This window comes from Pollachius pollachius, assembly GCF_949987615.1.
Source record: "Pollachius pollachius genome assembly, chromosome: 1".
Classification (NCBI taxonomy): domain Eukaryota; kingdom Metazoa; phylum Chordata; class Actinopteri; order Gadiformes; family Gadidae; genus Pollachius; species Pollachius pollachius.
The window spans coordinates 52,345,046-52,414,068 of NC_136934.1; the positions used below are offsets into that span (position 1 = coordinate 52,345,046).

The window sequence follows — 69,023 nt, forward strand, 5'->3', positions numbered from 1 at the left end:
ACAGAAATACACACAAACACACACACAAACAAACACACAATGTACTTACAGGGGGGCAGGTGCCTCAGAACCCATAAAATATATTATTATCATTATTCATTATTAATTTCAATATCAAAGTAGTGAATAGGTCGGTAACTTTATACGGCAGAAAGGTTGGGACAAATTTGTTGTTATTATTATAATTATAACAACTTTGACCCATAGCCGTGTGCAAATTGTCAAATCAATGGGTGCTGCTACTCCCAGCGGATCCCTGATGAGTTGTACAGGCCATAGATGTGTGACTCTTGCACTTTATTATACTGAACTGGTTTTAGTGGGAGTTTGTTATCTCTTATTGGCTGCTTGCCGCGGTGCACGGACTGTAGGGAGGGCTGGTTTGACCGTATCTGTATTCGAGGATCCTCGGTTGTGGTGGACTGTCATGGATGCAAATCACTGACACTGATGTTTTGAATTTTAAAGGCAGTGAACATTGTATATGTAAATGTAACCAACCTTGAATTCACATTCCAAACTTATGCTTTCAAAACAAGGTCATTTGAATCAGTTCGTTTTGAATTCACCTCTATATGGCATTTCAAGTTGATGATTATTAGATGACAGGCCAAAGCGAATCCATTTTTCAATTTCTCGAAAAAAGTTAGCGGTAGTTTGTACTATAATACATCTGTGGGAGTGTGTGGCTGGTCTCAGCAGCCTCACCTGGCCGAGTCCGATCGGCCTCTGGGGCCGGTTGGTTCTGGGTGGGGCTGCACACCTGCTGCACATTAAGCAATCAATCTGCAGCAGGCTAAACCGGCCGTCACTGCACACGCTCAGGGACACCTCGGAGACGGCAGCATGAAGCACCTGGCCGTCATCGTATGCAAAAACCTTTAAATAAACCGCATTTTCAACAGCTGCGTCCTTTTGTCTGGAGGCGGCCGGTAGAAGACATCGAGGTGGAGTGTAGCGTGGACCTTTGTTACCGCGGCGCCCGGCGGGCCTGGGCCCAGGCACTGTGGCGCCCGACGGGGATATGCAAGACTTTAAAGAAACCAGACATTCAACATCCCCACCCTGGGTTCTTCACTTGGAGGAGCATGTATTATTCTCACTGCATAATACACAGATGTGTCCACCATGTTTTATTCTTACTGTATAATACACAGATGTGTTATTCTAACTGCATAATGCACAGATGTGTCCATGTTTTATTCTCACTGTATAATACAGCGATGTTTTATTCTTACTGTATAATACACAGATGTGTTATTCTTACTGTATAATGCACAGATGTGTCCATGTTTTATTCTTACTGTATAATACACAGATGTGTTATTCCTACTGTATAATACACCGATGTGTCAGCGATGTTTTATTCTTACTGTATAATACACAGATGTGTTATTCCTACTGTATAATACACCGATGTGTCAGCAATGTTTTATTCTTACTGTATAATACACAGATGTGTTATTCTTACTGTATAATACACAGATGTGTTATTCTTACTGTATAATACACAGATGTGTCAGCGATGTATTCCTGTCACAGTGTGCGCCATGTGTCTGTGTATGAGTCTATTGCTCAGTTTAGTGTCGTGGACAAACCACACTTGAGCAAACTAAGAGCGGTCAAGAAAGCAGAAGTTTGAAAGATAAAGACTTATTGTCACTTGTAAACAAGTAACACAAAACCTGGGTTGGTTTGTCAAGAACTTCCTCCTGAATCAGGCTTCTTGTTATGTTCCTAAAATCTATCGATTCCTTCTGCATGCACTGACCATCACAACTCCCTATACATTCACGTTTACATTTAGGGCGTTTAGCAGATGCCTTTATCCAAAGCGACTTGGACTAGTCAGAAGAAAGAGAAACAACAACATATCACTGTCTGTAGAGTTAAGATATTATGGGACAAATTTACTCTTCCACGTAATGACAATATATAATTATTATTATGCCTACACGCTATGTGAATATAATAAGTAATGAGAAAGATTGAGTAGACATGTCCCCACTCTTCTCTAAATACGACCTTGAATGGCGCCAGTAATTGTGCTGACCCAATTATTTCTGGCTGTGCTACCGGTATGTCTGTCAAGGACCGGGAACTAAGGACAAGCCCAAGCTGGACATGTTTCATGTATGTCTTAAAACAGGTTGCTGAAAGGTCCAAAATGCCGTTGGAGACAGGATACGGGCGGGGCAAGAGGGGAAGTAGGGATAACGGAATGAGTACTAGGGATAAATGAATAAGATCTAGTTGTAACCGTGGTTTGTCGTTCTCGGAGGTGCTCGGCTCGGCTCTTATCCGGTCCAACCCAGGTCACTCGGTTAAGTCCCTCACAGTTTTTATGGATTTAGCTATTGCCCTTTGGCTCATGAGCGGGTCAAGGTCCCAGGTCACCACGAATCCCTAATGTTTCTTTTTAAACCTCTTTACGTTGCCTTTTTGCCGTGTACACGTCCGTCACAATCAACCACTCATTGTATTATGCACCACTTAGCGTGAGGGATCGGCTGGTCTATGAGTCGACAGGTAAAGGACTCAAAGGATAAGTCAACCTACTACAAATGTAGTCAGGTAGATTTATTTAGGTTCAATAAACAAAAGATCTGTTACAATAGAGTATAGATTGAGAGAGTGCTCGTTAAGATAAATGTAAGATAAACAAGATAAAATAAGGATCAGATCTTAACCAAACTGAAACGTACTTCGTATCCGAGTATTTCAGCTTTTTCAGTCGTAATTAGGGATCGAGTCATTTCTAAACTAAACTAAGATATCCTTCACAATCCAAATATTTCAGCTTGTTCAGCCCTAACAGGAATCGAGTCCGATCTAAACTGAACTAAGATGTACTTCGTATCCGAGTACTTCAGCTTGTTCAGCCGTAACAGGGATCGTTTCAAGGTGCTATAATAAAAATAAGAGGCTATGGCAGAGTTCCTAAGATTAAACGCTATTGCTAAGTTCGCCGGCCACTTTTCAGTGTACAGTTCTAAGAGCAGAAAGGCAGAAAAGGGGATCACACAGCCCTACCCTAAGAAGATGGTCAGCTAACTAACCAAATAACCTCATGTGGAAGAAAATAACGGAGTTCTATCACTTCAACTAAACTAAGAGAGCTTGAGGAATCGAGGAGTCCGGATCAAGTATGACAGAAGACTTTATTGTCACCCGCGAACGAGCAACAACGAAGCCGAGTGAGGTTTGCAAAGACACTGCAGAATGATTCTCCTCCTGCTCCTTATATACCCAATATTGTTTTCACTTTTTTTAAATCATCCTCTAAGACTTACACAACATGTCAGACCATACAGATAATGTTGATTTACATAACATGTTTTTCCAGGTCACAGCTTTACTTTTGAACATACATTGATCCCTGCATACAGAGCGATTGTGTACGTGTGTGCATGTCAGCATATTTGTCAAAAAGCAGCCTAAGTTTGACATCTGTGCATCCTGACCCTTTGACCCTGCATGTGGCAGCACACAAGATAGGAACAGAGTGAACCTACTCCCTGGCGCCGTGTCAAACCTAACTTATAGGGGAGAGGTGATCAGCTACTTTCCACCATTCATTTATCTATATGATACATAGGCCTAATAATAATCATAGCTTGCCATAAAATGTAGGGTTGATTTCTTCCATACTCTCTGAAAACCCTCTGAATATCGCTGGCCATCATGTGGATGGTCTCCTCTTTTTATGCAGAGTCCCGCTTTTGTCTACGCCCAAAGAGTGGGGGCCCGATGTCATCTAGCAATTTGAGTTTCCATACATTTTCTCAACAAATGTTCCTTTATTATGCATCTCTTGGTACTTTTCCTTTTTCGCCCGCAGGGGGGCACATGATACTGTCGATGATGCAACAGCCATCACAGGTTTACAACGTGTTTGTGTTCTCCTAAGGATCACACTTGTGTGTCCTGTCAACTGGTGCTATAGTCAACGTATGTTGGTCATATCATGGGGCCTACAGAGACCCGTGTTCTTTGTATTCCTCACAGTGGCCCCTTCATGCAGCCCATGTCTCCCCCCGTCTGTGTGGTCTTTACCATTGATCGCATTTTGACACATCTTGAGTGCTTCTAAATTTCAACATAATAAGATATAAGGTACACATATATATAAGATACACAAGATTTATATAAGACTAGAGTTTTCGCGTGCGCAACTCTAGTTGTAATTAAACCCATAACAATAATGTGGAATCCCCAGTCTATAATGTAACAAATTTCTGAGCGCATAATATAATAAAATCTTGCCTATAATGTTACAACGTATAACATTCGTTCACCACAAATTACTCTTAAAAGCAATGCCAACATTCAAATATTTTTTAACCATTCAGCGAACAAAGGCAACAGGCAGATTATCTTTTAGGGGGCCACTCAATGACATGCAGAACCGTCATCAACACGCCCACTGAAGTGGTGTGAGAAATACCTTTCTACCCCTCATTCACACAGAGAAAATACTACCTCAGGGGTAGTATTATTCAGGAGATTTTCAGGGTACAAATGTCAGGATATGTTATTCACACATACGGCCCATCGGAGAATATCAGGACTTACATGTGTGTCTGAAAGCAGCTAGTGTGTGAGCATTTGAATACATTATAAAATTAGTCAATTTATGGTAACAGGGGTAATTGTTCAATGGAAAGTGTAGTATACTATGCATGCAAATCAATTATTAAATAGCTTTTACTGTTATTCAGGGCTGAAAAGTTCATTGACATTTTAAAATGCAAGGCAACTACTATTGGTTAGTTGGCCAAGACAGGCAGCAGTAGCCTACAGTCACGCATAGCATACACACAAAACATAAGAAAAATAAAACAACTAAAACAGTCCACAGGGGGTAAGGGGGATAATAATATGGCAATACATTTCTGGAGGCTCAAGGAGGAGGGTAATATTAAATTTGAGCAACAAAGTGTAGTCTTGTGGTGGACTCTATAGACATAATTCACCATACTGTGTTATCAGCATGTTTTCGTTCTGTGTTATAGGGACGCTGTCTCTTTAAGATCACGTGACCTCTGTGTTGATAAGCCGGTCGGCGCGATGTTTGAATTTAACGTTTTTTATATGACAACATGAACGACCTGCCATTGCTTGTCGAGGTGAGAAATTGTCTCTTCCCCTATTTTATCGCAATTTCTACAATCTATAGAGAGAACGTGTTACCTGGGAGAGTTTGTCGACGGTGGAGCCGTTATGTTTTAAAACAGGGCAGCCCCATTTTGGGCCCACGGGCCAAGTTTGGCCCGCGCCTTACCCACTGTATATATTATTGTTTTCCACCATCAGCGCTCGCTCTCATTGAATATTATTGATTGGTGCACTTCCATTCCTGACCATAGAACAACATTGTGATACATTGATGGTAGGGTGGCGCTGTTGAGCTCCTATCCTTTTGCGCTCCAATCCGAAGTGACAGCGAGTAAGTGAGAGGGTGCTAGGATGGAGCGGCAGTGGCACACAGACAAATTCAAAAAATGTTGGGAACATGATTATTTATTTACAGAGGTCGATTCCAACGCAATATGTCTGGTATGTAAGCAGAAGGTCGCTGTTTTAAAGGAGTACAACATTCGTCGTCACTATGAAACTAAACATTCTCACCAGTTCGCAAAATACACTGGCGAGGACCGAAAGGTAAAGCTAGCAAACTTGCTAATGAAGCTAGACACACAGCAGCAAACTTTACTTCAGCCGTCCACTGCACAAGAAAATGCCACCCTTGCAAGTTATCTCATTAGCAACATCATTGTCAGAAGTGGACACGCTTTTGCTGCGGGTGATTTTGTCAAAGAGAGTCTGACAGTTGCTGCTGAAGCTGTGTGTCCAACTCAGAAGCGGTCTTTTTCTCAAATAAGTCACGGAACATGGTGACCCGCCGCGTTGAGGACATGGCCGCAGACGTTCGGGGCCAGATAGCCCAAAGAGCAGGTCGGTTTTCTGCCTTCTCCATCGCATGCGATGAAAGCACCGACATATCTGACTCAGCACAGTTGCTGGTGTTTTTGCGAGGCGTCAATGAGGACTATGAAGTGTTCCAAGAACTAGCGGGCCTTGAAACACTGAAAGGGACGACAAGAGGTATCGATATTTTTATGGCAGTGCAGCAAGTTATGGACAAGAACGGTTGGAAGTGGGAAAACCTATCTGGCATCACGACTGATGGAGCCCCGGCCATGGTCGTAAGAGAGCAGGCCTAACTGCACTTGTGTCGGACAAAGTCTGAGAGTGTGGTGGCTCGATTTTTAAATATCATTGCATTTTGCTTCAGGAGCAACTGTGCGCTAAGAATATCGGCCTAAAGAACGTGATGCAGGATGTCGTTGGCATTGTCAATAATATTCACTCAAAGGCACTCTCACACCGTCAGTTCAAAGCTGTTGTTGATGAGATGGATGCCCAGTATGGTGATGTATTGTACCACCAGGAGGTGCGGTGGCTGAGCCGCGGGAAAGCTTTACGACGTTTCTTTGAGCTGCGTGAGGAAATCAGGGTGTTTCAAGCCAACAAGGAGAACAGCATCCAAGTGCCCTCGGACAATCACTGGCTTGCAGATCTGGCCTTTCTTGTGGACATCACAGAGCTGCTGAATATCCTCAATCTTCAGCTTCAAGGGAGAGACCAGATAATCACTCAGCTGTACGACCATGTCAGAGCCTTCAAGCAAAAGCTCCAGTTGCTTAGCAGACATCTCTTAACAGGTGAGATCTAACTTGAATATGTTATTTAACACAAAACAATGTAGTAGGCTTGTTATTGATACCATGCTACCATGTTATATTTGTTACATACATTGTTTGTGGAGAATAAATGTTCTATTTAAATCTAGGCATTAAATCCAATAACAGTAGCAGTATTTTTTTTTTTATACTGCAGCCATAAACACAAAAAAACAAGTTTTCTCATTTGATTGATGTTTGGTATTTAATTGAAAATCAAATGAACAACCTTGCATCTTACATTGCTACTTTTGTCTTTGTGTCTGTACATTTAGGAAATTTGGCACATTTTCCCAGCCTCAGAGAAGTTGGGTTGATGGAGGAAGACACACCAAAATACTGCAACATTCTCAGCGATCTTGTGGTGGAGTTTGACCATCGCTTTGAAGATTTTCGTGGAAACGAAACAGCATTTGAGCTGTTTGCGCAACCCTTTACTGTAAATGTGGATGCAGTCAGTGAGGAGCTTCAAATGGAACTTTAGTCTGATTCAGACCTCCGTCGCCGGTTTAGAGAGCTTTCTTTACAGGACTTTTACAAATCTGTTCCTGCACACAGATATGGCAAGATCCGCAAACATGCACAGGTGATGTTATCCCTCTTTGGAAGTACCTATGTCTGTGAGCAGGCATTCAGCCTGATGAATCTTAATAAGTCCAAACTGAGAAATGCTTTATCTGACTCTCACCTTCATAACATTCTCACTTTGTCAGTTAGTCTCCCACTGATAGGCCTACTTCAATCGTAATGTGTAGGCCTGGACCTCCAATGTGTCGGAGTATGTTCTGCTCTGTCCTGTGTTACTTTGTTACTGTCCTGTGTTACTGTTCTGTGTTACTTTTATTGCACTAAAAGAAAATCTTTGTATTTGAAGATACAGGCCCAAGGCCTAGTAATGTTCCATGTCTGTCTTCAAATATTTCGTAGTGCTTCAATATTTTTCTAATTTAAAGAAGATAGATTTATGATTTATTTATTATTGTTTGAACATTAATGTGAAGCACAACAGTGTCATTCATTTTTCTAAATGACCTTGTGATAGTGTTGATTTTGCACACGCATGCTATTTATACCCATATTTAACTTAATACTGAAAAATTACAATTTTGGCCCACGAGCCTCCCCCCGATTAAATTTTGGCCCTCCACAGGGAAGAATTTGGGCACCCCTGTTTTAAAACATAACGTCTTACCTGGGCGAGTGTCGCTGCGGTGTGTGTCGTGTGTGTTCTTACCTGCGCGTGTGTCGATGGCGGAGCTGTTATGTTTAAAGGTCCCAGGAAATTCCACCAGGTATGGTGTGATTAGCCGTTACAAGCCCTTTTTGAAATCTGCCCCTTATGACGTCACAGGTGAGCGTGTCCACCTAGATGTGTGATGGATAGACCAGTCTACCAGCCTACCCAGTGGACTGTAGCAAACGTTGCTCATCTATCCGTCACACATCTAGGTGGACACGCTCACCTGAGATGTCATAATGTGCAGATTTCCAAAAAAAAACAAAAAACGTCTAATCACACCACACCTGGTGGCATGTCATGGGACCTTTGAAAACAGAACGTCTAACCTGGGCGAGTGCGTCGCTGCCTTTGTCTTGACGTGCGGTGTGTGCGCGTGTGTGTGTGCACGTGTGTGTGCGCTTCCGTGCATGTGTCACTGCATTCGTCGTGCTGTGTGCGCATGTGTGTGTGTGCGGTGTGTATGTGCGTGCTTGCGGCGTATGTGTGCGTTCGCGTGTGCTGTGTGTGTGTGTGAGCTGCAGGCTGCTCGGCACATGCGCACTGACTAACCTGAGTAACTGGTGCGACAGGCCTGCTTTTACAGTAGTAACATATATAAGGCACACATGTATATGTAAGGTAACATTTGTTGACAGCGTGGTTTTGTGTCCTTTTCATGAGTGATTCTGGAGTGGCCAGGTGCATCAACACAACTGGGTCCTTTCAGGACACACGTCAGAGTGTATGGGTGATGACACACGGACGATGGATGGACAGAATGGATCTATAAGGAAAAGCCCGGGAGTGGCTCCCCAGTTCAAACACACACACACACACACAACTGTTTTTCACACACCCAAAAAGCGACCTCAAGGTGCAGTAAAAACAAGTCGTCATAAGACACCCTATGTGCCACTTTAGCGATCTTGTCCAATTGTTGACCGTAGGTATGTTTGAATGAGTTTCAGTTTAGAAAAACTAAGCTGAGAAAGGATGCTCCGCCTCCAATGCGAAAAGACGAGAGCTGTGAAGGCTGTACCATTTCAGGGAAGGTGGGGGGGGGGGCGACGACACTCTTTTTATATATTAGTTAAAACATGTATTTTGCCCGAATTGAGGGATAGGGTACACAATTAAGAAAATAAACGGTGGGCCTGTTCATAACTAATTTATATATTTTTTGTAATGTAGTCTAATAATGTAATAATTATCATGACATCGGGCCCCCCGCCAGGTAGGCCTACTTGGCGCTCTGCGTGCTCTGTGTATGGGGAGCGACGGCCCTGGTAACAGAGCTAAGCAGGTAAACAAGGTAAACCAGACACACTGTGGTAGAAAATAACCGAATTCTATCACTTCAACTAACTAAGAGAGCATGAGGAATCGAGGAGTCCGGAGCAAGTATTACCTACGACTTTACTGTTGAACAAGCAACAACAAGGCCGAGTAGTTTGCAAAGCACTCCCGATCATAAGATCCCTGCTTTTTTATTCTCACACACCAAGCTATTCCCCATATGGTATCCCCGCCCACATCCGCAGCTAATCTAATCTAAACATTTGGTCAACATCCCAGACTAATCTAATCTAAATGTTAGGTTGACGTCAGTACGCCTTGACCCCAGACTCTCTGACGCCGTGTCAAGACTTTCCTATGAATTCAGAGGTGATTTAGCAGCTTTCCACTATTAATGTATCTATATGATATATAGGCCTGATAATACTCATAGTTAACATAAAAAGTAATGGTTAATTTCTCCCATAATACTAGCCTGGTTAGTACTATGTACTTCCGCTCAATTTTGATTTCCCTTCAGTACTTGGTCTGGGTCTGTGTTCCAATATCCATACCTTCATGCGCACACTTAAACGTAGTACACTATCCGCACTCACTACGTGCACTAATTTTCAGATGCAAGTGTTGTTCCAAATCGAATACTCCGTGGTGCCGCCGCGGCTCCTCCCCGCAATAAACATCCCGCTTTGAACGGTGAACTCTTTACGCCTAGCAGCTATAAAAGATATAAAAGCTATAAAAACTACCAAATGACTCTATTGATGTAGGCTATGTGGAAAATGCGCCGACTTTGGCTCAGCCTGGCTCCGCCCTCTTCTGCTACGTAGCTAAAATGGCTGCCCTTGAGTATGAAAAGTGACGATCCACACTTTGCGGTTTGACCAATTTGTGTACACCATCCAGGTCCTTTCAGTACACATATTTTCGCCCGATCTTAATTGGAACGCCCTACGTACTCAGACTAATGGTGCGTTTTAGTATTCTCTGCGAACCGACTCGGACCTCGGATGTGACGTCACGCCCACCCTTCAATCGTTTTATTATGTTTCGCTCGGTCGTTGGAGAACAACATGGGCGCCACCCGGAAAGCTGTTGTCGCGGTAGCATTGGCAGAGTACCAGGCGCTCCAAAATAAGTAGGCTATAGGCCATAGGCAGAGATACGGACACAGTAAGGTATTGCAGTAATACGAGTGATTGGAATTGCCATTTAAACCACCAAAGCGGTCCAAACACAATGAAAACAGTTCATACTTCAAGTCACACCGGGCGCAGCCATCTTGAATTCTGTCTCGGAATCCTTGCTCGGCCTCCTCTGAGTTCATCCGAGCAAGCAAGTTCGCCGTCCGAGGAAAAGGGGCGTGTTCATGAGTGTCGCTAGGCAATGTCCTCGGACCTCCGAGACGGATGGATAATAAAACGCGCCATAAGTATAGTAAGTACGGATAGTATGGATATTGGAACACAGCATGGGTCTGCGGCATGGACATATTATAGAATGGACAGCGGATTCCAAAATGGCGCCCATTCATTCCTATGAAAACTGCTCAATGTGGCAGGGCAAGGAGAGATTTGCTTCCGCATCATGGGAGCCTAGCCACGCCCTAGTTCATGACGTACCGGATGCAGAAATATTCATTGTTTTCTAGCATTGTAAGCATTATGAACGAGAGGTCTGAGCGATCGCAGTCGCATTGTTTACCGACCATGGAAGTATAAGTTTACTTCATGAATATGAAAGATTGCTCCATATAACACCAACAAAATAGTAAATGTATGTAGGCCTAGAAAAAAATACAGTTCAATGTTATTGCTTAAGAAACAGATTCCTTACAACTATTTATAAAAAATGCAATCAATAATTTATACACAAATAAATGGTTACATATCGATCAGCAACGAAGTTGGAGTAGCCTACCCACATAAATAATTGTAATACACCGACATTGTTAACTGTCACACAGCTAAATAAGAAAATGAATAATTAAATACTAACGCAACTGAAATGTTTATTAAGCTATTAACATTATGAAAATTATACCGTAACGCACCCGTTCTTTGTCTTTGGATCTTTTGAATAAATGGATCAATACATAGTGAATCGCAATGATCTCAAGCAGAGGAACGTGAGTCATTGAGCAGCAGCTGAACCAGTCTAAAAATCCCCTTTATCACTAAACCACTTTTAGTGATAAAAAGTCACCACAGTGACTAAAAACCATCAACGTCATTCATGTTAAGTAAAAGGAAAAACCTCGGACACGAGAAGTTAACGGAGCCGTGCACTAGGCCCTCTCGAATACCGGGCCGAAACAACATTTGCTTCACTACGACTCCTTTCAGCTGCCCACCCCTCCTTCTCCAGCAAAAAATAATAACATAAAACGCTTGAGGTGGAGTTTTGAAAAGAGAAAACTTACATTTTTTAGTTCATGGCATAAAGACAATTATGAGCCTTTGATTGATATCCAGACATTTTTTGCAGAGACACATTCCTGTTCTCCACTTGCATTGGAGTGAACGGAGATATCGACTGGGCCCCGTGAATCGAGGGACCCGTCCACAGTAGAGGTGGTTCGGTCGCGAACTGATTCGTTCGAACGAACGAATCGTTAGAACGAACGATCCGAACTGGTTCTTCTCTCTCGTTCGCGTCGTTCGCGTCGATCGCGTCGGTCGTCTCGTTCGCGTCGGTCGTCTCGTTCGCGTCGGTCGTGACTCAGAATTGACTCCTCCCAGACCCACGACTCGCAGACAGTTCGTTCCAAGTACTAACGGCTGCGGCCTGCTGCAATGCAATGGGAGGCGGGGCTTGACCGTCCAGCAGGTCAAGCCCCGCCCATGACACACGCTTGCCCCGCCCATGACACACGCGTCACATGCCAAGCTCTGCGTAGAAGTTCAGGGACAGTCGGGATTTCGGAAACTCAGGATGGAGGATATTGTGTTTTTGCAAGTATTAAATAGGTAGATTTCATCAAGGAGAAATGATGTCGGTGAGTGAAATTACGTTGCTACATTAAATGCATTAAATGAAAAACTTTATTCACATCTCTCGACTCGACTCGTGAACAATCACTATGTTTTCATTTGAAACGTCTGACATGCAGTGAAATGTCTCTAGTGGGATGTTTTGCACTAATTGCACAGGGTGTCCGCGCATCCTTAAAAAGTCTTAAATTTGTTACAAATGTCATATGCTGGTCTTAAATACTGTTGCTCAAGGTCTTAAATTTGTCGGGGCAGGACTATATTTTTTTATTTTTCTCGTGGGACTTTTCAGGAAGGACATGTAGAGAGGCTTCTTTCTTGCTAGCTGCATATATAAACGATTATCTGCGTGCTTGCTAGCTAGTCTGCGACAATGGGTAGGTGCAAATTCAAGGACAGTTGGCTGGAAGACGTCCGTTTCCGGAGTTGGCTCGCGTCTGTTGCCAACCCCCACCATCGCGTGTTTTAGGTCTTAAATTTCATTCAAGGTGGTATTAAAAAGGTCTTAAAAAGTCTTACATTTGACTTGCTGAAACCTTGCAGATACCCTGTTGCAATGATGTTAATTACAATATATTTGACTGGGTGAGGTGCACCATTTTCTGTATTTGTTCTTTCCCACTAAGCCTGTACAATAGGGGGCAAGCTATTCTGTAACTGTATGTTCATGATCAATAATACAGTTTCCTTTAAAGGAAACATTCATTGTGTGTTTTCTTCATATTGCATTGCAATAGCCTGTTTAAAGCGATCATATATGCAGCAAACAACTAATCAGCACTGATACTATATGCTAATAGATAAAGGAGTGACAATACCACAGTAAATGCTTTGAATTTTTCTTAAGATATAGCTGTGCAGTATTCTTAGGAAAAAAGGCATATGAGAGAAGGCTCATTACAACTAGAAGAGACATATGACTTTTATAGATATACTTTTAAAGACTTGAGACTTATAATAATATTAATGCTAATATGCCTTGTGTATCTTGAATCTAATGGTCACTTGGTCTTCTGTTTTTGTTCAGCATCCGACCCATTTCCGAGCCAGCGAGGAGCCAGTTTTTCCCTCAGGGGAATCATATAACTGTCTTTGTTGTTCCTTTAAGACAAGACAGCATCACAGTATGAAAAACCATATGAAAAACCATTTAGATGCAGCAGTCCGCCACGGAGGTATTGTCACTCTTTGTCACTCTTTGTGTGGTCTACAGAAGCACATACTGTACTTGTGTTAGGCTGTCAATAACTCTAATGTAATAAATATTTTGTTTTGCAGAATACCGTATCTGCAAATGCAGCTTTAAATGCAGAGACACTCACCATTTTCACTGCCTCACCTGTGAGACAACTATCATAAGAAGGAACCATTTCATTGCTCACTTGAAAGTCTGTTCTGTAAGATCTGTTCCCAAGAGCCAAAAAACATCCACCGTGAGCCCCGTAGCACCCACTGTCACGGAGAGCCCCGTAGCACCCACTGTCACGGAGAGCCCCGTAGCACCCACTGTCACGGAGAGCCCCGTAGCACCCACTGTCACGGAGAGCCCAATAGCAGCCACTGTCACGGAGAGCCCCGTAGCACCCACTGTCACGGAGAGCCCCGTAGCACCCACTGTCACGGAGAGCCCAATAGCAGCCACTGTCACTGAGAGCCCCGTAGCACCCACTGTCACGGAGAGCCCAATAGCAGCCACTGTCACGGAGAGCCCCGTAGCACCCACTGTCACGGAGAGCCCAATAGCAGCCACTGTCACGGAGAGCCCCGTAGCACCCACTGTCACGGAGAGCCCCGTAGCACCCACTGTCACGGAGAGCCCAATAGCAGCCACTGTCACTGAGAGCCCCGTAGCACCCACTGTCACTGAGAGCCCCGTAGCACCCACTGTCACGGAGAGCCCCGTAGCAGCCCCAGCTCCCGCTGATCAGCCACAAATACATGTGCGTGGACAAAAGCAGTTTAAGATCAAGTGTGTACACTGTGGCCTTCAACTCAACAGACGCAATTTGAGGGTGCATATTAAGAGGAAACACCCTGGGAAAAAAGACATCACCGCTGAACGCCATTTAAGCTGTCAGTGTATTGACCCACAAAATGGTATTTTTGCTGTTAAAAAAACATTCACTGGTCCAAGCAATCCAATTCATGTAATTAAAAAAACATCTGGCACAAACCTACAAGTTAGGTGTGAATTGGACTTGTGCAAGGCCAATGCTGAGTTTGCTGAAAGAAGCAATTGTTAGATCTTGCTGCTGCTGCTCCTATGGGGTTTTGGAAACCCACCTCCTACCTAGCATCCACCTGTGGGCTCTGTTTTTATGTTTCCCGATGGATGGGTCTGCAAAGCAGATCATTAAAGGAACGAATAACCAAGGCAGAGCCTGTCGCCAAACCTGCTGCAGCTATGCTCAAGGATGCCTGTGCTGTGCAACCATGCTCAAGAATATGCTACGGCAAATCGAGTAACATGTTATGCTTTCCTTTCAGGAGGGACAGAGATGACAGGACATGACCCTCTCTCATCATTCATGCTTCATTTATTTGTTTTCTACTGCTTATATTGGTCAGTTATATGTTGATATGTTTAACAGGCCAATAAATGAAAATAATTTTCTTGAGTCCTTGAGTCATTTTATCTGTAGTTAGATGCTGCAGATGATTTTTCAGTCTGTGGTGGCAAGATTGTCGTTTTCTTTTCTCATTCTGCTGGTGAGGTGGCATCAGACACAAGGATGCAAGGCAAAAAAAATGGGAAAACTACTTGGTGGTGGAGAGATGTACACTGAAGATGAGAGGCCATTCAGAACAACCACCAGGATCATCCACTTCATAACATCTTTATGGATCAAGAAAAAAGGCATTGAAATAACTTGGTCTGCATGAATGCTGCACCAATATTATATGTGTGTATACATATATATATATAGATGTATATTTTATTTTTTTTTGCCTGACCTACTGAAACATTTCTTTTGGTAATGATTTGCATTATTTGCTATCACTGGCTTTTTCCAATCATCTATCATTATGATATTCCATGAAAAGGGTTGCACTTTTTTACTTAACCAGTCAACTGAGAACCACTGCCCTTGATTACCTGGACAAGTCCCAAAATACACTCCACATAAACGGGCACATACAGTAACAAAGGCAGTGACACATCAATACAGGTCATGATGCTGTATAGGTGAGAAGGGGTGAAAAAAAGTTTTTCAAGGTATGTTTTTTAGACTGATGCAGACCTACATCATTGGAAGATAGTAAAATTATAGAAAAATTATATAATGCTTTCTTTGATTGTTGTACAGTCTAATTTTTATAGCCTATATAATTGATGTAGCCTATAAAATAATCACTCACTTCTCTGCATTTTGCTGTTCTCGGGTTTCCGTTAATGACAAACAATGACAAACCTATCTATTAATAGCAAAAACACAATATGTCGCTGCAAAAGACATTGCAAAGACAGTTTTTATAGGGTAGTAGTAGGGGAAAATCCTCCCCAGGCGCTGTTTCTACTGAGTTTCCGAAATCCCGACTGTCCCTGAACTTCTACGCAGAGCTTGGCGTGTGACGCGTGTGTCATGGGCGGGGCTTGACCTGCTGGACGGTCAAGCCCCGCCTCCCGCTGCAGACGATTGTATTGCAGCAGGCCGCAGCCGTTACCCACTCGTTCGTTCAGGAAGACGAGGGACCGAGGCGACTCACGGCACACACTGTTGCTTGCACTGCACCAGGAGCAGGTTATAGTTATAACTAGGCTTTACTTAGTTAGCTTCAACGATACATGAAGTAAACATACTTGGAACGTCCATGTAGGCCTACGCAGCAGCACTATGCGCAGGTGATGCCGCATGATATGCCGCAAGGCATATCATTATTAACTAACGCATTATCTCTGAGGTGAAGTAAAGCCTCAGGTGGTCCGTTACATTTTCTTGTCAAGTAGCCTGGTGTTTACATTTTAGGGTTAGGGTTTCACATTGTTCCTTTATCTCGGGTATTTTTTTAATATATAAAATTAACGATATTGACTCAACTTTCAGGATAAAGTGATTCGATTCGCCATTCGATTCACCGGAAACTCGACTGAACCAGTTCAGTCGAGTTTCCGGTAGCACTGAGTCTGACTGACTCAGCTGAGAACCATGCAATGGGTGCATTGCATGATGCGATTCACCGCTACCGGAAACGGAACGCTACTGGACTGAACCGGAAACTGGGCTGAACGAACGAACGAACGATTCGCGAACGACTCATCTTGGCGAACTGACTGACGCGAACTGGTTCACGTAAACGAATCATTGAATCCACCTCTAGTCCACAGCCCGCTTAAACAGCTGCAGTACCAGGCGTGGCCGCTGAGCGCTGGTGGATTTTGGAAGTATGCACTGTTCCCGGGGGCTTGGTCTGCCGTATGTTGGTTTTCTCCTTCCAAATTTTGTGCGTCCAATCAGCGAACAGAGGGAGGGATTGGCTGAGAACAATGACGTTAAAGTCAGCTCTCGTTGAGGGACAACGTGATTCCCGGCCAAATGTTAGCGATTGGTTATGGCAAATCCAGAGTGGCACTGGGCAGATCCAATAGTTTTAAAATTCAACAGACGCCCGCCTTCGAGTGAGTTTACGTTTGTCAACAGAGTGGCGAAGTCACGCCCTTTCCGGTAGAGCCCATGGGAGCTACGAGATCGAAAAATATGAATGGGTTTCAATGGAGAGAGAGTAATTATCTTCTGGTCCCAGTCTTTATATGCCCCGGATTACACATATGTTGTTCTTGGATTTAAATGATCATTTTTCATGTCAAGAGTTTGACCATTTATTGTGCAATTGTTCAGTTAAAGGCTGTAGAGAAAACGCAATGAGAAAGACTACACGTCTCGTATTTGACGTCACGCTCCCTGCGACTGGTGTGGTAGAAAATAACCGAATTCTATCACTTCAACTAACTAAGAGAGCATAAGGAATCGAGGAGTCCGGAACAAGCATGACATACGACTGCAAAGCTGCCAACTCTCACGCATTGGCCGTGAGACACACTCATTTGAATCACTTCACACGCTCTCACGCCACACCCCCGATTTCTCACGCTGAATTTCGTCTGACACACGTCTGACTCCGGGCAAAAAAAAAAAGAAAAAAAAATCGGTTCGGTTATCTGTTATCTACCTTTTTGAGTCTTGATTCATTCATAAACACCACCGCACAGGGTGATTAGTCGATTAGTTAGACTTAGTTGTGTTGTTTCGCGCTTCGCGCTGCCAGAACCGGTCGGACTACTATCAGATGCTTGACTTTTTATCCAAAGAAGCCCGTCACTGGATTATATTCCCCCCTTTTCAGGTATGTATTTTTTAATAATTATAAGTGTTTATGCTCTTAAAGTAACCTATTCGTTTTAATGTGTAAACAAGAGAGATATTTGTAAACTATTAGTTTGAGGTCTAAATGCAGCACAACATAAATTGTACACCAGAAAAAAGCATATTGTAACTGATATACTAGCGCAGAATTATAAACCAACATGACTTTTATTAAACCTAAAGGTTTCAAGGATGCCCAATAAAAAAAAGCCAGGGCCATCAGCAGGAACAAAGAGAAATATTTTATTTTATCTATCGAAAAACCAGACACACAAGAAAAGGGCTACAGAACAACAACAAACAGAACAGGAACCAACAGAACAAGAGACCGAACAGGAACAGACAGAACAACGGACAGAACAGCGACCAACAGAACAAGAGACAGAACAGGAACAGACTGAACAAGAGACAGAACAGGAACAGACAGAACAGCCACAGACAGAGAATGTAGAACAGCGGTGGCCTGAGCAGGGGTCGAGGAGTAGAGCCATGTGTGGAGCTGCAAAATACAGGTCCATCTTTAAAAGTGAGTGGACCACAACATGGCCATTCATAACAAGAGGGACCCTCAGCACACATTACTGGTGCTCTGTGTGTCGTGTCGAGAACTCATGTTGCCACCAAGGGGTGACTGATGTTGTGCGACACATCAAGAGCAAGAGCCACCAGGACAAGCAGCAGGCACTTCAATCTCAGGCAACTTTAGACAGATTTTCAGTGCCCTGTTCCTCTGTTGTGGGTATGGCAGACCAAGAGGCTAAGGTATGCTATGTATCACTGTCATGGTCTGTCAAGGTTCAAGAGTTTTGTGTACTACTACTGTTCTATCACAATTTATAGTTTTGTCTAATATAATGTCTATTTCAACTCAACTGTGTTCTTTGGGGAGTACTAATAAAAAAAATCTTGCAGACAAGGAGGGCTGAGGTCAAAATAACAGCAACACTAGTGCAGCACAATGTTCCACTAGCTGTTGCAGACCACCTGGGGCCTCTTCTAAAGGAGTGTTTCAAAGACTCAAGAACAGCCCAGGAATACCGGTGTGCCAGGACAAAAATGTCCAGCATAGTAAACGAGGCGCTGACACCACATTTTATGAGGGAGTTGGTCGATCAAATGAGGGAACAGCAATACACTCTAGTCACAGATGGATCCAATGACACAGGTAGTTCCCAAACTATGATGTTTTTCACCTTAACAATAATCTGGCATTATTTAGTTTTTGTGCATACATGTACATAAGAGGATGGGATGTTTTGCTTAACTATGCTGTCATTGCAGGAGTAGAGAAGATGAACCCCCTGACAGTCAGGATCTTTATGAAAGATAAGGTTGAACACCGCTTCCTCGGGATGTGTACTACTAGCGGAGCAAGCTGTGGGACAGCAGAAGTGATCTTCAGCAAGATCAAGACCACCTTGGAAGAAAAGGCTATTCCCTGGCAGAAGTGTGTTGGTCTTTCTGTGGATAATGCTGCAGTGAACACAGGTTCACAGACCTCCATTTCCTCCAGAATCCTGAAGGAACACCCAAGTATTTATGTTCATGGCTGCCCATGTCATATTGTCCATAATACCGCTAAAAAAGCTGGTGCAGGGTTTTTGGAAGTAAGTATAGGCCTAATTTTACTTCACATGTAACTAATATCTGTGTACTGATTACATGCATTAACCTTAATGTTTCTGGTCTGATTATGTATTGCAGGTTTCTAAATTTGATCTGGAGGACCTGATAGTGGATGTGTGCTACTGGTTTAAGGGTAGCACCAACCGAAAGGGCTACTTAACAGGTATGCACTTTTGACAGTCCCAATTAAAATATTGAAATACAGAACTTTTGAATACATATGTTTTATAATTTAATGCCTGTAACAGAATTTTGTGAGCTTCACGAGGCAGAGTATATGGAGATCCTGCAGCATATCTCTGTTCGTTGGTTAAGCCTTGAGCGCTGCGTGACCCGGATTCTGAGGCTGTATGACCCTTTGGCCAGCTACTTCAAATCTGCCAGTATGGTCCCTCATGTCATTTCCCTTATGCATCTACTACTAATACCACAAGTTTGTTAGCTGTACATATTGCCAATTTTGTTTTTTCCATTTAAGATGAAAGTCAGGCGAGGTTCAGGAGACTTCGGGAGGCATTCACTGACCCCATGACAGAGGTGTACCTGCTCTTTTTCCAGGCCAACATACCAACATTCACATCTTTCAACCTTCTACTGCAGAGAGAATGTTCATCAATATTCTTACTACATGATGAGGTACAGAAGCAGCGGATATACTTTTGCTGTTGTTGCTTTTTCTGCTGCAACATGTTTTACTGTTTTACACCTGTAAATGTCTGTGTTGATGTGTAGATGTTGAACTTCATTCGCAAGATGTGCAGTAAATTCATGGTACCTAGAGCGCTGATAGGCCACGAACAGCCACATGAGATTTGTTTCAAAGAAAAGGACAACCATTTGCCAGGTCAGTGTTTAATATTCTACTATTATAATTATAATTATTATTATTTTTATGATAAGCATGACACAGCATATCTGTCAACCTTGATTTGTTGTATCTGTGACAGGAAGAAAGCTGAACATTGGCTTTACCACTAGGGCCAAGCTCCACAGATTGCTTGATGATGGAGACATCACACCTCATCAGGTTGAGAAGTTCCATGAAGCTGCCCTCAGTTTTCTAATCAATGCTGTGGAGTATGCTATGAAGAAGCTGCCTCTGCAAGAGCCACTGCTCAAGCATGCAAAATTCATAGATGTCCGGCAAAGGTTGGAATGTGGCATGGAAGATGTCCTGTACTTTGTAGAGAGGTTAGGATTTCTTTCAGCAATCTCTGCTTGTTATCTGAGACTTAATGCCATGAATTCTATAACAAGAATGCCTCTAAGCACATGATCCATCCCTAACTGGCTTTTAAAAAAACAATTCTTTGGGTTGATGACATATATCATAAATACATCATATATCAAAAATAAAATACTTGTAACTCTGCTTTAAAATAAGGTTCCCTCACCTGCTCCCCTACCATGGGCCAGAGGAACATGATAAACTTAGTGAAGAGCTCCTGGAATACCAGACTATGGTATTACCACCCCTCCAGGACTCTGGACACGAGACAGAGAACTTCTGGGCTGAGATGGCAACCCGTAAACACAGGGTAAGAATGATTCTTGTACACCAATAACAGTAGAAAATTCAAATTAGAATCATTTGGTATGTATGCATAAAACTAGGTGCATGCATTTGGTTATAGACTAAATTAATTATCCTTTACTCCTCTTACAAAGTAATATTACATATTTTTACATTGTGTTCTTGGTTCCTTCTTCATAGGTGACAGGATTACCTCTTTTCATGAGGCTATCAACAATTGCCAAGCTGGTCCTTGTTTTACCCCACTCCAACGCCGATGCAGAGAGGGTTTTTTCCGTGGTGGGGCTGAATAAAACCAAAACCAGAAACAGCCTGGCTCTGGATGGGACATTGTCGTCCATCATGACAATCAAGATGGCTGGCCTGGAGCCCTGCTTCAAGTGGGAGCCCTCCCAGGACATAATCAAGGCCTCAAAAAAGGCAACGTCTAAATACAATCAAGCACACAGCCATCAAGGAATGAGATAAGTAGCTGGAGATGAGTAATCTTTTTTTGTTAGCATATAGTTCTGTGATGGTTAAAAAATGTTTTGGGGTTTTTCATTTTTATTATTATTTTATTGTTTTAACACATACTGTGTACTACATATCTGTTTACTTTGTACTATGTGTTTACTTTTTCCCCAAATAAATATGCACAAAATGGGCCATGCTGTGTCCTGTGGTTCCATTTGTACACTCTGAGTAGTGCCTAAGGCCCATACATTGAGAACCACTGATGTATGGTCAGAGGTATGTGTTTTTTGTGTATGGCAGTGGGCCAAACAAAAATTGGCGTGTATATGGCAAAATTTTGGTTGGCCCGACAAAATCTCACTCCAAGGCTTTTTGAAAAGTTGGCAGCCCTGCGACTGTACTGTTCAACAAGCAACCACACAGCCGAGTAGTTTGCAAGGCACTGCCGATCATAAGATCCCGGCCACTTTTTATACTCACAGACACCAAGCTCCGGTATGACCGCCCACCGCATGCATACAAGATCTCCTTTTATGGTAAGGCCGGTCAGCCATACATTCCTATGTGGTCATTAACTGCAGCTAATTTAAACATTAGGTTGACGTCGGTACGCCGTGACCCGTTGATCCCTACACTGGGAGATCACCAGCAATAGGTTTGGGGCAGACTCTGGCGTCGTGTCAAGTTACACTTATAGAAAAACAGATGATTAGCTACTTTCCACTATTAATGTATCTATATGATATATAGGACTGATAATACTCAGTTAACATAAAAAGTAATGGTTAATTTCTCCCATACTGGCGTGGACAAGACCGACAATCTCCCCATCGGCATAACTGAAACTCTCAACATGCCCCGACTTATAATGGTTTTCACCTCTTCCGATGCTTTTATCCTCCCCTTTGAAAAAAGCGGTGAAGTGGAGAAGAGAGATCGCCGTGTCTGCACCGGAGGGGTGGTGACGTATATCATTCTCGTCAGAGCAGCGAGGGGCTGTAGTTCACAAAGTGGCCTCACACAAAACCTGACATTATCAAACTTCTTCGCGTTTTCTTTGCATGAAAATTATTATATAATTATTATATTATTATAATTTAAATCCACAAACAACATATGTGTAATCCAGGGCATATAAAGACTGGGACCAGAAAATAATTACTTTCTCTCCATTGAAACCCATTCATACTTTTCGATCTCATAGGTCCCATGGGCGCTACCGGAAGGGGCGTGACACTCAATTGAGTAGGTCCAGACTGGTGAAATGAAATGAAGTACGAGAGTCTGGTAGGACCAGCATACAGAGGTACTTTATGATAGGTAAAAGCCTCTCCTTGGATATGCTTGGCTGACTGTGTCGATACACGACAACAGGACGCTGTGATTGGCTGACATTAATGGGCGGGTCCGCAGAGAAGAGGAGGAAGGGTTGATCTCGGCGGAGCATGCAGTGCCTGCTGGGGGCTCGCAGCGCTTGGTTACCCCGGTTATTAAGTAGATGAAGAAGTTAAGAAGTAGAAGAACACGGAGTAGAAGAAAAATCATCATCTCGGAGTCGGAGAAAACACATCTTGGAGTAGGTGAAGAACCATCTCGGAGAAGGAGAAGAGCCATCTCGGAGTAGGAGAAGAGCCTCGTCCTCATGCTGACCGCGGTGAGTTTAAACCCCGTGTTCAGTGAGGCTGCGCTGCGGAGTTCGGGTTGTAGTTTAAAGGTCCGCAGTGTTAAAGGTCGAGACCTCAGCTGGTCAATGCCTTGTGGACTTCTCTCTGTTGTTAGTCTTGCGGTGGTTAATATTCACTGTCTGAGATAAACACATGGTCCATCCATTCTGCTTCGGTTTAAAACGTGTTATAAGATTGACCCACCATTTCCTCATGATGTTTTACCATCATCACGATCAGGGGCGTAGCTATCATTTCAGCGCAGATTGTTTAGGAGTAAGCCAACTTCTATTGAGGGATTTATCATCCTCGCATTCAATTGCGCCTCTTAGTGGCTAAATAACCAAATAACCTCAAACAGCTGCAGTACGGCACAGACTCAAGTAAAAATATAACCGCAAGCGGTGATTAACGGGGTCCGAGCAGCATTAAAAGTCAAGAACACTCTAATGGAAGATATATAAATATGACAAATAATTATGAAGGAAAGATGTTGATGAAGATGTTCCACTTAATGCAATACTTCGTCTCGGCTTTCATGTGAGCTGCAAAGCAATGGCCCAATGTCATGTTCAGCTTGTTCATAATGCTATAATCGGCATTCGAACTCTCAACCTAAGGATCACCTGTACAAGGCATTATCCCATTGAGACACTGATAAACCTGAACTGCAGCCTCATACACATGGTGAAAATGTCTATTGATAAGCATACAACATCCAGAAACCTCCAAGCACACACTTTTCAAGTGAATTAAGGGCTTTCTTAAAAGCATATACCTGAAAAATCTGTAGTCAAGAACACTAACGGAAGAGAGTTAATCGTGAAGGAAAAATGGTAAACGAAGAAGTTCCCCTGATGCAATACTGTGTCTTGGCAGTCAGATTCTTGGAAACGAATGAGTCGGAATGTTGGTGCTGTTCAATGTTGCGTTTCTTAACCCATTTGTACCGGCTGCTGTGCGGCGCAACATTGTATCTAGTAGATACAATGTTGCTCCGCGCAGCCGGTACAAATGGGTTAATGGTAAACACGCATTGATGCGCAATCCGGTCTTAAAGGTAAACACGCACAGATGCGTGATCCGGTCTGAATGGGTTAAATAAGTGGCAATGACAGAATGTCATGCTCTAATCAGGATTCAAACTCACAACCTAAGGATCACAAGTACAAGGCATTATCCTGTTGAGCCACTGACATTCCTGAACTGCATGAAGCCTCATTCACATGGTGAAAATGTCTTTTGATAAGCACACCACAGCAAGAAAACTCCAAGCATACATTTCACAAGTGAATTAAAGGCTTTATTAAAAGAGCACAGATCTGAAAATTTGCACTGTTAATGGTATCCACCTAATAATAGCCGTATGGTAGTTATGCAATAACAAAATGGTTACATAGGCAAAATGGGTTGAGACTGTGGACGTTTGGCTTTTCTATGAAGTTGTGGGAAAAGTAAACATTTTTAGAGCAGAAGCAGCAGGGTTTTATAAATGCATATGATTCTAGAGATTAATATTCTGAAAGAATTTTGAGCCCAGGTCAATCTGGTGAGGAGAAATAAGCCTAATTCATGATTTTTTTTTTTACAATAGCGCCACCTTTGGGTGCAGTACCACAAATTTGGGTTTATGGGTAGAGGTGGTTATTGGTCACCATTCCTGATGATTTCAAGAGTTTTCTACTTACGGTATAGGCTGCAGTATGACTTTTACAGAATTTGAGGGAAAAGAAAAACGTTACAGAAACAATATGATGATGATCTAATGATCAAAATCAAAAGTTTGAGCTGCCAAACTCTGATTGAGTTGACACAGAATGAGGCATCTACAGGGTAAATAGCCAGATAATTAAGTGCCAAGTGACAACATTGAACATAAGTTTAGTAAAACATTGTTGCTTTTAGCAGTTATGTTAAGTCAATAGCACAAAAAATGGCGTGGAAGTGACACGGTAACTTTGTAATAAGTAGACAGGGTAGCCCCGCCCATTCTGCCGGTGATCTGAGTTTGCCCTGCATGATGGTGTGTTCCTGAATCCTCGGACGCCAGCCTTCCAAGTTGCACTTTGGACGTCATTTCCGGTCTCCAAGCATTTATAGCGTTAAATACCAGCAACAAAACAAACACAACTTTAATTGTATTGCAAGCACAGCAAGACCATGCAATGTATAAATTGGTGACCAGAATATAGTTGCAATGTAATCAAGTGTGTAAGAGCATTTAAAATCGAGATTAAAATGACCAACCTGGTACAAATACGTGGTAAAAAATACCAAAAAAAAAATCTCTTCACGGGCGCTGTTGACAGCGTCATCACTGCTCTCGGTCTACTCTCAGATTTCCCGAAAGTTGAAGACAAAAAGGGGACGTGCCTCCGAGAAATGCCGCAAGAAAGGATTGAGGAACGCACCATAAGGGTCTGGAGAAGAGCAATGCATTACTTTCTAGTTTCAATACGTTTTTGCGGGAGAAAATTAGGATTAGACGGTTTTTGCAAAACCGTCTGTGCATCCAATACATGGTAAAGTTGTTTGTATCTTTTCGAGCTGGTTTGCTAAAGAGGCTAATGTAGCTAACATTGACTAGCCAATGAGTAACTGGAACGATATAAGGTGCTACCAGCCAGGAAATTACGTCACATTCTCGCTAGAGCAGATTGGGCGTACCGGCGCACCATAGAAATGGATCACACCAGTTCCCGTACACCACTTCTGCGAGTGGTGTACAAGGCATCTGGATCACACCATGAGAACAAGGCGAGTTGGTTTGACGAAGAACTGAGGAGTCTATCTATCTATCTATCTATCTATCTGCGCGCTGAATATCCATACAGCATCTTCTCACCCCATTCATTCTTCCCTTATATGGGGATATACTGTACCCCTAACCCGCTCTCCCCCATTCTCCTCGACCTACTCTGAGCCTGCATCTGGGGCCTCCACCATATTTGGAACATGCTAGCTACATAAATTAAACATGTCATGCTCGGGGTCGCTCCATAGGTCACTGTACTTGTTCAACCTGGCAGCCATATTGGTACAATCCTGCAGCTGTGCTTGGGGGAGAGTGGTACTCACTGTTCAATGTTTCTCCACGCTTATTAGATTCATATAGCGTGTAGGCAAGATAATAATTACATAGTATCATTAAATGTAAGAGTACATTTCTCCCATAATACAGATACCGTAGCTTTGGCTATCTGCCGATATCAGTCTGATAGTTTGTTTTTCTCTTGAACAAATACAAAAATATATGGAAGCCCTTTGCTTCCATGAACACATACATGTGTGTGTATGTGTGTGTGTGTGTGTGTGTGTGTGTGTGTGTGTGTGTCATCAGTTGTAGTAACCAAGAAATGTGTGTTTTTGATGTTATTCGAGATAAAGCTCATGATGAGGCTTGTACCTTTGTACTCCTTGGAGTCCTAGCTTCCATCTGGCAAATTGTTTGTGCAGATAGCAGAACTTGAAAAAGATTGTTAAAGCATTGTTTTTAGCTTGTAGCTTCTACCGGGCGCAAACCGCATATGTAAGAAGGGTCGGCTTAGCTCAGGAGGTGGAGCAGTTACCGTCTTGTGACCGAAAGGTTGCTAGTTTGATCCCCAGCTCCTCCTAGCTGAGTGTTGATGTGTCCCTGAGCAAGACACTTAACCCTAACTGCTCCTGACGAGCTGGCTGTCGCCTTGCATGGTTGACTCTGCCGTCGGTGTGTCAATGTGTGTATTAACGATGTAAGTCGCTTTGGATAAAAGCGTCTGCTAAATGCCCTAATTGTAATGGTAAGAAGCAGCTAGCCTTCTTGATGATTCTTCATGATGCTCACTCGCTCTCACTTTTGTTTCCTTTGTTGTTACTACCCATGAGTTTAAAGTTTCCCTGTAAGAATCAAGTAAACTCTTTGTCTCATTGAATGTATGTGTGTTCAATTGCTGCGTGAAGCTTCCCATGATCATTCTTTGAAACAGTCTTCATCATAGGCTCTGGATATTTTGACTCGGTTTTAACCTACCAATAAGATTGTGTGTTCTGCAGATTCAGGGTTTTTGTACCATACTGAAGTGAACTTGTTGGGGTCGATGCTTAACCAAGCCCCTTGCTTCCCTATTTGGCTTGGGATACGGTTGAACCGGAGCTCTTAATGGGAAATATCTGTGCTTGTCCCAAGAATGGGGATGTTGTCCGGGGATGTTGTCCGGACATGTCCGGACATGGGGATGTTTATGGGAGGCGGCGTAGTCTGGACTTGCATGTTTTGTTGCTCCGGTATCAACCATCATTGGTGTTTCTCTGCCTCCTACCTGAACTGGCAGTATGCGTTCTGTAGCATCAGGGGTAATGCTGGCAGCCTCCCCTCCCCGGTAGGATCCGCTGGGCACCCCTAGTACCCATGGTGGGTACCCTTGGTCAGTATCAATGGTCAGTACCCATGGTCAGTGGTACCCAGGATCTGTACCCATGGTTTACTGACTCACGGATTCAACCCAGAGGGGGGAGGAGTGTTGGGGGACAAGGTTGGGTAGCGTTGTGGTTGACCAAGCTGGGCCACATGGGAGCAGATATTTTACGATGGGAACAGGATGTGTTGAAGATCTTACCCATCTAAAGATTTCCAGATCTCTGTCGTCAGATCTCCAACATGCCCAGTTCTTCTATTAAGTGATTCCTTGCTTTTATAAGGAATCAACTCTAACTTTAACTATAAGGAATACAATATTAACAAAATAAGCTCAAAGAAGAGAATTCAATGAAGTAAGGTTTACCGAAGATTCAACAAATAACTAATATACCAAGATGGTCCATTGATCACCTAAAGTAGAGCAAGACCACCTGGGCTTTCCTATCCTAAACTACTCCAGGATATACCATGTGGGCATTTTGTCGCCGCCTTGCTGGGTCTGCACTTCCTCAGGAAGAGGCTCCCTTGTGGGCCCCACTTGGTTGGGTTGCTGGAGGCTAGAAGCCCCCAGCAACTTAAAAAAAAATAATAAGTAAAAAGAGTACAGATATGTACATTACATTTCCAAAAGCATCATAAAGAGTAAATACATTAAGTGCGTCGAGGGTACAAAGTCAAACAAATTATCAGGTTTATGTTGGCTTACAGAGAAACCGGGGACACTGGTAAGATGAGGACAGGAGTATATCGTAAAAATCTTGTCTATAGCAGTAGACCTGGCTCTTAAGTCTGGTTCTACCCATCTTTAGGGGGTTCCTCTACTCATGGGGGTTCTGTCTGTAGCAGTAGACCTGGCCCTTAGGCCTGGTTCTACCCATCTGTAGGGGGTTCTCGTGGGTGGTAACAGGGTACACAAGCTCCTCCTTTTAGTGCATCTTAAACAATTACATAATTGTACTGTGATATTTCTTTGCTCATACAAATTATGATAAAGTTGGCTAAATACCTTTTTTAAAACAAAGTCATTTGCTTTTGCTTGACAGTTATGTAATCATATTGCTAATTCCCCTCCGCTCAATTATTTTTGACAGAAGTCCTTGCACAGGTGGGTCAAGGTAGGACACAAGTGAGGTAACCCAGGTTCCAATGAGTGATGAGGCTGGTTCAGCCGGGGGTGCAGGGGAAAACCTCTGGATAACTGAAGCCCAGTTTCCATTGCTGCAGTCTCGTACCGGAGCTCAAAAGAAGGCCCTCACGGCCCAAGAGGCCTGGACTTGGAGCCAATGTCGCTCTCTGTGTCTGGACGGAATTGGGGGGGAAAGGTTATTAGTTAAAAGGAATAAGGATACGCTATTTAAGTTAAAGGTCACGTTAAAATGTAAAAAAGTATGCTGCTCGTTCCATTTGAAACTAACTGAAAAGGGTTCTATTTCCAGTTCATCCTGTTTGATTTCAGCGTATTCCTAAGCTGTTTGTATAGACTGCGCTGTGTATTTTCATTGTAGTAGTATTCTTGAAGTGGAAATCACGGCAGCTTGGCAGGTTGGATCAGAGGGTTGAATAAAGGGCTTATTCCAGTATGTCATGGTACAGACTCAGGTTGAATAATCTCTAGTGTAGGGAGGGGTGAGGAGCAGTCTCCAGACCTGCTCCTTTGCTGTCGATCCCTCTCCACACCCAACCCTATGGGGCGAGTATTATACAAAAGAAAACGTGAATCACAAAAGAACCGATGCAGTGTCTCCCTTGATGAGGTATACGGCCCTGGCTATGACTCAAAAGGCCTTGCACCGCCAGCCGCACAAGATAATCTTGTGGCGTAAATTCCTGGGTTGTTGTAGCACTTATAGCGTTCCTGTTTGTCTTGGTTGGCATAGCTACACGACGAGTTGCGGAAGAACAGTCATTGGCTAGTCATTGTTATTGTTAGCTACCTTAGCCTCTTTAGCAAACCAACTTGAAAACAAACAAAACTTTACATTGTATTGCATGCACAGCAAGACCATGCAATGCATAAATTGGTGACCGGATAAACGAATCAAGTCTGTAAGAGCATTTAAAATTGACATTAAAATGACCAAAGTGGTACAAATACAAAGAAAATACATCTCATTATGGGCGCAGCCATCTTTGTTTGTCGAGTCGTAGGGTCAACCTCAGCGAACTCTGTGGACTCTCAGAATCCCGAGATATTACGGCCAAAAGGATTCGTGCCTCGGTGAAATGCCGCAAGAAAGCTGGGAGATTTCCCACTTTGCAACTTGTGCGGGTGGTGTATGAGACGTCTCGAACACACCATAACACCTTGTATCAGTTGGAGAGGCACTGGCCTGGCCCCACACTAAGAACCGTGAGCACAGAGACACTAGAGTACACCAACCTTCTACAATCCTTAAGCTGGAGTCTGCTGTATGGTGGTGAGTAATGCCTGTGGCCTCTGTTATATGTGCTGCTCTGTTGTCTCCTGGTGTCGCTGTAGTGTACCAGCTGTGGGGGGGCGGCAGCCACGTCCTGGTGTGTGGACTGTGGGGAGGCCCTGTGCCGGGTCTGTGTGGAAGCCCACAAGAGGGTGAAGGTGACCCGCTCCCACCGCATCCTGAACCAGCTCCCAGGTCAGTTCCTCTTACACGGCTGCATAACCTCCAGGGACCAGCCCCATCTGCTAAAGTATCCGTGGCAAACCTCAACTGTGCTACATACCGATGTTTGACCCTTGTCTACCACTATGAACTATTACGAGTCTTGCAGTCATGTGTTCTCCGCGGTCCAGTTCCTAAAGATGCACTGCACTCAGTCAGAGTTCATCCTGTTCTTCACCATTTGGAATTAGTTTGGTCACTCGCATTGCGTATGATTTGATTGATGACTGACAGCCTCACCTGAGTCACTCAACATGTCTGCCTGACTAAGGCCTGTTGGCCTGGCTGAAACGGGTCCTGGTTTAAGAGCGCTGTTTGTCCTCACAGCGGACTTCCCCAGGTCGGACTCGGCACCCACAGGCAACTACTGTCCCCTCCACCACGAGGAGGTTCTGCAGCTCTACTGCTTCACCTGTGACGTCCACACCTGTCGCGACTGCCAGCTCATGGACCACCGCACTCACGAGTGAGTACCGGTTCACTGACAGCACGAGGCAGAACGTAGGCAAGCCCGCCTGTGGGGGGCGCCTCTGAGGTCTTACCCTTTGCTTCCTCCTCCCCCACACGCCCCTACAGCTTCCAGTTTGTCCACGAGGCGTACAAGAGCATCAGGAAGCAGATGTACGGTCTGTTGGTGCCCGTAGACAAGCACACGGAGAAGGCCATGCAGAGCATCATGCTGATGAGTTCCAGGTGAGACGTGGTCTCTGGGCATGTGCAGCACTGCACTGGACTACAGGCTGGAATAATGTTGATGAGATGTGGTTGAATCGCTGTTTAAGATGATGTCGGCAGGGGTCAGGTAGAGCGGGTTGGCTGGTAACCAGAAGGTTGCTAGTTCGATCCCCAGCTCCTCCTAGTTGAGTGTCGAGCTGTGACTGCTCCTGAAGATCTGGCTGTCGCCCTGCGTGGTTGGCTCCGCCGTCGGGTGTGAATCTGTGCATGATAGTTGTAAGTCGCTTTGGATAAAAGCAACTGCAGAATCCTATAAATGTAAATGTCGAACAAGATATTTATTTTTCGAATTAATATTAATATTGCTGACAGGGCCCTAGTCCTACAATACAAGAACAAGCTATAGGACAAATGGGGGCATTTTCAATCAATACACCCGTGTATTGATTCGGGGTTGAATTGTGTGGTGTGTGTGTGTCGTGTAGCTAGGAAGGTTTTGAAGTGAAGATTTCTCCACCTACAGGTTGAAGGAGATACATTCCCAAAAAGTGGAAATGAAGGTCACCTTTCTAACGATAGTAAAAAGCTTCTGCCTCCACTTCAAAGAGAGACTATCCAACCACTATGCTCAAGTGGCGGTAAGGGAACCATCTTGGTTGGATAAGATGCACCTCATTAATCCGGGGAGAGCCGATGTTACAGCAGCCTCGTTGCGTCTGTTCCAGGCCATTTACACCTCAGAGGAGGAGGTCCTGAAGACCAGGATGCAGAGCCTGATGGAGAAGGTGGAGGACTACACCATACGGATCAAAAAGCTTGAGGACGACGCAACGGACATCAAGACTCTGCTGGCCCGCAAAACCGAGGTAGCGCACAATGAAACATACGCTAGATCCACTACCGTTCCAAAGGTCGGGCTCACTTAGAATGTCCTTCATTTTTAAAGAAAAGCACTGTTTTTTTCAATGAAGATTAAATGAAATTAATCAGAAATACAGTCTAGACATTGTGAATGTGGTAAATGACTATTCGTGCTGGAAACGGCTGATTTTTAATTGATTGCTCTACATACAGTAGGTGTACACAGGCCCATTGCCAGTAACCATCCCTCCTGTGTTCTAATGGTACGTTGTTTAGCTGATGGTGTTAAAAGGCGGATTGATGATTAGAAAACCCTTGCGCAATTATGTTAACACAGCTGAAAGCTGTTGAATGAAAGTTAGAATTGTCATGGAAAACAGGAAATTGTCTGGGTGACCCCAACCTTTTGGAACGGTAGTGTATTTATAAAGCATTTTTTTTACTATTTTACTAGCTAATCTTCTAGCAGACGTATTGGATTCACCTTGGGTTTAAAGTGCAGCCCCCACACTCTGCTGCCCTGCATATCATGAGCTGAACACGCGTTGTTCTGCCTTCCAGATCAGCACTTGGTCAGAGTGGATTCTGAGCCAGGAAGTCGGTCCTCCTGAGACCATGACCAAGCCTAGCCTCACCATCAACACTGCCGTGGTGAAGGCCATCCTCTCCCTCGGTGAGTACAGGCCTGTCTGGAGAGGTCAGAGGTCAGGGGTTTGTTGTGGTAGTGACCTCGCCGGGCTATTGCCAGACCAAGCCAATCGTAGATTGCACGTTGGTCTGGGGAAGCTGCTGTCATTTTCTTCAGCACGAGAGGCGTGATCAACGGGCCAGATCAACTGACTCTGTACGCGATTGGCTGCTTGCCGTCGCTTCCCTGTCGTCATTGTGTTAAACCAGCCAATAGGGCGCCAGGGGGAAAAGCCAGCTCGGATGTTTGGCCCCCGCAAAAACGTATCGGAAGCAGAAAGAAATGTGTTGCTCTTCTCCAGACCCTTCTGCAGGGCAAACTCAAACCGCCGGAAGAAAGGGTAGGGCTCCCCAGGCATCATATTGAGAGAGAGTCGTTGCCTGTCAGTGGATGTCACGGAGCAATACGTACACAACGTGTTCTTAGAGCCAGAATCCTCCTCATACCCATCCGCTCTCTCAGTATGTAACGATCACATCGATAATCAGAATGTTCTTAAGAGCGGGAGGGGGAGGGTGTTCATTGTCTCACTTTTTGACATGGTACTGAAGGTGGGAAAGAGGTGGGTCCTCGGACCGAACCAGCTCTACACTTGGGTAGGGCTGCTAGATTTTGGAAAAATCATAATCACGATCATTTTGGTCAATATTGAAATCCAAATCAAAATTCGATTAATCGCCCAGCCCCTACACGTGGGTCAACATGAAGAACGTTAACATCTGGCTTAGGTTAGGACCTACTGGGACTAGAATGGTCTAGGAGTAGGCTACAAATGCTGTCTAGGACTGGCTGCAGACCCTGGTGTCTGCTGCAGGGGCAGTATCTCACCTGTTCATGTGCTGCTTGTTCTTTTGCAGGTGAGCTTCGAGTGTCTCAGGTTCCTTTCTCCTGCAAGGAAATCAACCCTCAACAATGGCTTTCACAGCCCCTGAAAGTTGTGGGTGCGACCACTGCGACCCCCGCCGCTCCGACGGCAAAGACCTCCCTCTATCCCCCTCCTCGGCAAGCAACGGCCCTCCCCCAACCCAGACAGCCCCCGCGCCCGGCTCCGCCCCGACGTTCAGTCAGTCATGCCTCTGTTCTGGGATCAGCCAGGTCTTATCTGCCTGCCTTTTGCCCAGACCAATCTAATGTAAGATATGCTGCCCACCCCACACTGTCCTCCTGCGAGTCTGGTTGGAAACCAGTACATCAGCAGACCCTCCAACAGCAGACCCTCCAACAGCAGACGGGCCAACAGCAGACAGGCCAACAGCAGACGGGCCAACAGCAGACGGGCCAACAGCAGACGGGCCAACAGCAGACGGGCCAACAGCAGACGGGCCAACAGCAGACGGGCCAACAGCAGACGGGCCAACAGCAGACGGGCCAACAGCAGACGGGCCAACAGCAGACCCTCCAACAGCAGACGGGCCAACAGCAGACCCTCCAACAGCAGACGGGCCAACAGCAGACCCTCCAACAGCAGACCCTCGATCAGCAGACGGGCCAACAGCAGACCAGCATCATTGGATCGAGCCTTCAGAGCTCCAGCAATTATTATTTTGGGTTAGGCTATCAAAGCCAATCGCCAATAGGTCCAGCCACCACCACCTCATCGTGTATCCCTACAGGCTACCCTCAGTGGCACAGCCAGGCCCAGTCCGGTCACCCACTAGTTAACTCTGAGGGGTCCTTGGTGGCCCAAAAGGAACAGCCTCTACCTCCGACGCCTTCTGCCGAACACCCACCGGGCGGAGTACCCACCACTGTGGCCAACCTCTCCAACCAGCTGCCCTACTGTGTCCTCCCCATCGGGACCACCTTCTACCCCATACTATCTTCCGCATTAAGCGGCTACATTAAGGACAAGACGGGCGGCGCGGCGGGCGAGCCAAACCAGAAGGTTATCATGTTGGGGGCGCCCATTAAGTCCACGACTCCCACGGTGGTGTTAGACAAACACTCTGACCCCAAAGTAAAAAAAAAACCGCGGCGGCCAAAGACTTCTTCCTACCACTCTATCTGTCAACCGATCCCTCCGAGTACAGCGCCATCATCGTTGGATCCCTCTGCGCCAAAGGCGGTACCGTTTCCCTTTGGCGGTTTCCCCCCCAGGGGCAGCGGCCATGATGCAGAGGTACCTGCCGGGCACCGGACTCAGAACCAGATCCACCCGGTTACTCCTGAACCCAGTCCGCCACCCCTCCCCCTCCCATCGGAGCGGCCGACCCCACCCCCCTCCGGCGACTCCTCGAGGGCTAAGCAGGTCATGGAACAGAACCCCCTTCTGTACCAGATCATCCTGGATAGTTTCTCATTCAGTAGAAACACCGGAGACTCCTTAACCTCTGACCCCGAGCGTAAGCAGCCCAGCCCGGACCCCAGAGGAGCCCCGCCCTCCCCAGAGGCTCCGCCCCCGACCACCAGGACGGTGAAGGCCCTGGCAGACTCCGCCTGCGACGTCTCCTCCAGCCAGGGCCCAGAGGAGTGTCTGTGGTACCCCAACATCCAGGACAACGAGCTGACCTCCACCGTGTCCGACCCCACGGCCCCCGAGGACATCTCCTCCGGTTTTCCTGAGCGGCCCTCAGTCTGGGGGGACGGAGGGGAGCTCTCGGACACCCAGGGCCACAATCGGCCAACGTACCCCGGCGTGCAGGAAGCGACCACCTCCTCCCTGCTGAGCGGGGACATGGTCCCGGAGCCCCCGGGGGCCTCAGCCGAGGATGCGGCCGGTCCTGAGACTCCAGGAGAGCAGCAGGTGGCCACACAGCGGCCGGGGGAGGAGCCAGGGGAGGAGCCGGGGGAGGGGCCGGGGGAGGAGCCGGGGGAGGAGCCGGGGGAGGAGCCAGGGGAGGAGCCGGGGGAGGAGCCAGGGGAGGACGACGACGGTCGGGCGGCGGCGACGGGCCCCTGCAGCCGGGCGGCGAGGACGGGCCCCTGCAGCCCGTGGCCAGTGGTGTCTCTGTTCCGGCTGCCTCTTGCGGCGGTCGCTCCCGGCCGCCCGACTCCCCGCTACCTGCTCCACCCTGGGGACACGGAGCAGGAGATGTTCCTGGAGGAGGTGACGGACGACGACCTGGTAGGGAACCTTCTGATCCATCCCTGCCGGGGGTTCGGGTGTTTGACTCCCAGCCGAAAGGTCCTGGGATCGAGCCCCGAATACACCTGTCCCTGAATACACCTCAACCTTTCAATGACCCACCCGCCCCCCGCTGTGGCCCAGTATGGTACGACCCACTCGCCCCCCCGCTGTGGCCCAGTATGGTACGACCCACTCGCCCCCCCGCTGTGGCCCAGTATGGTACGACCCACTCGAGGAATTGAACCCGAGTGCCTTCTGTGTTGCAGCCCCATGCCGAGGAGCAGGCCGCCTACCTCCAGCCTCTGTCATCGCCCGGGTCCCCTGAGGGCCCCCAGGCCCCTGGGTCCCTGGCGGTCTGTGCGTGCTGCCACGCCCCGTCCTGCGACGCCGCCTGTAGCCAGTGTGAGCGCAGCTTCCACAGCGCCTGCCACGTGCCCCCCGGGGCCCGGCCCGGGTAAGAGCTCTCTGTCTGGAGGTCTTGTGTCTCGGGGCCCCATCAGAGGGGTCCACCGCCGTCTGGGGCCAGTCCCCACTCCACCCTCCTGGGTGCTGGGGGGTTGAGTGGGCGGCGTTATTTGAGGGAGAACCTGAATGCATTGGCACGTAGCGGACGACGGGATTGAGACCTGGGCCTCGGATCCTAGCACCCCCATGGGGGTCTCAGTCCCATGTTTTAGTATTTTCTGAATTGGTTTGTTTGATTCCAAAATGTGCGGTCCATGTTCCCGTCTCACCGGTTCCGCTGGTTCTGGTTGTAGGCCGGATTGGGTTTGCTCGCTGTGCCAGGACCTGTCGGACCCCGGAGACCCCTACGCCTCAGAGAGGAGCTACACGCCCTGCCTGAGCCTGCTGGAGCAGCGGGTACTAGAACCACACACTCTGGTCCTAGAACCACACACTCTGATCCTAGAACCACACACTCTGGACCTAGAACCACACACTCTGGTCCTAGAACCACACACTCTGGTCCTAGAACCACACACTCTGGACCTAGAACCACACACTCTGAACCTAGAACCACACACTCTGGTCCTAGAACCACACACTCTACCTAGAACCACACACTCTGGTCCTAGAAGCACACACTCTGGTCCTAGAACCACACACTGCTCCTAGAAGCACACACTCTGGTCCTAGAAGCACACACTCTGGTCCTAGAACCACACACTCTGGTCCTAGAACCACACACTCTGGACCTAGAACCACACACTCTGGTCCTAGAACCACACACTCTGGTCCTAGAACCACACACTCTGGACCTAGAACCACACACTCTGGTCCTAGAACCACAGTAGCTCTGGTCCTCTTGTGTCGACGTGAGGCCGGCGTTGTGTCGACGTGAGGCCGGCGTTGTGTCGACGTGAGGCCGGCGTTGTGTCGACGTGAGGCTGGCGCTGTGTCGACGTGAGGCTGGCGTTGGGTCGACGTGAGGCTGGCGTTGTGTCGACGTGAGGCCGGCGTTGTGTCGACCTGAGGCTGACCTTGCTCCTCTCCCAACAGAAGTGTGAGCACGTGCTGCTGTCCCTGCTGTGCCAGCTGGGAGACCCCACAGAGGTATTCCAACAGTCAGGTCTTTGATGGACCTTCTTTATCTGACCAGCAGCCAAGAAAAACTAAACCGTCTGTTTCATGATGATCCGTTAACTGCAACACTAAGCATAATAATGATTATTTGTACTTGATAAAGTGCTTAATCGATTATCCTAATTAGTTGAGATCCATTTGCTGTCGAGCGACGGTAGTGTATGAACACGGGGCTGTGGCTCCGAGTGTAAATGTGTTCTGTTCTTCAGGCTCTGGGTCTGGTCCAGAACCGGCTCTGTCACCTGAAGAACCCTCCCTACAGAACCTCCTTAGAGCTCATCACTGACCTCCAGCTGGCTGTGGACCTTCACTCCCCCAGAGAGGTACCCCCTCACCCCCCCTCACCCCCCCTCACCCCCTCCAGCCCCCCAGAGAGGTACCCCCTCCCCCCCCCTCCCCTCCTTCCCTTCAGCTCCCCCCACCCTCACCGCCCTGTCTCCCCCTCTAGGACGGGGCGCCCAGCCTGTGGGAGGGGCTCCAGCTGACTGCCCTGCTGGGCGTCGACCCCGACCCCTCCCTGAGGGACCCCCAGCAGCCAGCCAGCCCCCCCGGAGACCTGGGGCCCGGTCGGGACGCCGAACTGGAGGTTAAGGCGGGGCATCGCAGGGGCCGCCCGAAGAAGAGGGCAAGCGTCACGGGGAGGGGCCTGAAGAACAACGGCTCCGTGCCCGCCAAGAGGAGGGGGAGGTAGAGGGTCTGGGGACCAGGGGCCCCTAGAGGACATGGGGTCCCTAGAGGGTCTGGGGACCAGGGGCCCCTAGAGGACATGGGGACCCTTGAGGGTCTGGGGACCAGGGGCCCCTAGATGACATGGGGCCCCTTGAGGGTCTTGAGGACAAGGGGCCACTAGGGGTCTGAGGACCAGGGGCCTCTAGAGGACCAGGGGCCCCTAGGGGTCTGAGGACCAGGGCTTCTGGGGAAGCTATGAGCCGGTACTACTTGATTGGGCCGGTCTTTTCATTCCCTTGTCTCTGTGACTCTGAACTTAGAACAAATGCATTCTCCTTGAATTGTGGTCCTGGGTGTGAGCGCTGGTATGCTCTGTGAATGACTTGTTTACATTCCTTCTGACACTTTAACTGATTGTATTTTTTCCTGCATTCTATTGTTTACGATGGGCAAAGAATCTAAACTTGAGCCCCGAGATTTGGGTTTGGGCGAAGTCTTGAAGTGGGTCAACGGTGGATCCTGGTTTTGTTCGTCCGGCTTTTCAAGATGTCTTCATGCGTGCAGCTGCAAAGAGTTTTGTGAAAGCGATCAGACCACAACGATGCCGTCCTGAAGGCGATCAGACCTCTCCTCTGCCATCTTAAAGGCTAAACGCCCAGGGAACTGTTCCTTTTTCAACAACTGTTTTCACACAAATAAATATATATTTTCAGACCAAATCTTTCTCATTATTTAACTTTCGATATAAAATAGTCTGCTCTCTTCCTGCAGACTAAAGCACATTGTTTCACAGATCTAACACAGATTAATGTAATTTATCTCCATGACCAGGATACATTGCAGATGACATCGTCAAGTCCATTTTATTTATACTGTACTAATTCACAGTGGCCTACATGATAACTCTCCCATTAAGGAGCAAGAAAGACTCCTTCAGGGTACCATCGGAGACCAGAGTACCACCAGGTACAACCAAGGTACCATCAGAGTACCACCAGGCTACCATCGGGGTACCACACTTAGACCCGTGGACTGAAAGGCAGTTGCTATCCACGGCCAGCAGGGGGCAGTAGAGTAGTAGGGTAACCTTCACAGTTAGGTAGCATTATTGGAGATGTTTAGGTTATGCGTATGTAAGCACTCTTTTTATTTGAGATAACAGGACTGACTCCACTGCATTCATGTATACACATATTAATGGATTTTAACATATTATTAAAATCCACAAATAATTGCTTCCTTCTACTCACGACATCAAAGACGTACTCGTTCATATTTGGTGTTAGGAGTCTTTCATTTCAAGCTTCTGTTTATATTGGAGTTTCTCTGGGCTTTTTGACATCATTCGAAGTGCTGTCTTTAGCGCCTTTTGTACTTTCAGGAGTTTAAGATCTGACCTTAGTTCCTGTTCATCTGGTTACAAGAGCAAAGATGGGGTTCTCAATACTTTCATGCCGTGACCCAAGTGGATGTTCCTTTGACCCCTGGACCCACCATAGCATGTGTGCAGTCAAATAAGCAATACATTACCCGGCCTGTATGTATACATGTCTGCATGTCTGCATGTGTGTGTGCATGTCTGTCTGTCTGCATGTACGTACGTATGTCTGTCTTTATCCATGTATGTATTTATGTATGTACTCATGCAGTATGTATGTATTTACATACAAACATTACTGATACTCCTATGGTCTCTCCTACTGCTCTTTTGGTCTCTGCTCCTGTGAATTTGTTGGTCCATTCACCCTCATCTTGAATCGTTGTCTCTTCAGGCTTTCTCTTTCTCTGTGACTTACAGAGATTCCAGAAAGAGTCTGATTTCATCGCTGATAGTTCCTGAATGTGTCTGTTCTTCTCGGGTTTGATGGTCTTCTTGCAGTGTTTGAGTGGCTTACAGTACTGTAGATATTTCCTAGTTCTAGGAAGCGTAGAGCTTCTATTGGTGCTGTAGACGTGTTTCAGGTTTGACATACTCCTTAATGTGGTCCGTACGACTTTACACTCTTTACCAAACCTGTATGGACGTTTCATTTTTTGTGCTTGTTTTTTTCAATTTGGGTTCCACCACAGTCCTCTGAAACATAAAACAGTGGATGTCTTCAGATAGTCGTCTGAAGAAACTCCTCTGGAGCTCTGATCTCTGCTACCAACAGACGATCTGTCTCATCTCACCTCCTTCGTTGATTGCTTCCCTCCCTGTCCTTATGTTTCTCCTTTCTCTGGTCACTCAATATTAGGCTATTTCCATATTAATAGTATAATATTAGATTCTAGTCTACTTCAATAGTAATAATGATACTATATGATAATAGTATAATATTAGATTCTAGTCTACTTTCATATACATAATGAAGCTCAGTGATAATAGTGTAACCCTAGCTCCAAGGCCACTAGGCTTTGATCACTAATATCAGACTAGTTCAGAGGAAGTGTTGGTGGGGATGAAGGGATCAGACCAACAGGTTGGGAAACAATGGTCTCACTTTCTACAGCCAAGCACCAATAGGCTAACAGTTCGATTCAGAATCTTTTCATATTTGCAATGTTTCATAATTAAAACGTCTAAATAATAATTAAAGGTCTTGTGAATGCTCATGTGTTCTAGGAAGTGCGTTTTAATGAGCGTGCTCGCCCCTCCGGGTTGAGGGCTGACCCACTTCTCAAAACTCTTCTTCGAAAGACCGCAGACCTTCCTCGAAAAAGTTTGAGAAGACGTGTTGAACACCATCTTCCATCCATAATCTCCAGGATGAGATCCTCTTCACGTCTGGAACAATGTTCAACAGACGTGGATGGGAACCATACTAATGATTCATTGATAAAATACAAGTATTTTATAATGGTTTTCATGTATCAAAACTAAAGCTACTTTGATGCTGTAATGGTCACTTGATGGCTAGTGGTATCACACAGGAAATTACGCCTCACAAAAAAACAGTATATGTGGTATTTTAAAAGGTTTAGGCTACTATGGAATATGGTGTCATTAATTACTGGAATGCTAATTACTTTGAATGAATTACAGCTAAATTCTGTACTTAAGCTAAGTACCTGGGACTTGTATCAAGTACGTTGGACCTCTGGTGGAAAGAAGGTAAAGTATTGCTGGTCCTTCGTCCTGTACCTCACTGTTAACCCACAGCTGCTGTAACCGTGACGATTATCTTGATGATGTAAGGTCATCTCTTGGGTTCTGATTACAGCGACCTCCGTAAGATGGGGGTGAATTATGGATGAGGCGCGCTATGGGAAACACTACTGTATGGACGATGGCTGATGGCCGCTAACGAAGAAGAACTGGGTCAGAAGGGGAATTCACAGACTGAGCTCTGAGGTTTAATTTGTAGATGTATATTCTTCATATCACTATATGACTGCATGTATGCATGCATGTATGTATATACTCTTGCAGTATGTATGTATTTACATAAACAAACAAACATTACTGATACTCTAATGGTCTCTACTGCAGCTCTATTGGTCTCTGCTGCTGTGAGCTGGTTGGTCCATTCATCCTCATCTTGAATCGTTGTCTCTTCAAGCGTTTTCTTTCTCTGTGACTTCCAGAGATTCCAAAAAGAGTCAGAGTCCAGCGCCGTTAGATTGTGAATGTATTCCTGTAATGTTGGGCATTTGATTGAGTATTAATGACGGAAGGCAACATCACCCCAACCTTCTCATCTCCATAATCAAAGTGTACAGATTGTGTGCACACGTCACAAAAGTACATCTTGGGTATAAGTGAACACTAGAATTCGTCCGTTTGACGTTAACCAGGCTTTTGAAAGTGTTTGCTGTGAGTAGAACATTTATTCTGCGGTTCATTATTCAATTAAAGGCAGTAAAACATGGAAACGGTTACTATTGCAATTTTATTTTTAAACACATGCACTCTGAAATAAGCCACAGTTGACATCAGTGAGCTACTGTCCTGAATAAGCCTCCATTCTTATCCCCTTGCCAACACATCCTCCGGCTGCTTCTGCTTAAAACATCACATGACCTGATGAATTGAAAGTATGATATCTATATTTACTGAAAACATCCCCATAGTACATAGATGATCTCAGGAGTATAAGATGGTTCTAAGGTGGAGCTCTGGATGAGTGTTGAAGATCACAGTCTTGTGTTCCTACCCCATCACCACAGACAACACAACACTGAGCACCGACGATTGGTTGAGGCTCTAAACTAATCGACCCATATGCCTGTTGACAAAGGCACCACCTCCTCTCCCTCCTCCTCCTCCTTAGCCTCTTCCTCCCCTCCCACCACATCCTGCTGTGGAGGTGGGGGGCCCCACCGCAGTGGGCCCCTCAGTCTCCGGCCTCCTCAGTCTTCGTCCTCCTCCTCCTCATCCTCCTCCTCCAGCTCCTCCACCTCCTCCTCATTGGCCACCCTGGCCTCCTCCTCCTCCTCCTCCTCCTCCTCCTCCTCCTTGTCCTGCTCCGCGGGCAGGGCGGGGCTCAGGTACTGTAGGATGGGGCTGAGCAGCACCTCGATGGCGGACGGCCTCCGCTGGGAGGTAACGGGGGGGCACTCCTCCACCTCCACCTTCAGCTCCTCCACCTCCTCTTTCAGCTCCTCCTCCTCTTCGGCCACCCTGGCCCCCTCGGCCTCGGGGCCCAGGGGCCCGGCCCCGTCGTGGTCCGCCGGCCCGGCGGGGCTCAGGTAGTCAAAGGCCTTCTGGCTCTCGGACACAAACTGTAGGATGGGGCTGAGCAGCAGCTCGGTGGCAGAGGGTCTGCGCTGAGGGGTGACGGGGGGGCACTTCCCGAGCTCCGGGGCCCCCCCGTTGGCCATGCCGGGCGTGGCCGCACCGGCTCCCTGGGGGCTGGCCGCGCTGCCGGAGCCCAGCCGCGCCCGGGAGTACAGGCTCTTGCGGCGGCGCGGCCGGCCGTCCATGGCCTTGAGGAACAGGCTGTTGGTGGAGTCCCGGCGCGGGGCGATCTGGGTGGTGAAGCGCTCCTGGTTCAGGAAGTCCTCCACCTCCTGGTCGCTAGGCTGCTGCAGCTGAGGACCAGCAGGAGCAGTGTCAGGAGGGAAGGGCTTTGAGACTGGGACTGTAAAGGCTTTGAGACTGGGACTGTAAAGGCTTTGAGACTGGGACTGTAAAGGCTTTGAGACTGGGACTGTAAAGGCTTTGAGACTGGGACTGTAAAGGCTCTGAGACTGGGACTGTAAAGGCTTTGAGACTGGGACTGTAAAGGCTCTGAGACTGGGACTGTAAAGGCTCTGAGACTGGGACTGTAAAGGCTCTGAGACTGGGACTGTAAAGGCTCTGAGACTGGGACTGTAAAGGCTCTGAGACTGGGACTGTAAAGGCTCTGAGACTGGGACTGTTAAGGCTTTGAGACTGGGACTGTAAAGGCTCTGAGACTGGGACTGTAAAGGCTCTGAGACTGGGACTGTAAAGGCTTTGAGACTGGGACTGTAAAGGCTTTGAGACTGGGACTGTAAAGGCTTTGAGACTGGGACTGTAAAGGCTCTGAGACTGGGACTGTAAAGGCTTTGAGACTGGGACTGTAAAGGCTCTGAGACTGGGACTGTAAAGGCTCTGAGACTGGGACTGTAAAGGCTCTGAGACTGGGACTGTAAAGGCTCTGAGACTGGGACTGTAAAGGCTCTGAGACTGGGACTGTAAAGGCTCTGAGACTGGGACTGTTAAGGCTTTGAGACTGGGACTGTAAAGGCTCTGAGACTGGGACTGTAAAGGCTCTGAGACTGGGACTGTAAAGGCTTTGAGACTGGGACTGTAAAGGCTTTGAGACTGGGACTGTAAAGGCTTTGAGACTGGGACTGTAAAGGCTTTGAGACTGGGACTGTAAAGGCTTTGAGACTGGGACTGTAAAGGCTTTGAGACTGGGACTGTAAAGGCTCTGAGACTGGGACTGTAAAGGCTTTGAGACTGGGACTGTAAAGGCTCTGAGACTGGGACTGTAAAGGCTTTGAGACTGGGACTGTAAAGGCTCTGAGACTGGGACTGTAAAGGCTTTGAGACTGGGACTGTAAAGGCTCTGAGACTGGGACTGTAAAGGCTTTGAGACTGGGACTGTAAAGGCTTTGAGACTGGGACTGTAAAGGCTTTGAGACTATTGCGTTGTTAAGGGCTTTGAGACGGAAACTGTGTTAAGGGCTTTGAGGTTCATTATTTATTATTCAAATGACGTCAGTAAAACATGGAAACGGTTACTATTGCAATTTTATTTTAAAATACATTCACTCTGAAACAAGCCACAGTTGACATCAGTGAGCTACTGCCGTGAATAAACCGCTATTCATATCCCCTTGCTAACACATCCTCCGGCTGCTTCTGCTAAAAACATCACATGACCTGATGAATTGAAAGTATGATATCTATATTTACTGAAAACACCCCTATAGTACATTTATATGCACAGCTATATTCAGGAGTGTAAGATGGTTCAAAGGTCCACGTCCTGGTCGCTAGGCTGCTGCAGCTGAGACAGAGACAGGAGCAGTGTCAGGACTCAAGGGCTTTGAGACTGTCACTGTCAAGGGTTAGGGTTACTGTAACTGGTAAGGGTTAGGGTTACTGTAACTGTCAAGGGTTAGGGTTACTGTAACTGTTAAGGGCTTTGAGGCTGTCACTGTCAAGGGTTAGAGTTACTGTAACTGTCAAGGGTTAGGGTTACTGTAACAGTGTTGAGGGCTTTGAGAGTGTCACTGTCAAGGATTAGGGTTACTGTAACTGTGAAGGGCTTTGAGGCTGTCACTGTCAAGGGTTAGGGTTACTGTAACTGGTAAGGGTTAGGGTTACTGTAACAGTGTTGAGGGCTTTGAGACTGTCACTGTTAAGGGTTAGGGTTACTGTAACTGTCAAGGGTTAGGGTTACTGTAACTGTCAAGGGTTAGGGTTACTGTAACTGTGAAGGGTTAGGGTTACTGTAACTGTGAAGGGTTTTGAAACTGTCACTGTCAAGGTTTAGGGTTACTGTAACTGAAGGGTTAGGGTTACTGTAACTGTTAAGGGTTAGGGTTACTGTCACTGTCAAGGGTTAGGGTTACTGTAACTGGTAAGGGTTAGGGTTACTGTAACTGTCAAGGGTTAGGGTTACTGTAACTGTCAAGGGTTAGGGTTACTGTAACTGTGAAGGGCTTTGAGACTGTAACTGTTAAGGGTTAGGGTTACTGTAACTGTTAAGGGTTAGGGTTACTGTCACTGTCAAGGGCTTTGAGACTGTAACTGTCAAGGGTTAGGGTTACTGTCACTGTCAAGGGTTATGGTTACTGTAACTGTGAAGGGCTTTGAGACTTTAACTGTTAAGGGTTAGGGTTACTGTAACTGTTAAGGGTTAGGGTTACTGTAACTGTGAAGGGCTTTGAGGCTGTCACTGTCAAGGGTTAGGGTTACTGTAACAGTGTTGAGGGCTTTGAGGCTGTCACTGTCAAGGGTTAGGGTTACTGTAACAGTGTTGAGGGCTTTGAGTGTCACTTTCAAGGGTTAGGGTTACTGTAACAGTGTTGAGGGCTTTGAGACTGTCACTGTCAAGGGTTAGGGTTACTGTAACTGTCAAGGGTTAGGGTTACTGTAACTGTGAAGGGTTAGGGTTACTGTCACTGTCAAAGGTTAGGGTTACTGTAACTGTCAAGGGTTAGGGTTACTGTAACTGTTAAGGGTTAGGGTTACTGTAACTGTCAAGGGCTTTGAGACTGTAACTGTTAAGGGTTAGGGTTACTGTCACTGTCAAGGGTTAGGGTTACTGTCACTGGTAAGGGTTAGGGTTACTGTAACTGTGAAGGGCTTTGGGACTGTAACAGTGTTAAGGCTTTGAGAGGGTAACAGTGTTAAGGCTTAGGGACTGTAACAGTTAAGGCTTTGGGACTGTAACAGTTAAGGCTTTGGGACTGTAACAGTTAAGGCTTTAGGACTGTAACAGTTAAGGCTTTGGGACTGTAACAGTAAAGGCTTTGGGACTGTAACAGTTAAGGCTATGGGACTGTAACAGTTAAGGCTACTGTAACAGGGGGGCGCGGCTGGACTCACCATGGCGTACAGGGGGCTGGAGTTGATGAGGAGCTGCAGCAGGACCATGGAGAGCTCCTGCAGGTCCACCAGGACCTCGGTGGCCTTGAGGGGCAGACCCCGGAGCTGGCCCGCCAGGTCCAGCTCGGCCAGCAGGCCGGCCTGGGCCCGGAGCTGGGTCAGGGCCAGGCCCCGAAGGGCCCCCGCCTGCAGCACCAGCGCCGTCAGGAACAGCTGCAGCTGACGGAGCTGCAAGCCCATCATGTCCACCACCCGGCCCAGACCCACCTAGAGGACCACCAGTACAGGCCCAGTACATCAGCACTCACACCAGTACAGGCCCAGTACATCAGCACTCACACCAGTACAGGCCCAGTACATCAGTACTCACACCAGTACAGGCCCAGTGCATCAGTACTCACACCAGTACAGGCCCAGTACATCAGCACTCACACCAGTACAGGCCCAGTACATCAGCACTCACACCAGTACAGGCCCAGTACATCAGCACTCACACCAGTACAGGCCCAGTACATCAGTACTGAAACCAATACCACAATACATCAGTACTGACAATAATACTACAATACATCAGTACTGACAATAATACTACAATACATCAGTACTGACAATAATACTACAATACATCAGTACTCACACCAATACTACAATACAGGCCCAGTACATCAGTACTGAGTTGGTGATATAGGTGGGGTTGGTGGTGTAGGTGGGGTTGGTGGTGTAGGTGGGGTTGGTGGTGTAGGTGGGGTGGATGGTGGAGGTTGGGTGGAGGTGGGGTTGAGGTGGGGTTGAGGTGGGGTTGGATGGAGGTGGGGTTGGGTGGAGGCCGGTAGATGGTGTAGGTGGGGTTGAGGTGAGGTGGGGTGGAGGTGGGGTTGAGGTGGGGTGGGGTTGAGGTGGGGTGGAGGTCTGTTGGGTGGGGGCCGGTAGACGGGGCAGCCTCACCCGGGCGGCCCCGTCCTTCAGGCCCTGGGCCACGGTGTTCAGGGCGTCTCTCTGCCTCAGCAGCCGGTGGTAGAGCTGCAGGCTGAGCCTCAGCAGAAGGCCTCTGAACCGCGTCCACAGCCCCGGCTCCTCGCCCTCATCCTCCTCCTCATACTCCTGCACCCGCCGCTCCCACTCCCGGCCTGAGGAGAGGAGGAGGGGAGACGAGAGGAGGAGAGGAGGAGAACACACAGTGAGAGGAGGAGAGGAGAGGAGGAGAACACAGTGAGGAGAGGAGCAGAGGAATAGAGGAAGAGAGGAGAGGAGAGGAGGAGAGGAGGAGAGGACAGGAGGAGAACACACAGTGAGAGGAGGAGAGGAGGAGAACACACAGTGAGAGGAGGAGAGGAGAGGAGGAGAACACAGTGAGGAGAGGAGCAGAGGAATAGAGGAAGAGAGGAGAGGAGGAGAGGAGAGGAGGAGAACACACGGTGAGAGGAGGAGAGGAGGAGAACACAGTGAGGAGAGGAGAGGAGGAGAGGGGGAGAACACAGTGAGGAGAGGAGCAGAGGAATAGAGGAAGAGAGGATAGGAGGAGAGGAGAGGAGGAGAGGAGAGGAGGAGAACACACAGTGAGAGGAGGAGAGGAGGAGAACACAGTGAGGAGGAGAGGAGAGGAGGAGAGGAGGAGAACACACAGTGAGAGGAGAGGAGGAGAGGAGGAGAGGAGGAGAACACAGTAAGGCGAGGAGGAGAGGAGAGGAGGAGAACACAGTAAGGAGAGGAGAACACACAGTGAGGAGAGGAGGAGAGGAGAGGAGGAGAGGAGGAGAGGAGGAGAGGAGGAGAACACAGTAAGGCGAGGAGGAGAGGAGAGGAGGAGAACACAGTAAGGAGAGGAGAACACACAGTGAGGAGAGGAGAGGAGGAGAGGAGGAGAGGAGGAGAACACACAGTGGCCTTATCCACTGACTTCAAATGGAATAGAACCCCTGACCCCAGGGGGCAGGGTGGTGCCTTGCTCCCGGACTCACGCATGGTGGGCGGCAGTGGCAGGTAGTACGCTGAGGCGTCCTCCAGCTGGCTGAGCACCTCGTCCAGCCCGGAGTAGGCGGCGCGGCCCAGGGGCGAGTCCTGCAGAGCCCCCAGCTGGAGGCGCAGCAGCTCGCTGAGCTCCGCGGCCCGCCCCGCCACGTCGTCCACCGTCAGCAGGAGGGCGTCCTTCAGGTGGCCCATCACCTGGAGGGAGGGGGATTAGGCGTCTGCTAGCCGACCGGCTAGCCGTCCGCCAACCGACGGGATAGCCGTCTGTTAACTGACTAGCTAGGTGTGCGCTGACTCACCAGCTAGGTGTGTGCTAACTCCCTAGCCAGGCGTGCTAACTCCCTAGCTAGGTGTGCTAACTCCCTAGCCAGGTGTGCTAACTCCCTAGCTAGGTGTGCTAACTCCCTAGCCAGGTGTGCTAACTCCCTAGCTAGGTGTGCTAACTCCCTAGCCAGGTGGGAGCTCACCTCCTCAGAGGACTGGTGCAGGACTGGGAAGTTCTTCTCCAACTGGTCCAGACCGACACAAGCGTAGTCGTTGGCGGCCTCGACTGAAGACATGAAGAGATGAAGACATGGTGAGTGAGTGACTGACTGACTGACTGACTGACTAACCGACTGACTGACTGATAGAGAGTGAATGAATGAGTGAGTAAGAGTGAGTGAGTGAGAGTGATTGAGTGAGAGTGATGGTGAGTGAGTGAGTGATGGTGAGTGAGTGAGTGAGTGTGTGAGAGTGATTGTGAGTGAGTGAGAGTGTGAGCGTCAGTGTGAGTGAGTGAGTGAGTGAGTGAGAGTGATGTTGAGTGTGTGAGAGTGAGAGTGAGTGTGTGAGAGTGACAGTGGTTGTGAGTGTGTGAGAGTGAGTGATGGTGAGTGAGTGAGTGAGTGAGTGTGTGAGAGTGAGAGTGATTGTTAGTGTGTAAGAGTGAGAGTGAGAGTGTGAGTGTCAGTGTGAGTGAGTGTGTGAGAGTGTGAGTGATCGTGAGTGAGGGAGTGAGGGAATGCTTGAGATGAAAATTATGAAAATATGTTAAACAAATGAGGGAGTGAGTGAGTGAATGAGTGTGCTTGTGTGTGTGTGTGTGTGTGTGTGTGTGTGTGCGTGCGTGTGCCTCTGTGCGGTGAGCGTACTCTGCGGGTTCAGCCTCTGCAGGAGGGGTGTGACCTGGCTCAGGGCGGCCAATGAGGCGGTCCGGAGGCCGACCTCGGCCACATCCCCCACCACCCCCAGCAGGGGGAAGCGACCTTTGACCCCCGAGTACACGGCGGTCACCGACTGGAGGGTGGAGCTGACCAGAGGCAGGCGGACCACACGCAGCACCGCGTTGCCCTGGAAACCCACGTACACAAACATATTTTCAACAGGGATGACGGTAGCCTACTGGGTAAGGAGAGGACCGGTAACCGGATGGTTGCAGGTTCAAATCCTGACCGGTGCACGAAAATGTAATGTCGACAGGGTGAGTAGTAGTGCAGCCCCCTCCTACGTCCACACAGATGAGGTGTCCTTGAGCAAGGCACGCGAAGCTTTTATATTAAATGCACTTACTGTACGTGGTACAACATACATATTGTGTGTTATACGTCCTTGCACTTAAACCAGCACTTAGCATTGTGTAGCATCTGTCGTGGCAATTCCTTGACCAGATATTGCGTCTAAGACAGTGGACATTTTCAAACGCAAAAAGCACACAATACTTGTGGAGAATTATGGTCATATATACTTGTAATAATAGTAAAACCAATGATACATCACAACATGCATCAACAAACAATAGAATAGGCATACAATACAATAATCCGAGGCCTCAGATGGGAGTTCGCCCTGCGTCTCTCTAAAGGTCGGCAAAGAGAAGTCCACTGCATGACTAAAGACAGCAGTTCTGATACACTTCAGTCGGGTTCCTGAGGGCAGCTGTCCCCCAATAAACCAAAAGCCTTTGTTAACCAGAGAGTAATCTGTTGATTGAAGCTCCTTAATAAGCCATGGATTGGGGTTCACGGCCGTGCCTTATCAGTTACCCTGTCCCTTCTTCCCCCAGTGGTCGGTTACAGCTTCTAACACATTCACCGAAGGGGTCACGACGTTCCAACAGGTACAGAGGCATAGAATGTGAAAACAAATATACATCACACCAAGCACAAAGCTTAACATTTTAGACAACCCTGAAGATGAGCAGGGTGGCAAGACCATACACGGAATAGTAAACAAAGCCTAAGTTCATAAAAGGTAACAACATGTGGACTTTTCCATCACACATCTTATCCTAGATATCTCTGTTGTATACGGGGAATGGGTTAACCTAGTGATTGTTAGTGCTTGGCACTTGGTTCTATGAACATCCTTACTGTTCAGTGAGAGATATATTGTTGTTTCTCTCTTCTGACAAATGTACTTATTGTACGTGGCTTTGGATAAAAGCGTCAACTAAATGCCCCGAATGTAAATGTAAATGTACATACACTATGAGCAAGGCATTAACGCACGCCATCATTGGTTGGATTCCCTCTGGTTGATCTAGTGTGTTTTTTGCGGCTCACCCCATAGTCGGAGCCGTTAAAAATCGACGTCTGACCATCTTGTGACATGTTGTGGAATATCTGAGGAGATCAAAGAAAACATATTGTCATCATCGTCATCATTGTCGTCATCGTCACCGTCATCATCATCGTCATCGTCATCATCATCGTCCTCGTCATTATCATCATCATAGTCATCATGTCACATTATTTAACCATGGGGGGAACAACGTCTGAAAGGTCCTAGTGTGGCCTCCCTCTCCTCCCTCCATTCCTCTCCTTCATTCTCTCTCTCCCCCCTCCTCTCTCTCTCCATCTCTCCTCTCTGTCCCCCTCCCCTTCTCCCCCTCTCTCTCTCTGCTCTCCACTCTCCCCTACCTCTCTCTCTCCCCCCCCTCTCTCTCCTCTCTTCCCTCCTCCCTCTCTCTCTCCTCTCCAAAAGCCTTTGTTAACCAGAGGGTAATCTATTGATTAAAGCTCCTCTCTCTCTCCTCTCCCCCCCTCTGTCTCCCCCCCTCTCTCTCTCCCCCCTCTATCTCCCCCTCTCTCTCCCCTCTCCTGTCTCTCCCCCTCCTCTCTCTCCTCTCTTCCCTCCTCCCTCTCTCTCTCTCTTCTCCTCTCTCTCTCCTCTCCCCCCATCTGTCTCCCCCTCTCTCTCCCTTCTCCCCCTCCCCCCCTCCTCCTCATCCCCACTCTCTCTCCCCCTCCCCCTCCCTCTCCCCTCTGTGTTGTGCTGATGGTGCAGACCTCAGTGTCATGATGCAGTCAGCCGCCATGGATTCACAAAGACAACATCTATTAACCCGAGCTAGCAAGCTAATCTCATTAGCGCTGCTCAAAGCATTGAACACTTTTAAGTGGCTGAGCTGAACGGATCCTTTGGTTCACTTAATAGACACTTTGTTCAGAGGGACAAGGGCAGGACAGTTCTGTTCTAACACACTATCACACTATACTGCCACTCTTACACACACTAACACACTCTAACACTAGTCTAACACACTCTAACACACTACTCTAACACACTACTCTGACATTGAATACGTCTCGGCCATAACTATAACAAGTTATAACGCAAACTCGGTAAAGAAATATCAGCAATGCAACTTCCACCTTTTTGGGTCATGACAGAGATTTGGGATGGGGAACTCAACCCAGTTCTGCCCTAATTATTATGCAATACACTGTGTAGCAACCCAGGTAAGATCCCCACCTCTGTTCCTGCGCTGATGTCATTCCCTCTAGTCTCCAATCCGCTTTCCTCTCTATAGCGGCCCTTGTTGGCCCTTTTGTGTGTGTGTCTGTGTGTGTTTCTGTTAGTGTTACTGTTTGTGCGTGTGTGTGTGTGCGTGTGTGTGTGTGTGTGTGTGTGTGTGTGTGTGTGTGTGTGTGTGCGTGTGTGTGTGTGTGTTTGTGTGTCCAGGGCAATCATCACCAGACAGACACGTGTTTAAACAGGATCTCAATGCGACCATACAAGCATTTTAAAAACGCATCATCTAACCATCTTTAACTCATAATATTAAACCCCCCAACTCTGACCCCAAACCGGCCCCGACCCGCGGGTTGGGAACCACTGTCTCAGACTGAGGGTCGAGATCCTTACCTTCTGATTGGACGAGGGTTCCAGGTGAGTGGGTTGCTGTGGTAACGGCGACGGTGCAGCCTCCAGACGCAGGGTGGGAATGAGCTGCTGGGCGGCGATGGACTCAATATGAGCTCGGCCGCGGCTTTAAGGGGACGGTTAGAGGCGGGGCGGGGGGCTTCACCGCGGCCCGCCCCCTTCGTTAGCGCGCTAATCAATTAGCCCGCTATCAAAGAGCCCTTTGAGAGCGCGATCCTGGAATCTCCATCCCAAAGGTTAAGGGGGGAGTCACACGGAAGCCGCAGCGGTGGTCCGAGGAGCGCTGGGAGGGCCTTCTGGTGGCTAACCGCCGCTCCGTTACCAAGAAGAGCCAGTGCTGCTTCTAGACGATGGGTCACATGTTCGCCCGGAGTGACAACGTGGTTCTGAGCCAATCAATGAGCTTATGGAACGGAATTACTTGAGATATTGTAATTTTGTAACCGTTGCGTTTCTCTAAACGCCATTTCTTGGCATGAGCCTCTCCGCGACCCCCCTTGTTGACGTGTCTCAAAGCGGCCCTCTGTTGGTCTGGGCCTGGTGTCTTGTCTCCCTGGGGAGCGTCGGGAAGCGAAGGGTTCCATCTGATAAGGCCAGCGTTGACCCCCTTCATGACATCCTGAGGCGGTTCACTGATAGTTTACCATCTGGGTAACCCATATAATAGTTTATTGGGCGGGCTTTTCATGTTTTATTACCTAATTGTTGTAAGTTCAGATTGCTCTTTAGACAGAAACGAATGACTTGGCTCAACATTCCCACCACAGATGTGAAATACCATCTCAGCGCCTCGATGCTTACAATACGCTCTCTGTCACAGCCACCTCCGGCCGTTCATCACAGTTCCAGTCTCTCTGTCTTCACAGGCCCTCGTCATCCTCAGCCCTGACTCCGACAGAGACACCTACCCAAACCCAGAGAAGGAGACCAGACCCATACAGAGACACTAACCCGACCCAGAGACCAGACCCATACAGAGACACTAACCCGACCCAGAGAGCAGACCCATACAGAGACACTAACCCGACCCAGAGACCAGACCCATACAGAGACACTAACCCGACCCAGAGACCAGACCCATACAGAGACACTAACCCGACCCAGAGACCAGACCCATACAGAGACACTAACCCGACCCAGAGACCAGACCCATACAGAGACACTAACCCGACCCAGAGACCAGACCCATACAGAGACACTAACCCGACCCAGAGACCAGACCCATACAGAGACACTAACCCGACCCAGAGACCAGACCCATACAGAGACACTAACCCGACCCAGAGACCTGACCCATACAGAGACACTAACCCGACCCAGAGACCAGACCCATACAGAGACACTAACCCGTCCCAGAGACCAGACCCATACAGAGACACTAACCCGACCCAGAGACCAGACCCATACAGAGACACTAACCCGACCCAGAGAGCAGACCCATACAGAGACACTAACCCGACCCAGAGACCAGACCCATACAGAGACACTAACCCGACCCAGAGAGCAGACCCATACAGAGACACTAACCCGACCCAGAGAGCAGACCCATACAGAGACACTAACCCGACCCAGAGACCAGACCCATACAGAGACACTAACCCGACCCAGAGACCAGACCCATACAGAGACACTAACCCGACCCAGAGACCAGACCCATACAGAGACACTAACCCGACCCAGAGACCAGACCCATACAGAGAAACTAACCCGACCCAGAGACCAGACCCATACAGAGACACTAACCCGACCCAGAGACCAGACCCATACAGAGACACTAGCCCAACCCAGGGGGTTAGTGTCAAGTGGGCGGGGGAGGGATGACAGAATGATGAAGGGATGATACACAGAATGAGAATGCATTAATGGGTGAATATGTGGCATTGCGTGTCAATTATTTTGAGCGGCTACAAAGGTTATGATGTTGTTGAAGTTGAAGTTAAGATGAGAGAAACCCAATCTATATTCTAAGATGAATCAGTTTATGTCTGGCTTGACGGGAGTCATGTGATGTCACATGACTCCTGTGTATCTGACTCTGATGTCTGATTGGTGCAGATGGTGATTGGTGGTCTGAGCAAGCAATTATGTGTGTGTGTGTATGTAAGTGGATGCACAGTATATGCGTGCGTGTGTGTTTGTGAGCGTGGCTGTGCGTGTGTGTGTGTCCCTGTGTGTGTGTGTGTGTGTGTGTCTGTGTGTTTATGTGCCTGCATGCTTGCGTGTGTATGTGTGTGTCCCTGTGAGTGCCTGCCTGCGTGTGTGTGTGTGTGTATGTGCGTGCGTGCGTGCGTGTCCATCCCAGTGGCTCCGGTATCCTCTACAATGGATCTCTGGCTCTGGAAACCGGAGCCTCTGAAATATGCATGAGGAAACGCACACCTGTTTCCAGGTAACCCACCGCCACCGCAGAGAGCGGAACTCCTTCCTGCTCCTCCTGCCTGCTGAGACACGGCGAGGAGCTGCCGGCTGCACCACCCGACGCACCCCACCCTGGAACACGCAGCGGGGGGCCAGCCATCGACCAACCGAGTGGATCTACCACCGGGGTTAGGAGAGACAGCAGGCTGACGGACTGGGAGAGAGAGAGAGAGAGAGATAGAGAGAGAGAGAGAGAGAGACAGAGAGAGAGAGAGAGAGAGAGAGAGAGAGGGAGAGTAGAAGACGGGAAGGCCGAGGAGGAGAGAGGGAGGTCGTGATCCAACATGAATCCTCTATGGAAGGTCTACAAGAGCAAGGTGCTGAAGACCCTGAACCCGGAACAGGAGGAGACAGAGGAGGAGGCGCAGGAGGTGGTGCTCCAGGAGGTACACCGTATGCTTTACGCCTCACGCTCCAAGGAGGAGAAGGAGGAGACGTTGTGGACCAGTTTGCTGGTCCGCGAGACCAGCAAACTGGTCTGGGACCGGTTGGGGCCCGGTCTGGGTCCGGTCGGGGCCCGGTCTGGGCCCGGTCTGGGACCGGTCGGGGCCCACCCATCTCAGCCCCCCCTGCTCGAAGCTTCTGTTACTCTTCATCTGCAATGGTTTAGCTTGTTTGATGACGGAGACAGAGTGTGTGTTTGTATGTGTGTTGTGCGTGCATGTGTGGCCTTTGCGTGCGTGTGTGTGTGTGCGTGTTTTTGCATGCGCGCAGGCATTTGTATGCACAAACCTGGCTGTTTGTGTGTGTGTGTCTGTGTGTGTGTCACTGTATGTGCACGTGTGGTTGTGTGTGTTTGTGTGTGCGTGTGTCTGTGTTTGTGTGGGTTTGTTTGTGTGTGTATCTGTGTGTGTGTGTATGCGTGTGTTTGTGTGTGTGTGTGTCTGTTTCTGTACATGTGTGTGAGTGGATGTGTGTGTGTTTGTGTGTGTGTCTGTTTGTGTGTGTGTGTGTGTGTGTGTGTGTGTGTCTGTTTCTCTATGTGTGTGTGTGTGTGTGCGGGTGGATGTGTGGATGCTAGAGGAGACGCCATATTGGATAACCGGGATCGCGGGCGGACAGGAAACCAGATCCCAACCAGGAAGTACAGCACCTGACTCCACTTTGTTTGACTGACAGCGACGGCTCCCAAAACCACGGCCCACTGCTCTGGTCGTCATGGTTACGGCAGGCCAGCGGCTTCCTGTCCGCACTTGAAGTGGATCACTGGTGCACTGGTTCACTGGTGTACTGACACACTGGTAAACTGGTGCACTGGTGCACTGGTGCACTGGTACACTGGTACACTGGTACACTGGAGACATGTACATTCCTTCAAGCTAATGCTGATTGCCAGCCGACCTTGGAACCCCGATTGGACCAAGGAATAGAGATGGAGACTGAAGGTGTCGGGCCGGACTCTGGTCCCCAGAGATCTGTGGAGCCTCCCAGCCAACTGAGACACGGCTGGTGTTGGGGATTCTGATTGGTTGAAATGCCCGTTCTACCATTAAGCTGTCATTTGACAGACAGGCCGACAGACTGACAGACACCCAGACAGACAGAAAGACTGACAGACAGTAGAGACAGAAAGACAGACAGACAGACAGACAGACACACAGACCGACAGAAAGACTGACAGACCGTAGAGACAGACGGACGGACAGACAGACGGACAGACAGACAGACAGACAGGTAGGCAGACAGACAGAAAGGATAACAGGATGTTGTATTGCAGGGACAGGAGGTGCAGAATGACGTCATCTCCGGTGAGGAGGAGGAGAACCCAAACAGCGTGGCCCAGCTGGCCAAGAGGGTAGGAACCACACACACACACACACACACACACACGCACACACACACACACACACACACACACACACACACACACACACATACACACACGCATGTGCATGCGTACACATGCAGACACACAAATCCATGTATCAACATTAACACCCAATAAGTGTGTGTGTGTGTATGTGTGTGTGTGCGTGTGTGTAGATGCAGGGAGTGAGTATGCGGGGCTGGACCAAGATGTCGTCTCTGTTCAATAAAGAAGATGAACACCAGCTCCTAGAAGAGACGGAGGGCCCGGTCCCCGACCAGTGAGTCTGACTACATCTCCCATGATGCAACACAGAAGGGGTGAATACACTCCTAACGGTTATTCTCTCTGGTTTCTCTCTGTACTCCTCGTCTGGTTCTCCTCCTCTGGTTCTCCTCTCTGTTATCCTCCTCTGGATTTCCTCTCTGTTCTCCTCTCTGTTCTCCTCCTCTGGTTCTCCTCCTCTGGTTCTCCTCTCTGTTCTTCTCTTCTGGTTCTCTTCCTCTGGTTCTCCTCCTCTGGTTCTCCTCTCTGTTCTCCTCTCTTCTGGTTCTCCTCCTCTGGTTGTCCTCTCTGTTCTCCTCTCTGTTCTTCTCTTCTGGTTCTCCTCCTCTGGTTGTCCTCTCTGTTCTCCTCTCTGTTCTCCTCCTCTGGTTCTCCTCTCTGTTCTTCTCTTTTGGTTCTCCTCCTCTGGTTGTCCTTTCTGTTCTCCTCTCTGTTCTCCTCCTCTGGTTCTCCTCTCTGTTCTTCTCTTCTGGTTCTCCTCCTCTGGTTGTCCTCTCTGTTCTCCTCTCTGTTCTCCTCCTCTGGTTCTCCTCTCTGTTCTTCTCTTCTGGTTCTCCTCCTCTGGTTCTCCTCTCTGTTCTCCTCTCTGTTCTCCTCCTCTGGTTCTCCTCTCTGTTCTTCTCTTCTGGTTCTCCTCCTCTGGTTGTCCTCTCTGTTCTCCTCTCTGTTCTCCTCTCTGTTCTCCCCCTCTGGTTCTCCTCCTCTGGTTCTCCTCTGGTTCTCCTCCTCTCTCCTGCTCCTCAGCCCGCTGGCCATGAGACCGGAGGAGCCGCCCCGCCCCAGCCGTCGCTCGGCATTCTGGGACGGCTTCGCGGCTAACTGGGCGGCTAGGAGGCAGGCGGAGGCGGCGGCCGAGGCCACGGTGAACCGGGAGGAGCCGGGGGAGGGGGGCGAGGGGGGGGGGCGGGGAGCCAGACCAGGACGGGGGGGCACCGCAGGACGTGGAGGAAGGAGGAGGAGGAGGAGGAGGAGGAGACGGAGGAGAAGGAGCAGGGTTCTCCAAATACGCGGCGCTGGGGGGGGAGGAGGCCCCCTTCAAGTGGAGCTTCGTGACCAGCAAGATAGCAGAGCTGAAGGCCCGGACCGGCTAGACCATGACCCGCTAGACCTAGACCCCCCTAGACCCCCTAGACCATGACCCCCTAGACCCCCTAGACCTAGACCCCCTAGACCATGACCCCCTAGACCCCCTAGACCATGACCCCCTAGACCCCCTAGACCCCCTAGACCCCCTAGACCCCCTAGACCATGACCCGCTAGACCTAGACCCCCTAGACCCCCTAGACCATGACCCCCTAGACCCTCTAGACCCCCTACACCTAGACCCCCTAGACCATGACCCCCTAGAACCCCTAGACCTAGACCCCCTAGACCCCTAGACCATGACCCCCTAGACCTAGACCCCCTAGACCCCCTAGACCCCCTAGACCCCCTAGACCTAGACCCCCTAGACCCCCTAGACCCCCTAGACCTAGACCCCCTAGACCCCCTAGACCATGACCCCCTAGACCCCCTAGACCATGACCCCCTAGACCATGACCCCCTAGACCATGACCCCCTAGACCCCCTAGACCATAACCCCCTAGACCCCCTAGACCTAGACCCCCTAGACCCCCTAGACCATGACCCCCTAGACCATGACCCCCTAGACCTAGACCCCCTAGACCATGACCCCCTAGACCATGACCCCCTAGACCCCCTAGACCCCCTAGACCATGACCCCCTAGACCCCTAGACCATGACCCCCTAGACCCCTAGACCATGACCCCCTAGACCCCCTAGACCCCCTAGACCCCCTAGACCATGACCCCCTAGACCCCCTAGACCATGACCCCCTAGACCTAGACCCCCTAGACCCCCTAGACCAGATAGAGCCAGACCCAGTTAGGTTTCTAATTATCACCTGAGAATATGAAAACACAACAATGCAGATATCTATGCTATATAAATAATAATATTCTAATCTATGAAACAACTGCAGACGCTGAAGCTTCAGAGACCTCCATTCAGGAGGTGGGAGGAGGGGTCTACTCCCAGACAAAAGGAAGGGCTCTCTGGTCTGCCGGACGCAGCTCCATGTGTGATCTGTTTGTCTAGTGCTGCTGCTGAACAAGGTCCTGACCCCTCACCCCTGACCCCGCCGGGCCCAGACCATCACTGGTACTGAACCAGACCAGGGACCGGGGGTGTGATGAGGTCACCTGAACCAGCTCCCATTAGTGTGGAGGTTCAGCCGCTCTGCAGCCATCGTAGCACCACGTTGTAGATATTAATGATCGCCGCTCAGAGGTACTGAGTGCTGTGGATGTGAAGTGAGAGTGTGAGAGGTGGCAGCTGATTCTGGACTCGTAACCTGCGGTCTTACTGTGTTCTGTGTTGTGTCACATTAGTTGTTGGATGTGTTTTGCTGTTGTGTCACTTTCTGATGTTCTAATAAAGACTTGTAACCAAAGGCACAAGAGTTCTCTTTATCTTCAACTAAACTCTGTCATCACTTACTGACCACTCACTACCAGTCAAATAAGATTTATATATCTCCTTAACTTTCTATTCTCAAAAATAGCCTAACACACAATGATCGAAATCCTTTAACGCAAAATTTTTAGTGACTGATATTGAACTGATGTTTTTCAAGGCATTTTGTGTGATTGTCCTCTTGCTAGTTGAGTTTCAGTTTTGTGCGTCTTCTGTAGTCCTGAGCTGTGGCTGCTCTACTAATACGCTATGATGACAGAATGAACAGAATTAACTGAATTAAAATGTATCATACAGAATCTATACACGCAAACGGTTTCCTGCTCCATAAAATATAAATAGGCGATACTGTGTATGGCCTACAGGGGTCGCCCTTGAGCTATAGTCCTGTAACACCTGTAGACAAATCTCTTGACTGAGGAAACTAAAGGATTCCGTTGGTTTTTACATTAATAATCAAAGTACAGAACTCAATATTTCGAAATACAATAATTTCGACGTTCCTTCTCCAAACTGATTGGGAGATCTATCAGAGGCGTGGCTGCTGATTGGCCGAAGGTTGAATTCCTGTTGTATCGTCTTGTTCGATGACTTAGCTTAAACGATGCAAGTTTGACCAAATTGAGTGTTTTAACATGAAATAAAAACATCCACCAGCCCCCTTCTTCCCTCTTCCTTCCCGCTGCGGCCTCTACTTCCTGCTCCCCCCCCCCCCCCCCCACTCTCTTTATTTTCATGCTTTTTAAAGACAGAGCTCCTCTCACTTCCTGTCCAGTGGTGTCTATTTAAACATCTCCATTGTTTGGTTGACTCTACTTTAGCCGAGAGGAACACGAACACGGGATCGAACCGACAATCCTCCCGTTGCTAAGCAACCAGGTCTTTCTCCCTCACCCCTCCTTATCTTCCTCACCCTCTCATCTCCCTCACCCCTCTTCCTCACCCTCTCATCTCCCTCACCCCTCTTCCTCACCCTCTCATCGCCCTCACCCCTCTTCCTCACCCTCTCATCGCCTCACCCCTCTTCCTCACCCTCTCATCTCCCTCACCCCTCTTCCTAATCCTCTCATCTCCCTCACTGTCTAATTTTGTTCACTCAGTCCTCCTCTTCGTCATTCCACTCAACCTCAGATTTAAGGACATCAGACCAGGGCCCTAAAGGGACAGTCTCTTCTGAGAGGTAGTCTCTCTCTACCTCTCTCTCCCAGTCCCTCTCTCTCTCCCAGTCCCTCTCTCTCTCTCTCTCTACCTCTCTCTCTCTCTCTCTCTCTCTCTCTCTCTCTCTCTCTCTAACTCTCTCTCCCAGTGTGTCTCTACCTCTCTCTCTCTACCTCTCTCTCACAGTATCTCTCTACCGCTCTCTCTTTACCTCTCTCTCCCAGTGTGTGTCTCTCTCTCTCTTTCCTCTCTCTCCCACTGTGTCTCTACCTCTCTCCCAGTGTCTCTCTACCTCTCTCTCTCTCTACTCCTCTCTCTACCTCTCTCTCTCTACCCCTCTCTCCCAGTGTCTCTCTACCTCTCTCTCTCTACCCCTCTCTCTGGTCTCTCTCTACCTCTCTCTCTCTACTCCTCTCTCTACCTCTCTCTCTCTACCCCTCTCTCTGGTCTCTCTCTACCTCTCTCTCTCTACCCCTCTCTCTGGTCTCTCTCTACCTCTCTCTCTCTACCCCTCTCTCTGGTCTCTCTCTACCTCTCTCTACCTCTCTCCCCTGGTCATGTACCTCGGTGTAATCGCTCTGCTAATCACAGCCTGTTGGGGCGTCTTTGATTCCATCCCATAATACCTCCGCCCACTGCGAGCCGCTGCAGACCAGAGACACAAAAAGGACGTTAAAATTAGAACTCTAATTACAGACGCAGGTCTGCAGAGCTATTCCTGCCCCTTACCCACAATGCCTTGCTGCGACGGCGACAGGAAGTCAACGTCATCACTCTCGTTCTCTCTACCTCTCTCTCTCTCTAGTCTCTCCCTACCTCTCTCTCTCTCTCTCTCTCTCTCTCTCTCTCTAGTCTTTCTCTACCTCTCTCTCTCTACCTCTCTCTCCAGTCTCTCCCTGCCTCTCTCTAGTCTCTCCCTACCTCTCTCTCTCTCTCTCTCTCTCTCTCACTCTCTCTCTCTCTTTCCCTCTTTTGGGGTCTGGAGAGAGAGAGAGAGAGAGAGAGAGAGAGAGAGAGGGAGAGAGAGAGAGAGAGAGAGAGAGAGAGAGACAGACAGACAGACAGACAGACAGACAGACAGACAGACAGACAGACAGACAGAGAGAGCGAGAGAGTGAAAGAGTGAAAGAGCGAGAGAGAGAGAGAGCTGTGGTTATCTGTTCACTCAGAAGGTGAAATTAGAACTGCACAAAACAACACATTCAGGTGCTATTGGAAAAGTGCAGAGACGGACAGACGGACAGGCAGGCAGTCAGGCAGACAGTGGAACAGACAGACAGGCAGGCAGTATGGCAGACAGTGGAACAGACAGACAGTCAGGCAGTCAGGCAGACAGTGGAACAGACAGACACGCAGGCAGTCAGGCAGACAGTGGAACAGACAGACAGTCAGGCAGTCAGGCAGACAGTGGAACAGACAGACAGGCAGGCAGTCAGGCAGACAGTGGAACAGACAGACAGACAGACAGGCAGGCAGAGATGACAGCAGAGGTGGGCGCTCAAACAGCGACTCATACACACCGAACAGGTGTTCCACCTGGGACACACACACACACACACACACACACACACACCCTCTCTCTCAGAGCAGATGGTGAGGTGGGGGGGGACCTGTCCTTAGGTAATGGCTGAGCTCTGTGTTCAGTTCAGGACCGTGGAGAAGAGGCGGGCTCTGGGAACAGCCCATAGCCAGGGTTTGTATATGTGGATTGGGCGCCTGGTGTGTCGAGCTCTCTGATTGGTTGCTGGACTGTGATTCTAAAACCTCCAGGTCATAAAGATCTGATCAGGAGGATCTGAGGATCAGCTCACTGTTGCTGCAGCTGCGAATGCTGTTGTTATCACACACACACACACACACACACACACACACACACACACACACACACAGGAACAGCAGGGAGTCTCCTCAGAGCCAGAGCAGTGGGGGGGGGGGGGGGGGGGGGGCTGAGACTCACCACACAGTAGGAGACACTCACTATAGATGAATGAAGGACAGAAAGCATCCGGTTGTGAAACCTCTCTCTCTCTCTCTCTCTCTCTCTCTCTCTCTCTGGCTCTCTGTCTCTCTCTCTCTCTCTCTCTCTCTCTGGCTCTCTGTCTCTCTCTCTCTCTCTCTCTCTGTCTGTCTGTCTGTCTGTCTGTCTGTCTGTCTGTCTGTCTGTCTGTCTCTCTCTCTCTCTCTCCCCCTCTCTCTCTCTCTCTCTCTCTCTCTCTCTCTCTCTCTCTCTACCTTAGCAGGAATTCCTGGTACCCCCCCCACCCCCTCAAACATTCTGGTTGGTGATCAGAATGTCGAACCTTGTGGATCCATCTGCTTCCTGGGTTGATTCCTTTTACCATGCCGATGGGAGGGGGGGGGGGGGGGGGGGGGGGTGTTGGTCAGCCCTGGTCCTTTGATCCAACATGGCCGCCGGCAGAGAGCTAATGTTTTCCCTCAGGTGTGACACCTGTGTGGACGCAGGCTCATTGGTCGGGAACACCTGGAGAGGAGTGTGTGTGTTGCCCGGGGCTACGTGGGGGTCACCAGGGGTCATTAGACAACTCATCCTCACAACCTGTCAATGTTCGTTGTAATGCTTTCCGTTCAGCTTTGTTCTGGTCTATGGTTTAAGTCTAGTCCTGGAAGGTATCCTCATTATTCTGGTCCTTTTTGTTAAGCCTGCTGTGTTGCAGTTTGATTGGTTGACAGATCCTCTCCTTAGTAGAGTGAGAATATGCTTTGGTTTCTGTTATAACACTGTGCTTTATCATTCTGCCTGGGAAACAAACTCCTCCTCACCTCAGGAACAATACCAATCCTCACCCTTTGTTTTTAGGCAGCTCACTCGCTGTGAGAGAGTGGATGGCAGCTTACTCCCTCTGAAAGTGAGAGGATGGCAGCTCACTCCCTGTGAGAGAGAGTGGATGGCAGCTCACTCCCTGTGAGAGAGAGTGGATGGCAGCTCACTCCCTGTGAGAGAGAGGATGGCAGCTCACTTCCTCATGGAGTTGGATTATGTGCAGAATGCTGCGTATGAGCCGCATTCCTCTCTGCCCTGGGACACAGTCCGGGGATTGGCAGTCTGTCCCAAAACGCTGCTTTCATACGCTGGAGAATGTAATTACAGCATTCGTCTGACTGCTGTGTGGGGACTGCTTTGTGGGGACTGTTTTGAGGGGACTGTTTTGTGGAGACTGCTTTGGAGGACAGCTTTGTGGGGATTGTTTTGTGGGGACTGCTTTGTGGGGACTGTTTTGTGGGGACTGCTTTGTGGGGACTCTTTTATCGGGATTGTTTTGTTGAGACTGCTTTGTGGGGACTGCTTTGTGGGGACTGTTTTGTGGGGACTGCTTTGTGGGGACCTTTGTGTAAGGACTGCTTTGTGGGGACCTCTGTGTGAGGACTGCTTTGTGGGGACCTCTGTGTGAGGACTGCTTTGTGAGAACAGATTTGTGGGGACCTTTGTGTAAGGACTGCTTTGTGGGGACCTCTGTGTGAGGACTGCTTTGTGGGGACCTCTGTGTGAGGACTGCTTTGTGAGGACCTCTGTGTGAGGACTGCTTTGTGGGGACCTCTGTGTGAGGACTGCTTTGTGGGGACCTCTGTGTGAGGACTGCTTTGTGGGGACCTTTGTGTAAGGACATGTTGTGGGGACCCCTGTGTGAGGACTGCTTTGTGGGGACCTATGTGTGAGGACTGCTTTGTGGGGCCATCTGTGTAGGACCTTGCCAGGCAGGTGCCCACATCCTTTCCCCCTCCCCAACCCTAACCATCACTCAGGAGTGACAGGCAATCTGGGATGTAAGGCAGGGCTCTTCTGTGGTTCCTGAGGGGAGCCATGATTGGTTGGTTTCACCTTGGCAGGGCCCGCCCTGTGTGATGCCATGGTAACAAGTCTGACCTGTGCCAACCAGACTCTAATAGGGACCGCCAACCCCCAGAACTTTAGTCATGGCCACCGGACCAGACACTCTCTGGACCGCTGGGGGAGAAGGGGGAAGGGGATCAGAAGGAGGAGGAGGGGAAGAGGAAGGAGGAGGAGGAGAAGCAGGAAGAGGAGGAGGAGGAGGAGGAGGAGGAGAAGGAGGAGGAGGAAGAAGAAGAAGAGATGGAAGGACTAGGCGATGGATGAGTGCGGTGCCGTCCTGCAGATCAACTGTTGGTTGTCGAACCAGACAGCTGGTTCTCCTGGCTCTCCTGGTTCTCCTGTTCCTCCTGGATCTCCTGGATCCCTTGGTTCTCCTGGTTGTGTCCCTGCCTCCAGAACCAGGTGGACCCACCGTAAGGTCTGATCCCCCGTTTCCCTCACCCCAATGATGTCATTCTTCAGGATAAGTCGTTTGACTCAGATAGTTCCTTTCCAGTTTCTGGGTTCAAGCCTGAATCTCTGAAGACCGCCTGCAGGAATCCTGAGCAAAAAGCACGACGCCCCCTGCTGCTTGAAGACATCTCTCTGAATCCACTTGCAGCTTTGGATGAAAGTGTCTGCCTAAGAACAGAATAGTGGATAATATACCCTCAGTGACTTTAATACCCTCACCGGGTTCCTCAACTGTACCCCCCCACGTTTTCCTTTTAGCACGGTCATGCTACATGTGGGGCTCCCACCGCAGCTCACGGGCTGCCCAGCGGTCGCTGTTATTTTAGGAGACGGAGGAGCTCGCGCCTCAACAGCTGGGCTGCTAGCCGCAGAACGCCGCGCGGTCTGTCTCTACTAGCACCAATACACTGTTAGCACGCTGTTGCACCCTGTTAGCCCACTTGGAGCTAACCTGCTAGGAGGGCTGACATCGAAGAGTTATGGGAAGTTGTGGATGACCCATCAGCTCCAAACGTCCATTTTTACCGCCTGAGGAACACTTCAAAGTGAGGCCGCGGGTGGCCGGTTCAAATCCCTGACATGTTGAGAACATGTGACTCAACATGTGGGATAAGTGAGAGGAAACGGAAAGGATGTCCAGGGGAGGAAGAGAGAGGGAAGTGGCCTGAGAGGTGAGATCGACAACATCAGGAGAGGAGGAGGAATGTTGTTTTCCCCGGAGCCGTCGAAGAGGGAGGAGCAGCTGTTGTCCTGATGTTCTCCTCGTCCCACATGGGTGGGAATCCCTCAGAAGCTGTGATTTACCGCCTCCCCCCAGACTCCCGCCCGCTCCTCTGGATCACAGCGAGCTCAACGGCCGCTGGCTGCGCTCTCTGCACAGAACAGATCTTGGAATCAGATAAGATGACGTTTAATTTATCGCAGAAGGGAAATGTGGTGATACAGCAGCAAAATGAAGAGTGCAAGTAAAATACACACTTTAACAAGTTAAATATGAAATTTGGTTTCTAAGAGTTGTGTGTTCTTCCCCAGAAAGCCAAATATAACTGGATAATAATAATCAGTATTGAGGTCAGTGGTTTATTTGAAGACAGGTGTCGAGATACGAAGGTCGTTGGGTCCATCCTCACAAAAGACGATAAAAAACTATCGCTTACAAGAGGAAACTGTTGATTTGTGAGTTAGCCACGCAGGCTACGGTTCAGCCCCTTTGGTTTGTCTCCATGGAAACAAGAGCCACATGACCCGGGGCACCTGGTGACATCACTCCCCCAGGTTTCCACGGTGACAGCGTTCAGACCTCTCCGATGACCCATGAAGCCTCACTAACTCACCCCATCCCGCGGGCCGCTGGCGGGGAATCAAAATGGACGCTTTCTCTTTCAACCCCTCTGAGCGGGAGGCTGTTCAGACAGGGGGGGGGGGCAGGGTCACAGCCGAATCACAGGAGGCTGTTTCACACACGGTTTTGAAAACATTTCCGTGACATAAACGTTTCCTGACGTGGGTTAATCCGTTGTGGCACCGCAGGCCGAGATGAGACCAGCGAGGCATGAATCGTGCTTTTAGCCAGCCAGCTTGTTGTAGCCTAGCATCATGCTAGCCAGCCTGACTGAAGTGATCCCATATTGGGCTAAATGTTCAGTTTGTCAGGCTGGCCAGAGAAGCAGCCCGGTCTAGTCCCTCAAACGGCGGGTTGGAGGTGGGCCGTGGTTCAGACAGAGAGCTCAGATCGACCAGAGTCTGTGCTCAGTTCCCAGGGACAGACTTAAACGGTCTTCTGGGCCCCAGATCAACACGTTAAAGAACCACTGCCCTGGAGGCTCGGGTCAGGTGGGCCACACCAGTAGCCTAAAATAACAGTTAGCCAGAAAACGGCTCGTAAACGTCCCCCTCTACATCCCGCTGACGCCTGCACGATCTGGGGATCGCGTTAGCCTAGCACGCTCACGAGCGCGGTAGCTCACCATGTTCCCGTCTCACCTTGTGCAACTAGGCCCCCCTCCCCCGGAAAGTTAAATCTGCTGTCGATTCTCCGCGGCCTATTGGTTACTGCGCACAGAGCCCTGTGATAACACGCAATTAGTCAGCATCTCGTTGTGTTTATGCTGCGTTGGGTGATGGGCTAATGTGTTTGCACAACCATCTGACACCGGCTCCCGCACCAGCACAGCTGCTGCTAACGACGTTAGCAGGTCGTTCACAGTTGAGCTGCGAGAGAACGACACAAAGACGGACGATTCGCTGAGGAAGCTCAGATAACTTCTTTGGAGAAAAACAATACCACGTAACTTAGCTAGCTGTGTCGCATTGTCAGCGACGGCTCGGCCTCCAGTATCGGTCACGTTCTGTTTACCTCGGTCGCACAACGGGGGGTCAAGGGGAGGGGAGACAGAGAATCCATTCAGATCCTCCGTTTCCTGTCGGTTCAACTCCCATGAAACAGACACCCTGTATTTGTGACGGTTTGTGAGAATCACTTGTGAAAATTGGTAGAAATGAACCGAAATTTACTGTCTGGGACTGGGAAAATCTCCATTCAAAATAATTAATATATGCATTCAATTTGTCATATCTTATCTAATATATTTATCCAAAACAAAAAGTAGCCCTTTTTTGTTTAATGAATACACACAAATCACTGAATATTCTAAACCGCTCTATAACAATTCATGAAGTGAGTCATTTAACATAGCTCCTGTCTTCTGATAGGAGGAGCTATGCCATTTACGGGACATGTGTTTATAGCGTATACCATCTATATCATGTATGAGGCCTCTGCTATTTTAACTTTAAACTTAAACCTACACACACACACACACACACACACACACATGCACACACACACACACACACACACACACACACACAGACACACACACACACCACATCAATATTGTCTTTCATGGGGTCAGTGGGTTATTTGAAGACCTGATCACCTCCTATGGTCATGTTTCACCCCCTCCCCCCTCCCCCACCAGAAGGGGGAAGAAGAGGAGAGTATAGGAGGGGGGAGGGAGGGAGGTACGGAGGGGAGGTGGGAGGGCAAAGGGCTACCGGCCTGATTTACGAGCTGACACAGCCACCGGATCCTCTGTATCTCAGAGGGGCTTTGTTAGGGGGGAGGGGGGGGGGGGGAGGTGAGGAGGGGAGAGGAGTAGGGGTGAGGAGGTGAGTAGAGGAGACAGGGGTGAGGAGTCGGGTGAGGAGTCGGGTGAGGAGTCGGGTGAGGAGAAGGGGTGGGGAGAGAGGGGTGAGGAGAGAGGGGTGAGGAGGTGAGGAGAGAGGGGTGAGGAGGTGAGGAGAGAGGGGTGAGGAGGTGAGGAGAGAGGGGTGAGGAGGTGAAGAGTGAGGGGTGAGGAGGTGAGGAGAGAGGGGTGAGGAGAGAGAGGTAAGGGGTGAGGAGGTGAGGAGAGGGGTGAGGAGAGGAGGTGAGGAGCTCTGGCCGGCGGCACCACAGCAGACCTCCTCTTCTCTCCCGCTGTGTGGGTGTTTTGGTTTCAGTGCTCCTTCAGGGGGAGGAGGAGGTGAGAGAGGAGCAGCAGGAGGAGCTTGGCTCTGAGGGGCTCATCAGGGTCAAGGGTCATCAGGGTCAGGGGTCAGAAGGTGGCGCCGTGACCCGGGATCTGGTGGTCCCACGCTGGTCCTAAATCACCATGGAGTCCAGACCTGAACCCCGACCCTGCTGATCAGAACATCATCTAACCCTGCTCTAGACCCGCTGATCAGAACATCATCTAACCCTGCTCTAGACCCGCTGATCAGAACATCATCTAACCCTGCTCTAGACCCACTGATCAGAACATCATCTAACCCTGCTCTAGACCCGCTGATCAGAACATCATCTAACCCTGCTCTAGACCCGCTGATCACAACATCATCTAACCCTGCTCTAGACCCGCTGATCACAACATCATCTAACCCTGCTCTAGACTCGCTGATCACAACATCATCTAACCCTGCTCTAGACCCGCTGATCAGAACATCATCTAACCCTGCTCTAGACCCGCTGATCAGAACATCATCTAACCCTGCTCTAGACCCGCTGATCAGAACATCATCTAACCCTGCTCTAGACCCGCTGATCAGAACATCATCAAACCCTGCTCTAGACCCGCTGATCAGAACATCATCTAACCCTGCTCTAGACCCGCTGATCAGAACATCATCAAACCCTGCTCTAGACCCGCTGATCAGAACATCATCTAACCCTGCTCTAGGTCTGCTGATCAGAACATCATCTAACCCTGCTCTAGACCTGCTGATCAGAACATCATCTAACCCTGCTCTAGACCCGCTGATCAGAACATCATCTAACCCTGCTCTAGACCCGCTGATCAGAACATCATGTAACCCTGCTCTAGACCCGCTGATCAGAACATCATCTAACCCTGCTCTAGACCCGCCGATCAGAACATCTTCTAACCCTGCTCTAGACCCGCCGATCAGAACATCATCTAACCCTGCTCTAGACCCGCCGATCAGAACATCATCTAACCCTGCTCTAGACCCGCCGATCAGAACATCATCTAACCCTGCTCTAGACCCGCCGATCAGAACATCATCTAACCCTGCTCTAGACCTGCTGATCAGACCTCCACAGCCACTGTCATCTGGGTGTGGGTTGAGTCTTCCTCCTGGGGCGATGGATCCCTGCTCCTCCTCTCTCTCCGCTGTGCGTCTGTACAGTGTTAACGCGTTGTCTCGTTAACGCGACCCAGACCCGACGCCGTCGCCTCTCAACTCCGTCCTGACCCGCAGAGAGACGCGCGGTGGGAGGAGATGAACACAGCTGCTTCACAGGTTCATCAGCACCGGCGCGTTCCTCACGCGGAGATGGAGGTTCACGCTTTGAGTGGAGGTGTTGGACCCTGGGTCTGCTGCTCCCATGACCCGCTGTGGTTGGTAGAAACTCGGCCATGCGTCATTTTTGGAGTTGCTCTCTTTGTTATTGTGCGGCAGTGGCATAGAGTGAGGTAGAG

The 69,023-nt window shown here is 48.6% G+C and overlaps 4 protein-coding genes across 4 annotated transcripts; 3 read left to right on the forward strand and 1 right to left on the reverse strand.

Moving 5' to 3' along the window:
• Positions 1-19,156: 19,156 nt before the first annotated feature.
• LOC307089738 (uncharacterized protein) lies at positions 19,157-21,602 on the forward strand. The gene is made up of 8 exons (XM_079756153.1): positions 19,157-19,221; positions 19,319-19,403; positions 19,489-19,623; positions 19,719-19,876; positions 19,973-20,084; positions 20,188-20,431; positions 20,625-20,778; positions 20,955-21,602. Exons 3-8 carry the CDS (start codon positions 19,518-19,520, stop codon positions 21,240-21,242), a joined length of 1,062 nt encoding a protein of 353 aa, XP_079612279.1. The 5' UTR covers positions 19,157-19,221; positions 19,319-19,403; positions 19,489-19,517; the 3' UTR covers positions 21,243-21,602.
• Positions 21,603-22,702: 1,100 nt separating this feature from the next.
• Positions 22,703-38,153, forward strand: LOC307092191 (uncharacterized protein). The gene is made up of 13 exons (XM_079759104.1): positions 22,703-22,884; positions 29,770-29,902; positions 30,257-30,395; positions 30,506-30,622; positions 31,128-31,242; positions 31,330-31,470; positions 32,027-32,138; positions 33,011-35,217; positions 35,487-35,674; positions 35,979-36,081; positions 36,721-36,774; positions 37,014-37,127; positions 37,253-38,153. Exons 1-13 carry the CDS (start codon positions 22,873-22,875, stop codon positions 37,493-37,495), a joined length of 3,678 nt encoding a protein of 1,225 aa, XP_079615230.1. The 5' UTR covers positions 22,703-22,872; the 3' UTR covers positions 37,496-38,153.
• Positions 37,606-50,040, reverse strand: plin6 (perilipin 6; the record flags this gene model as incomplete). Its single annotated transcript, XM_079728732.1, has 8 exons — positions 37,606-37,632; positions 42,076-42,486; positions 45,482-45,748; positions 46,427-46,608; positions 47,440-47,644; positions 47,917-47,999; positions 48,583-48,781; positions 49,993-50,040. The coding sequence occupies 8 exons, from the start codon at positions 50,038-50,040 to the stop codon at positions 37,606-37,608; spliced, it is 1,422 nt and encodes a 473-aa protein (XP_079584858.1).
• Positions 50,041-54,297: 4,257 nt separating this feature from the next.
• On the forward strand, positions 54,298-57,196 carry LOC307070310 (uncharacterized protein; the record flags this gene model as incomplete). Its single annotated transcript, XM_079728743.1, is given in 5 exon segments — positions 54,298-54,555; positions 55,731-55,808; positions 55,997-56,100; positions 56,850-57,002; positions 57,004-57,196. Coding segments are annotated over 5 exon segments (786 nt in total).
• Between the last annotated feature and the right edge of the window lie 11,827 nt (positions 57,197-69,023).

Coding starts and splice junctions, on each gene's coding strand:
- LOC307089738 (XM_079756153.1), top strand. CDS start 19,518: ATGGAGATCCTGCAGCATATCTCTGTTCGTTGGTTAAGCCTTGAGCGC. Junction 20,085..20,187: donor AAAGGACAACCATTTGCCAG/GTCAGTGTTTAA, acceptor TATCTGTGACAG/GAAGAAAGCTGAACATTGGC. Junction 20,432..20,624: donor GTCCTGTACTTTGTAGAGAG/GTTAGGATTTCT, acceptor CTTTAAAATAAG/GTTCCCTCACCTGCTCCCCT.
- LOC307092191 (XM_079759104.1), top strand. Junction 30,396..30,505: donor ATGGACCACCGCACTCACGA/GTGAGTACCGGT, acceptor ACGCCCCTACAG/CTTCCAGTTTGTCCACGAGG. Junction 36,082..36,720: donor TGAGCCTGCTGGAGCAGCGG/GTACTAGAACCA, acceptor CTCTCCCAACAG/AAGTGTGAGCACGTGCTGCT.